Genomic DNA, 63,646 nt, shown 5'->3' with positions numbered 1-63,646 from the left:
AGAGCGAAAAGAAAAAAAAAGTAAAATGAAAAAGAGATTAAAAAATTAAAAAATAAAAGTTGAAAGGAGAAAAGAAAAAAAAAGTAAGTGTTGAAAAAAATTAAAAGAAAAAATAAAAATTAAAATAAAATAAAAAAGAGAAAAAAATAGAAGTTGGAAGATAAATAAGTATGGAATTGTTTAGAAATATTTGAGATGTAGAGGGACAAATAAGTATTTTGTCTCGTACATAAAAAAGAAGAAAAATTGATTTTGTATGTTTTTTCTTATGCGAGACAGAAAATAAGTAAAACTTATATAAATCCCTTCATGTTTATGTATAATTACTCCTTATCCTTTTTTCTAAAAAAATAACTTAAAATTTCAGCTTTTTGAGTTTCAGATACAAATTTCGTAAAAGAGATACATAATATCTGATACGTTTATTTAACTAGAAAATCATGCTAAATATAAAAAATAATGTCTGTTTACTTTAATTAGGAGTGATTTACGCTTCTAAATCTTAAACCAACAGTAAATAATCTCCTTAAATACGTAGTCAGTTATTATGATTACTTTTAGGTCTTCCTTCTTCTCAAAATCTTTTTTCTGTCACATTCTCTTCTCTATTTTTTTCCTGATTTTTCGTTATTACAATTGACAATGACTATCTCAATCTTGTTACGACCTTTCGGTGTTTGTGTTACTAATGTGAAGTATGATGGATAGAAGAGTAATGGCATTGTAATCGGAGAACATATAACATATGAAAGGTTGATTTCGGTCATTGTTGTAGAACTTGAAATCAACGAAACAAGGAAAAGAATTAAAGTCAGATACGTTGTTGATGGAAACTCATCTCTCTTGCTTATCTGTAATGGTTTGGGTATAAATCTATCAATAGAGGGCAAAAAAACTGTGCTCAAATTTTGATATTTCATCAGATTGGGTGTGTTAAATGAGGTGGTGGAATCTCCTTGAAAACGTAGCTCATACTCTAATAATGAATTAATTTTTTTGTAGAGTATTGTGTAAGTATTTGTTATTCTAGATTCTTGTATCTCTTTTGGTTAATATGTTTCTCATATAATATTCTGACAGTATTAGTATGTATCTCTTTATCTTTATTAGTTGTATCTATTTGTGATAATATGTATCCCATAGAATATTTAGTTGTATTAATTTGTATCTCTTAGAATGCAGTGTAGAATTGCACATATATTTGTATCTATTAAACTAATATTTTTAATTCTATGTTTTAATGTACATTGACATATAAATGACAAAACGTTACTGATCTAATCAAAAATGTATCTGTATACTACTAGAATACGGATTATAGATAAGTTCAAAGATGTGAACACTTGAAATAATTCTTATAAAAATCATTGAAATACTCAACTGGAATACTTTAGCAATAATACTCTTTAAATGAACATACTATTCAAACAAAATACTTCAACTTTAATTCAACCTAAAAAATCATCCTCACTGTTTATTGAAAAATAATGCTTCAAATGACGAAGACATGCATCTCATCTTGATTGTTTTGCTTAATCTCAAGCATAAGTAAACATTTTATAATTTGTCCAATATAATTAAACAGTGAGATATTGAAATAACAACCAAACATCTTGACAAACAAGTCAAGTACAAGTTTGTTATAAAAAACATTTATAAAGGAGATACAAAATGTATCTCTTATGGTTATAACATGTATCTCTTCTATATATATTACAGTCGAAATTTCTAACAAGAGATGCATATAATAAAGATATTATACAAAAAGAGATACAAAATATAAAAAAGTATCAGATGTATATAACTTGAGCAACAACAAAAATCAATCATCAATTATTTAGACAAATACTGAAAAGTGTTTACATAATTGCACCTAAAACAACATAACTAAATCTACTCAATTGAATTTTACATTATTTTCATCTGGAGTAATGAAGTTGGGTTTAGGTCTTGGAGGATTTTCATTGTCACTAACGTAGCCATTTTCAGCCTTGACATGTTCATAATTGCACAAGAGCAAAGCATATCTCATTCAAAAAAATTTAGCATCAATTCTAGAATATGATACTTGTAATCCATCACTTAGAAACTTAGCAAACAAAGCAACAAATAAATCACAATTCCTACATAATTTAGCATCTATTAATAGGCTAAAATATTTATGTGGTAAATGAACAGGAAATGTTAAAGACAAACGATACAAGAAAATTGTATTATAACAAAACTAAAATAATAGATACAAATCTTTGCATCTGTAAAAGAGTTAAATGATAAGAGGTACAAAAACAACGCATGTAACAGAACTAAAATAACAAGAGATACATAATTTTACATATGTAACAGAACTAAAATTAAAAAGAGATACATAATTCTGCATATTTAACATATTAAAATTAACGAGAGATACAAAATTATGTATATGTAACTGACTAAAAATAACAACAGATACATAATTATGCACTTGTAACTGACTAAAAATAACAAGAGATACAAGAAAACTAAACTAAATATTTGAGAGATACAAACTTATCCTTAATTAACAAACTCAAATAACAAGAGATATAAGGAAACTGCATAGATAATTTTGTTTATGATACAAAAAAACTGTATTAGTAATTTGCTTAATATACAAACATATAATACCTTCATAAAAGATTCCCTTGATGTAACTTCAACATCTCTTTATTTTGCACCATGAGAAGTGTGTTCCGAAGCACTAGGGACTTTTTTTTGCCATCAGAACCTCCTTTTTTTTTTTCTTTGCTTTAAGTGTTTCTTTAATTTCTTCATCATAATGGGATCACTGCTGTTTTTTGATCGATTTTTGCTCAACACTTCAAATTATTCAACTTTCAACAACAATGAAAATAAATTAATTTAAGAAAAAATGAGGTTGAAAGTTAACTGTGAATGATTTTTTTGAGAATTGAAAAAAATTGTTGAATTTATTGTGATGAAAATTAAAGATGAAGATGGGAGAAACTTGCACAATTCAAAAATCAAATAATAAGGGAATAACTGCAGCAATTGCTGCTTGATTTGCGCCGAACTTTCAAAATTCTTAAGAAGTTGAGATAATAATGACAAGAAACCGCACCTTCAAAAGCATCGTTGATGGAGGGGGAAATCACCACTTCAATATCTGCCTAAAATGGGACTCTTTTAGAATTATCTTTACATTTTAGTTAAAATAGAAAAAATAATTTTTTGTAATATTTTCAAATTGAAGAGATTTTTAATATTTTTGGTATCTTAAATTGTGCTTTTATGAATTTTTTCCCAAAAATAAAGACACTCATTATGAGAGTCATTTATGTAGTTTATCCATTACGTATCCATTAAATAAAAGCCCATAAATACAGCCCATAAGGAACATACTTGGAAGGAGTACATTTCTTGTCTACTTTCGTTTATTTTATTATTTTGTACGTTGGTTCACAAGTTCTTCAAAACCAGGTTCTGAAAGTTCACAAACATTAGTTTTCCTATTTTTCCTTCCGCGTGCAAATGAAAACCCTTTGTTGGTGAAAATTATCTATCGAGCCGTGATAATCTTCAACATGGGGTATTACTTTTTATTGTGATCATTTCGTTTCCTTCCTTATTAGAGAGTCCTGCACGCACCACTATTTATTGAAAAAGGAAGAACGCAATGCCCGAAGAACTGCTTTCCGACCTTTGTTCCCATGTAAAATGGATCTGACACTGGTTTTCTTAACATGAGCAGCTCTTATTCATTTTCAAATGTAGTAATGTTACATTGGCAGTTCAAACAAGAACGGCCATGTTGAGCATTATACAAGTAAACAAGTTAATGGAAAATTTGTACGAGTATAATATTAACAGAGACATTTTAATGGGAACACGAACAACCATGCTCTTCTTGCACACCACCAAAAGCCAAACTGTAACTGCGTTCCCAAGTATCTGTGGGAGCAGCTTGTGCATGAGGAATATGACGAGGATGTTTCTCTCTCTTGTCACCCCTTACCTGCTTCAGTGCATGCTTAAGTGCAGGCAGTAAAGCCTCCATGCACTCCGCGACTGCATTTGGATTGCCCGGCATATTGATAATCTGAAAACATTGTGAACATATAAGGTAGAATTATGAGGGGCTCATATAACAAGGAGCAGCAGTTAGAATGGTAAAAGATTTCTAATAAAATGATGCAAACCCCAGAAAAAGCAGGTACTTATACCAATGAAGGGACACAATTGAATCTTTTATGGCAATTAGAGATAGATGAATCCTCTTTACATAGAAGGAAGTTATAATGCAGGTTGCACTTGGCTATATCCTGGTAAAGGAAGAGAATCTGCAAGTCAACTCACTAATGTTGGTAATTAGCCTTAATGCCTCTTTCTCTACTTGAGACGGAGTGTCTCGTACACTGATTTTAAAATTAACAAAACCATCTGATAATATACTGCAACTATCAACAAAGAACATTTGCATTTGGTGAAGTCTAATAATATTCAACAACCGACAGGCGACACTTCCAATGAACATTTTCACTAAATATGGTAGGTTAATATACTAGAGTATTTTGAGAAGGAAGTTGAATACGAAAACATTTGCATCTTGAAAGGAGATTCACTATCAACTCGAAGTACTTTTCCCAGCATACCTCATCCTTAATTACCTTTTAACTATCTCGGTGTCGCGACCCAGCCAACCCCAGCTACAACAACTACAACAGAAAAAGAAAGAAAGGGAAACTACTATATACACCTATGTTATGATCTTTTGGGGAAGGATCGATTCACATGACGATATATAAATTCAACTCGTTAAAGGGAGGCTAAAACCTTAAGAGTTCAATGGAAGAGAGAACTCTGATTTCTTCAGCTCGTTAAAGGAAGACTAAACCAGAGTTCCATTTCAATGGAAGAGAGAACTCCAATCTCTTGTTTTTTAGCTAAATACGACTTATTGATTTATTCTCCAAAAACCACTTTAAATAGGAGTATTACACATCAATAGTCTAATCCGTATGAAAGTACGAAAAATAAAACCCTATTCTAGAAAGAATAATCCTAATGAAAGTAGGAAACATAAAACCTTATTCTAAAATAATAAATAAAGCTACTTAAAATAATAATTAAATACTTAATTAATTGACTTCCATGCATTCACAACATTACTCCCCTCACGTTTAAAGAGCTTGTCCTCAAGATCAAATTTCAGGGCAGTCATCCAGAAAATCTAGAGTGGTATCAACTTAATTATCCAATTCCAACCCTAGTCAATTTTCCTTGAAGTTGACATTGATAAATTTCAACACCATCAATTTGCTAAAGTGTGACGAATTCGCCCATCGAATTGCTACTTTCAGGTCTAATTCGCTAGAAACAACTTTTGCGAAAAATTTTCCAACTTATTGGGCCCTTTGCTTGTTTAAGCTGATAATACCATAATTGTGCTCCACCGAACATGTGAAACCAAGCCACTCCAACCATTTCCGCTTCCATCGTATGTTGATTTTCAAAAAATTGCTCCCAAACAATGTGCCCAAATTAATGGGTCTTTGGTGTCATCATAAGAAAGAAAATCCATCTTTACATACCTTGATATTGTCGAATTGGAATTACTACTTGTTGGGTGATTGTGATTGGCCAATTGAATAGGTGGTGTATTGTCTTTAAGTAGCAGAAATTGTTGATCTGCCAGCCGTCCGGTGCCCTATCCAACCCAACCCTGATCTGTAGATTGCTGGTTTTGTGGAGCCAATTTCCAAGCTAGACAATTGTTTTTCGATGATTTGAACAATATTTCGTCGAGGCGTTGTTCCATTGCTGCAATTTTAGAGTCCAATAAGGTTTATTTCATTGCACGTTCTTTCTGGAATTTGGAATTAATCTCATCACCCATTGTGCTAGGCTTTGATACCAAATTGTAATAACCTTTTGGAGTAGATCGATTCACAGGGTGATATATAAATTTACCTTGTTAAAGGGAGGCTGAAACCTTAGAATAAAATGGAAAAGAGAACTCTGATCTTTTCAACTCGTTAAAGGGAGACTGAAATCTTAGAGTTCAATGGAAGAGATAACTCCAATCTCTTGTTTTTTGCTGAAATAGGAAAAATAGTCTAATCCTTATGAAAGTAGGAAAAATAAAACCCTATTCTAGAAAGTCCAATCTAAATGAAAGTAGGAAATATAAAACCCTATTCCAAAATAATAAATAAAGCTACTTAAATTATAAATAAATAATAAATAATGCTACTTAAAATAATAATTAAATACTTAATTAATTGACTTCCACTCATCCACAACAATATATCATTGACTTCACGTTGGAGTCCCACATCGGCGGGATAATGAGTCCTTGGTCTCCTTATATGGTCTTGGGCAGTCCTTCCCTCATGAGATAGCTTTTGAGTTTGAGTTAGGGCCAAGGTCCATTTTGGACTTGCTCAAAATAGGTTTTAGGAGAATATACGCAAACTTCATATAAACATGCAGCAGAACTGTTCTAGCATCTAAGATGCCTAACCTTCCTTAAAATCAAAGATAAATAAATAGACCACTAGCCTTAAAATCAAGTTTTACATATTAATCTAAGTAATTATAGCACAATGTGCCTGTGGAAGTATATGCTAAGCTCAGTATGTTAACTCACTGACAACATTCAACTCAAAGGACAAGCTTGCACGAATTTAACTATCTTTTGTTTAGTCAAGGTAATTTGGTCTTATTATAATAGTTGTCTCAAGTTCTAAAACCACAAATGTGTTCCCTTTGTCCCAGTCAAGAGCACAATTTTAAGCTGAGCTTATCAACGTGATGAAACTTTCGGCTGATTCATGTTGGTGCATTTTGTGGTGCATGATAGTAACAATACGATAGTTTGAACTTCTAGCCTTACCAATGTTGACCCTCGTATTCCAGCTGCTGCACGTGAGAGCACCGCAGAAGGTGTAACCTAAATGAAGAAAGATGCATGATTGTTAGTCCACCATAAAGGCAAAATTTTATAGCCGCCTTACATAAACATGCAGAATTTCACAGCTGCCTTACGTGAACATGCAAAAGTTTCAACCACAAGCTAAGTAATTAAGGATAAAGAAATCCTGCCGAAGATTAATATCTGACGTTATCAAAAGAAGTCACTTCATTAGGTGTTTAACAATACACATCTATTACTTATAGGCCACCATAATGGCAAACAGAAAATCACTTGGTTAACTTGAATTCTCCAGTTCATTTTCATACTTAAGGAAAAGTTACTGCTTGAGATACTTTTCCTGGTGGGTGGAGTGCAGTTTGTGACATGGCTCTTTTTGGGCCGGGACAATTGTCAGTTTTCATAGATTGCTCCTCTCCCTTTGTTTTATTTATTATCTTTTTGGTGTAATGGTGGTGCCAGGACCAACTTACAACCACCTCAACAATCCACCGGATAACTTCGGCTAGCTTAGGAGACGGAAAAGTGAAGTAACTTTTTTGCCTACATTGCGATTTAAACTCTAATCTTCCATGGTTTTAATTCTAATTTCATCAACCTCAAGGGTAAACCCATGCATGACCAACTTTCAATACTACTACACATACGAATTTTGGTATTTAAGTTCTGTATATGCTTAGAAATAGAGTTATCTTTGTTAATTTTCACTCACTATGAATACTAGATAAGCAATGCTATCTGCATGAAATCCCATTTTTTGGGAGTGGCCAGCGAGCTTTATTTTTACATCTCGACAATATGGAATGTGATTAAATTGCCAATCATCTTCAAAATCTTTTCATAGAAAAGGGGGAAAAATAAGGAAGAATTCATCAGGGAGAGACTTCACTCACTCACTTTTGCAATTAAGAGGAAGAGAACAGAAAATGCTAAAACATGTCATCTGCAACACGTCTTGGACTTTTATGAACATAGCAATGGGGAAGCTCTCGATAATATTTTCCCATGAAAGACAAAAGTCTAACTTATATTTTGTGTTATATTTGGAGTTCAAATGACGTGCAGATGGGATAGGTTACTAGACTGGCTTTCAGGAAACCAAGTACATGGTCTGTTGTCTCCATACACCATCGTCGAATATCCTTTTGTCCTATCTTTACTTGTAAAGTAAATTATCTTCTTTTCAGAAGTGGTAACATAGATAAAGACCTTGTGACATGAGCATGTGGTTGTACTTGTACCTAGTTCTATTTTTTCATTGTCTGTTCAATGCCCCCACATTTTCAGCAATCAACTAGATGAAGGTTATATAGACAAGGGTGTATAAAATACCTGCCAAATCTTAGCATCTGTCATACATATTTAATCAAATTAAATGCCCATGGAATACCAGTGATATGTGAACTTTGATACCTTCAAACTTTCGCGCATCATTACATATAGAAGACCAGGTGTTTCTTTCTGTATCATACTTTTGGTAGCTTCAGGCGTAACATCCCTTGGGGTAAAGCCAGTCCCACCTAACTCATTCAGTAAGAGTGAGAGAGATACAAGCAGAATTATGAAGGTTCTAGATGACAACTTTATGTTCAGAAAGAATCCTTTCAGCAGAAAAATACAAATAGGTAGACTTATTGCTACTCTATCATTGTAATGATATTAGTGAATGAAAACCAGCAAGTCATTCATAGAAATGGACCATGACCATAATAACTAGCATACCAAGGGTAAGAATAAGATCCACTTTGTCAATGTCACTCCACTTCTGCAACATGTCTTTAATCTTTTGCACATCATCTGGCACAACAGCTGTTGCAACTATAATTGTACCTCCAAGCTTTTCTGATGATGAATTGACGACAGAAACTGCCCTTGGACCACTACAAGATCATATAGCATAAGAAACTCGGATCATTTAATAATCAAGGAAGTGAAGATTTTTTTAATGGGCTGTAGCATATTATGGGAGCAAGAAAACATCAACTAGCCAATTAAATTCTATCCAAGGTGAAAACAGTGTTAATGCAGAGAAAGGAAAGAGGGAAAACAAAAATCATTTAAAGTAATCAGCCTGTGATAAACTCGAAGTATTTGACAAAATGTTCACTTGCAAATGAGACATTTTAACCAGAAAACAAAAAGTATCAGCTGATCTAAATCAATTGTAAAATGGTAGTTCTCTTTATCTACAGAGTTTCGACGTGTCAAATAAGGATTACCATACTCCCGGACCTTTTATCATTTAGGCAATTAGGTGGTAAATTTTGCATCTTCCGGAGACAAAGTGATATGATCCTTAATGATGATGCATAATCTATCCAAACACCAAGTAATATGAAGTAGCTTATTATATGTAGCAAAGAGTCTGTGTACTCGCATGTTCCACTTTTACACGGAGTAATATCAGATTTGCCACTTTTCCTTTCGCATCACTAAAGTGACCCTTTTGGAATGACGAACCAAAAAGGTGTATCCTGATGCGACCTCTCTATAAAAAAGTGGGGGGAAGAGATGAAGTAGGGTTGAGCACCATGAGGTCTCAGGTTCAATTCCCAACAAAGACAAACACTAGGTGATTTCTTCCCTAGCCCTGGTGGACAGCATTACCTGGTACCTTCATGTGGGAGATGGCAGGTATCCATTGGAATTGGTCGAGGTGCGCGCAAGCTGACCCGGACACCACGGTTATCAAAAGAAAATAAAAAGAAAGAAAGAACTAAGAACTAATGTGTCAGTTGCACTGTCATGTTTCAGAGCTCCAGACATAGTAGTCATTTAGTTGCAACGGAGGAAAACGAAATAATAGTTCGACTCCTATCGGCGGTTACCAATGACTACAAAGTTTGAGGTACTTCCTCTTTTCTTACAAAGAGTTAAGAGGTACCATCTTTCCGGAGTAATCAGTTAAACAAGGTTAAAATTTTAATCCAACTGCACAATAATATAGGTGATGAAGCTTTCTTTGCGTGTGTGTGGATGTGGGGGGGGGGGTTCGCTCATTGTGAGGGTTGAAAAAAATGTCACTCCCTGTTAAACGGCTAGCTGTGAAGAATCCACTAGTTGAAGGAGAAATGGCAAGTCCCTGATGGTCTTCACAATGACCATTAGATTGAAAAATGTCACTCTCAATGATAAATTGTGTTGGTTTCAAATTAGATTGAAAAATGATCATCCAAGAATCAACAACTCAGGATGTGCTTGCTTTAAGAATTTACTGGTCACATATAAAAACATGAAAAAATGGTCTTAATTTTCTCTTCCATCTCCAGACTACCAATCTAAGCACACCAATGAGAAATGATAATGCATGTCGCTAACAAGAAATAGCATGCAAAATGGCAGTAATGCACTCTTTCATCTGAACTATCAGCATGAATGCAGAATAATAAGGAAATAGGGACTAGAAAATAAGTAGAAGAAAGAAAGGAGAAACATGAAGTTTCCCCTGGAATAAGATATTTTGAAATATTGGTATATATGGAACATAAGTTCAAAACAATGGAGAGGCGGTATAAATGGCAATAATAGAAGAGCAGCAGCTTCCTACTTAGAAATTACCTGCGATCAGGTCCCAATCCTGTGGCAACAGTATCACTTACTGTAAGTATAGCTACCTTAAATTCAGAACTGCCAGCATCTGTAGCTGCTAGCTTATGTTCTTGTTGAGTGCTACATGAGTCTGACAACTGCAGATTCCTGCTCCCAGGGGAATTGCTTATATCAGAAACTAGAATTGCAGACACTGAAGCCCCAGCAGGTAATGAAGTTTCTGAAGCCGGAAGCTCTAACAAAGCATTGGCTGATTTCATACTCAGAAGTCGACTGCTAATTTGATGACCTGTACTCTCAGCTATGAACCTGTAAATCATAGAGGGTAAAAGAAGCTTTTGAGCTCTTGATGTCATTCACTGCAACAGTCTGCTAATAGAGCATGAATTAGGTATACACTTGATTTAATCCTTGATTCCCTTAATAAAAGTTTGACTTTGCCTTATAGGAGATTCAAAAAGAAATAAAAGCATTTTACTTGAAGTCCTATATATGTCATGCAGATGAGTTGGGGCTGCCTGCCAGTAACTAGATTAGCTTAGGTCCCTCGTTGCGGTATATTCCATAGTTTTCACCCTGTAACGGGTTCACATTCCTCTTGGGCACCTTAATTGACCTCTCTTCCATCTTCCTCCAAAGCAAAATATCAATCAACTACCCCATTTGGGTTTTTGGCTTACTTTTGTTATTTCGGCTTAAAAATAAGTGCTTAAATGTACTGTTTTTAATTTTATCCAAACATCAACAAAAGTGCTTGAAAACTATTTTGGCTTAAAAACACCAAAAGTAAGCCAATCCAATCAGGCTCTAAATCCATTTCCAATTTCACTCCAATTAAAAAAAAAAATTATCTTAGAAGGTGAACTAGGATACATATAAAACTGGAGGTTCTGTAAATCTTACATCTCGTCCCTACCTCGACATACAAGTCTTCAAGCTATGCTACATGGATACAATCGTCAGACACAAATACGAATCTAAAAATCAGTTGTCATCTTCTGAAGTGTAGGAGTCGGGTGTATGAAAGAGTATAGGTGTGGGTACTGGGATACCGCTAATAAATGTGTGTATGATGTTTTTTTCTTTTTTTTTTTTTTTGATAAAGTAACAGCTCTATTAAAAGGTTTGGGCACAAAAATCCTCTTGTATACCAAAGAGAGAACCTACAAAAAGATATGGTTTTCTACAAACTCACCCAATCTTCTATACTTAAAGGTCATTGGTGCAACAAAAGGAAATAAGGGAAAATATAGCCAAATATGAAGAAGAGTAAGGACTACATACCATACAAATTCATCAGAAGATCACAAACAGAGCGTCTCATTGCTTTTATAATAAGAACTAAATATGAGATCATAGCACTCTCAGCAACTAATTTATAAGGGATTTGCAATTCTACTTACTATTCTTGTCCAAGAACTCTAATTGCTCGAATATGAATCCTTGTCCCGCAATATTCATTTCAGAGTGTGTACCAACACATTTTGCGAAAGCCAGGATTTTACAGGCGAAACGGTGGAAGAAGCAAAAAATGCACAATTTAGTGATCTACGAACCGTGTTACATGAAAAGATAACGCAGGGAGGCACAAAATTATAACATCAAATGGGTCAAATTTTGGAATAACTGAAATATTGTACATTCAAGACCGCGAAGCAAAGAAAAAAGAATAGCATCCACATCAACTGATTTTTTATTTACATAATAAGCTCATATATCAAGGACTTCCACCATTCGCAATATTGTGATACGTCAGATAAAGAGTAAACAAGAAGGGAGCTTCTTAGATTGAAAATACAGGAGAACCAGCATCAATGACACCAGTAAGTGCATTTGGAAAATGCTATAAACTACTAAACTTTAAAAATTTACCCTTGAAAGATTTTAGTTGGATGGAACTGCATGTTCGGAAAGAAAGAGAAACAAAAGCAGAAAAATACAACACTTACCCTTGATAACCCGACCAATCATTCAACTGCCAGGATATAACAGCTCGATGGAATTCTGGACGGAGAGGATCTGTCTTTACTGAATGCTTTAGACGAGCTTGCACTCTACAATTGTTAGAAATAGATACTGCTTTACTGAGGTTGGACCACTATAAATGAACTAAAAGTTGAATAGAAAAAGGATTGAGGGGCTAGAGAGAGAAGAGGACTTCTTCTGTCAACTCTTGGCTACCTTGGAAGATGAGGATTTGCCCACCCAGAGATGTGCCTAATGGCTGGAACCACAAAGAGATGGAAACAGACTGAACAACTCACAGGATTTCCAGGTAGCCCAAATGCAAGAATCTTACTGGAAGTCCTGTCAGATGATCTGGGAAGGATCTCAGCAAATGTGAGAGGCTTTCCTGGTTTCATGAGAACCTGATTTGCAAAGAACGCCAGTAAGTAATCACTTTCTGAATTTATAGACACAAAATGAGCGCCGAAACGAACAAGAAACATCGAGGTATATATGTACAAGCTCCCAGCTCAATCCTATAAGCATAAACAGGGAGTATTACTTTATGAAAATATAAGCTTCCAAAATCTGTATACGAATATTGTCAGCATTACCTTCTGAAATAATACTGTCCCTTTCTTTTGAAGTAAAGGTTTCACAAAATCCCGGTCTCCCATGGAAACACCTCCAGAGGAGAGAAGGATGTCAATTCCAGAAGCAAATGCATTGTCTAATGTCCTCTCAATCTCCTCCTCATTGTCACGAGCTATACCAAGATCAAGAACTTTGCATTGATGCTGTGTTGCAGCAGTTAGGATCATTGCACGGTTGGAGTCCCTTATCTACTTATGATAAATTGAGGTTAAGTAAAATACACCAGAGGAGAATATCTGCATCTAGTCCAATTACGAGTAATAAAGTGATCACGCAATGAACGGGATTATCTATGAGATACCTGAGCAGAACAAGAAAGATAGGAAGAAAGATTGCTCAATAATAAGTTTGACGAAATCTCGTCACAATACGAATAAAGAAAATGGAAATTTACTGAAGATTTTCCTTGAAAGGAAACCTGCAAGCTAACGAAAGGATAATAGCCGGGTTATGTGCTATGTACTTTTTGACAAAAGTACTTTTCAATTCAATTAGAGGTTTTAATAGCTTTTGGTAGAAATACTCTGGCAAAATTAGTGTTTGATTGAATCATGTAAGTACTATGACCAACTATTAACTTTATTTTAAAATTCCTTTTAGTGAAAATAGGAAACAGCCTCTGGCAGCAAGGTAAGGCTGCGTACGATACACCCTTGTGGTGGGGGCCTTCCCCGGACACCGCGCATAGCGGTAGCTTTAGTGCACCGGGCTGCCCTTTTAGATACTTGGATGAAGATGCTACTTTTGAAGTCACAAACTAATGCAGCAGAAGTTTCATTATCACTGATTTGCCACTATGAGCATCAGATTATTTTTTTAAAGAAGAATATCGTAGTAGCTTCCACAACCTGACCGCGGTTTAATCTCCCAATTGTTGGTTCTGCAAGCTCATCCCCTGTTGATAAGACACCAATTGTTGGACTAGGGTACACCTGTAAATCAGCAATCCAAAATGCCACATGTTTTCACAAGACATGGCATGGAAAAGAGGAAGAAATAGGCAGACATTCTGGGTTATAACATTGAAACCACAACGAAATAAAACAAATACCTTCGCTGTGACAACACCCACAGTGGCGAGTAGACCAATTTCCGCAGCACCTAAGCGCTCCCCAGATTTCAATACGATAGTACCTTGTGCAATGTCTGATCCCTGGAAAAGACAATTTTAAAGCAGTTGAAAAGGACCAAATGAACAATCACGGTAGCAGCCATATGGAGTAAGTAGCCGAAAGCAATGGTACCATTTTCAAGGCCTATAGCCACCTTTTCAACAAGATCACCCGAATAATAAAATTTAAGCAGCTATAGGGAGAACGGTTTCTTAAATATGTTTTTATCAAAAAAGAAAAAAAAAAAAAGAAATTCTCTAAAATATGCAGTATCCAAATAATACATAGTTTATGCTCTCAGGGGTCAAAATAATTTTATGAAGATGCAGTAAGACTGACTTGACCCGAAATCAGTGGGTTGCCAATATTCGGGCAAAGCATAACAAGTTAACATACACTATTAGGCTGTAGAGGTCCTTCAAACATGCAAAAAGACCAAAATGCCTAAAGCTCACATGCTTCTCATATGGACTACCTTGGGGTGGCACAAATTCCCAACAGCTGCACCAATCAGCAATAGACTTCAGTCAGCTTAGTGTATCATTAGGTCTGAGGGAGCAGCTCATTGCCAGACAAAATATGAATTCATTTTCATTTTTTTATGACAGCAGTGCCGAGCCAGCTTGAGCCCACTAAGACTAATTCCACCTGGTAGCTGCAACCTCCCGCCAACATAGGTACCAGATAACTTTGTCCACCAAAATGAGAAGAAGTCACCTAGTTTTTTTTTTTGGTTTCCGTTTGGGATTGAGGTTCTAGTTAATACAACTAATCGCTTCAGAAGATAATAGCACTTACCAAATTACGTGGATTATTTTTCTGGGAGTATTCATGCCAATATCCAGATTTCTCTCAATACCATCCAGAAATAAGAAGGCAAATGCCACATCAGTAACTCGCTCTATAGTTTGCTATCAATAGAGACATGCATATTCGTAAAATAGTTTTTGGATCACATAGAAAATTAATTGTCTTTACTGTCGCATTGTAAAAAAATTTTAAAAATTAAAATTGTCCAATTAATTTGTTTTACACACACAAAATAAAATCAGTCGTTTTCTATATTTTCCAAAAAAAAATAAAGTTTTCTTTCCAGAGAATGGAACGCTATCAAAAAGTTGTTTCTAAAAAAATCTTCCAGCCTACAAGCAACCAATTCCAAAACCATATCAAACAATATTATTGTCCAGAAAACAAAATAACACTAAAAAACAGTAAAACTGTTCTGCAATCAGAACTCCACTCTACCTACGCATAAGACATACCCAAGGTACAGCATCAAGTTCTTACCACTGCACGAATATCGACTCCAGAGCTAGTTTGCTTCAATATTCGCACTCGCTTTGGTTCAGCTGAACCAACTGAAATTGATTCAGTGTCCTCTACTTGCACAACAGCATCAGCACCATCAGGAACCGGACCTGGATAGGTGGACAGCACGGAGAAATCAATTGACACCCAGCACAGTACTAGTTGGATGACCATTTGCTGAAAGAAATAGTGATCTAGCTTTCTAAACCCACCAAAATAGAAATTACATCCACTGAACTGGACCAGATTGCTCATTATCTTCAAGGGGCTCTACAAGCTCCAGTTGCAATAGGTTAATGATATATTTAAGGATTCATTTAGTTCGGAGTAATTGTGCAAGGACTATAGTGAAGGAATTGTTGCATGAATAATAATGTGGGGATTGTGTGCAGCGAACAATAATGTTGAAGATGTTTAGTCAGACCCTACGGCAAGAAATGCAGGCAACATGTCTCAGGATTGTTTTTTCATGTCCTAAGATGGGAAAATCAGTAAGTCTGGTTGTCTGATCACAATTGACTGACATCCAGAAATAGGATCATTACCATGAAACTAATGGTTCACATTCATTTTTCCCCTCCTTGTTATCAAGAACTTCACATGTCATTCATTTGAGTCTAACTTGGGCATCTGCAAGCATTCACGAGTCAGAACCCAAAATGGCAGGAAATTTGGTATCAGCCAAATCTAGATGAGTCCAAATCTTGTATCTCTATCCACATGTATAAGTTTTTTCAGGGTCGTGTAAAGGGTAAGAAGAGAAGAGGAGATGAGAATGTACCACTTCAGGTTGTAGATCAGGTTCTCTTGCAACTTTGATTATGGTAACATGAAGTGGATGAAATAGAGCAGGGTTCAATATTCAAACATATACGTTTCTTAACCAGAATAATGAACATTAATCCGATGAGGGATGTGATCAAAGAACTAATATCCTTTTGACACCGATAAATGTCTTATCCCTAACACAATATATGTTATGGTCAGATGTCAAACATCAATATTTCCCGATAAGGATGTTTCTTTGCTTGTTTTTAGATATAAACAACAGCATACCCAGTATACTCCCACCAAATGGGCTGTTTTAAGATATACAACAACAACAACAACAAACCCAGTGTATTCCCACCTAGTGGGGTCTGGGGGGGTAAGATGTACGCAGTCCATACCTCTACCTCTGATAAAGTAGAAAGGCTGTTTCCGATAGACCCCCGGCTCAAGACACGAGATACCACACAAACACATAGTAAAGCACAGAAGCAGATTACATAACATAATTCTAAATATTTTACCAAGATCAACAAGAGCAAATATATGTCTAGGCATAAAGGCATTAAGTTTAAACAATATCAATGGAACAAAATATCAGAACAAACAGACCTCCAGTAGTTACATATGCAACAGTCCCAGGGGTAACCGTCACACCAAGTGCATCATTTCCAGCTCTTGATTCAGTAATCACAGGATATTCACCAGGTCCATCAGCAGCAACAACGGCATATCCGTCCTGCAACAGTTCCACCCAAAAGAAGGCAACAACATAAATGAAACTCTTTATCAACATGCTTTCTTTTTGAGCTATTTTCTGCTTACAACTGATGTGAATATACAAAAGTTCAGTTTCATCAATTTAGCCTTTATCCATCTCCCATTTTTCTTTCATCTTCCACACTACTACTGTCTCTACCTCGTATCCGTCCTGATCTCAAGTGTTCATGTATCGTCAATTTAACCCCCAAACCCCTAAATCAAAGCCTACTGACAGTAAAAATACTCCTTGAACAAGCTGACATCTCTCATTTTGCCAATTTCTATATGACCGGAAAGTTTATTAGATTATCAGTTTCATAGTGCTGTTTCACCAGTAGAACTTAATAAGTACAACTTCTAGAATGGCCATGCTTATTCAGCAAAGAGGAGAATGATATGTAAAGCTCTACTTTTGTCAAGTCTTGTTACCTTGAGCATCAAATTCTGGGAATGGTACAGGGAAAATCATAATCTAGACGTTCCAAAACTACAATTCTCAAAGCAAATGGTGGGCAACTTTAGCGAACTGAATAGAGTGAGCAGAAAAACAAGAGAAACGTACTAAATTCTTCAAGGTAAGTAGGAAATTTTTAAAGAAAAAGACATAAAATAAGCATTTATAGATAATCTTCTCCTTAACTAAGTGATGGTGCAATTATAATTGTGATGGTTTGTGGATTTCCAATGTCCTCTGGTCCTAATATAATTCTCAAGCTTTACTTATGGCCTAAAGTAAGCTAAAAACCAAGGCCATCGGGGTTGCTTCAGCAGCAAAGATAGTACACCGTGGGATGTATATTAGGTGCAGATCATGAGGTGCTGGACTAAGGCCTCATTTGTTTTACTAAGATTAAGATGTATGAACCTGAATATTAAGATGTATGTTAAGATTAAGATGTTGCATTGAGATATGCTAAATAATTAAGATTGTTTATGTTTTTCAACATCTGATGCATAAAACTTGTCTTTATTCAAAAATAACAAACATAAAATTCAAATAAACAATAACTAACACTATGTCAACAAATATTTTAAAAACTATATGGTTGGTGGTGGATATGGTTAACAATGGCATTTGTGGGTGCCAACTGACAACTTATTTGGATACTTTTCCCCTCATTGTATTGTAAACTTATTTTGAATACAATATTTGTTATCGTTGTTACTTAAATTTTAATGTATCATATTATTAAATTCATCATTATGTTAATGACAAAAAGTCCCGTTTTATGTAACAGTATGATCGTATCGTTACCTTAATTTTTTTTAATAATTGTGGTGTTTGGGCCAGCTTATACACACCTCGACTAATTCCACGTAATACCTATCACCTCCTATCAGCATCAGGTACCAGGTAACTCTATCCATCAACACTAGAATAGATGGGAAGAAATCACAGTGTTTTTAACTCATGTGGGAGTTGAACCTGAGACCTCATAATTCTCAATACACTTCATTGACCACTAGGCCACATCCTTGGGTGCATGCCATTACCTTTATTCAACCTTTTTCTCTAATAATTCTACCCAATATCCTACTTTTTATAATATTATATGTTTATGCTTCAAAATTGCTGGTGCATTACAATATGAAACTATGAAAAATGATAAAATCCATTCAAATATTGTACTCAATCAAAACAACGCAGTCAAATGACATGTAACAACCAAAATCTATTCAACTATTGTACTCAATCAAAACATCGCAGTATGATATACTATCAAATGACATGTAACAACCATCCAATCAGGTATGAGAGTGGTGGTTGGTTGATGGTGGTAGTTAGCTGTGAGAGTGGTGGTTGTAGGTGGTAGCAGCTAGTGGTGATTTTGGCTGGCAGTAGTAATTAACGATGGTAGTCTACGTTGGAAATTGGTGGTAGTGGCTATGAATTGTAGTGAATGAAAGTAATAGCTAACAACAGTGGTGACTGATAGCGGTGGCTGGCAATATATAGTGGTAGCTAAGGGTGGTGATGGTCAATAGTGATTTGTAGCTATTGTAGTAATGGTGGTTGGTGGCAGTGATTATAAATTGTGGCTAGTGGTGGTGACAGTTGAATGTAGTGATTGGCGATCGTGGCGTTTGTGGCTGAGGAAAATAGTTGTGAATGGTGGTAGTATTAATTATAATGGCGATTGCTGCAATTGTAGTTGGGGAAATACCCAAATGACAAAACAGTCAATTAACATCAACAACTACAACATATATATAAGCAATACCCAATTGACAACCTTCCCAGAGAACCCATCGCACAATTCCAAGATTCAACAACTAAACACCAAAATCAGTCAATGAAACTAACATATACAACACATACACCGATATGAAGCAATACCCAATTGACAAAACAGTCAATTAACATTAACAATTACAACATATATACCAATACGGAACAAGGTGAAAGTACATTAGCCAACCAACTGAGCTACTAAGATTCTCCATACAACATACACGCAAACGGAGCAATACCCAATCGACAAAAACAGTCAAAACAAAAGAAGTCAATCAACCTTAACATACTACATATATACCAATATGGAACAAGGTGAAAATACAACGTATATACTAATACGAGCAGTACCCAATTGACAAAACAACCAATTAACATCAATAATCACAATCACAACATATATATGAATACGGCACAACAACCAGTTGACAAAACAATCAAATGAACCAATTAACATTACCATATACAACATATACACCAAAACGAAGCAATGCCCAATTGATAAATCAGTACTTATGGGTGAAAAATAACAAGTTTCTCAGAGAACTCGTGGCATAATTCCAAGATTCATCAATTGAACACCAAAAACAATCAACAAATTACAAGTCAGGGAATTGAACCCTAGCCAACAAGGTGAAAGTTTTGATAGTCAATCAACTGAGCTACTAAAATCCTCTGTACTAGGTATATTTATATACTGAAACGGAGAAATACCCCAAATGATAAAACAGTAGATATGTGGGAAAAAAGTACCTTGATAGATGCGGGATAAGGAGGAAGAGGGTCAGGTGCAGTGATGTCTTCAGCCAAGATTTTGCCTAAAATATCGTGAATAGGCAAAGTGACTGGGGGCAGACGTTGAGCAACATTCAGTACAATCTCAAGTGCTTCATCAACAGATATCATCTTGTTTGTGCTGCTTGAGATTTGGGTTCCTCCATTTCCACCCATTTTTTTTCTTTGGGCTCTTCAATATTCCAATGAGCCAAATTGAGGTTTATCAAGATTTTAGGAATTTATAAATACACCAAGAGGGGCTTGTTGGGCTCTTCAATATTCCAATGAGTCGAATACTCCCAAGAGTCTTGAGAAGATTTAAGGAATTTATAACTACTCCAAGAGGGTTTGTTGGGTGGGATTCTGGATATTCTATCAGATTATTTTATTTTATATTGCCTTCATTTATTATTATTTGTCTAAAAATTGATGTGCCATAAAATTTAAAAATTTATTGAGAAAATGATCTAAAAAAAATTCGATCTATTCTTGAAATCTCAACTATACACTAACTCTACGGGAGTTTTATAACTCTCTAAACTATTTAAAATTGAAATTATTATCTCCCTAAATACTTACGTGACATGGTGAGTGCTTCGAGAGGGTGAGCACCGAAAATAAATTATTAAACTTTTATTATTAAGATTTCTTTTTATTTATATATATATTTTAACTTTTTTTCTAATTTATTTTCTCTCTTCCTCACAACAACATAGACCAATTTCCCCACCTCTCACCATGTTGTTGCCGTTATCGTTGCCACCATCTCTATTAAATTCACCAGGAACTTTAATATTCTTCTTAATTCCTAAATTTTGATCTTACAATTTGTGTATGGAATGAGAAAATTTGAAAATCGACTCTATTGATATTCTTGGAGCTGTTAATCATTCTTTAAGATGTCAACTCACAAGATTAATTGAATTGTCAAATTCTATTCTTTGTTCTTTGGAATTTCAATTTGACAATTTTAATCTAAACTCATTTTTTTTTTTGAATTTTCTACAAATGCATATGTAATTTTGAGGTAAATAGGAAAATAAAAAGATCAATGTTTATGCTTCATGTATATGCTTCATGTAGTAATATTTATTGCTCCAATTTGAGCAATTTAACAATGCATCATCTATAAAAATAATCCTAGTATCGTTGGTTAGGAATAAAAACATCCTTACCTATTTTCATACACACAAATTCTCTTTCAAGTAACTCAAAAATAAACATTATATATATAATTTTATTTACACACAATTTACAATTGAATAAGGAAAAATAAACTAATTTCTTATTTTTTCCATATAAAAAATATTGATTTTTTCTTCAACCCCATTTAATGAATTTATATTTTTAGCAATATCCATTAATGTTTTCTGTTCAAATTCATTACTAGAAAAATATTTTATTTAGATTTTTTAGAAATTTAGCTCATTTTAGCATTTTCAGCTATTAGTAAACCTTTGATATTATTTTAATGGTGAAAAATGGTGGAAGGTGATGAAAACAAGAACAATGAAAAGAAAGAAAGAAAAAATAATTTAAATTGAAAGTGTACGTGTTAAATATGAGTCGGTGCGTGTGTTTCAACGCCCACTCTAAATCTGCGTATAATATTTCAGGGTGAAATTAATTCCACTTTAAAATAGTCCAGAGGGATAGTAGGACTCCCGCAAATCATAGATGTGCAGTTGGTAATTGAGTAATAGGTTAGAGGGACATTTGACTATTTTCTCAAAATTATTACATAATTTATTCAATTATGTTGATTTTATCCTTGATATTTAAATATTATTTATTATCCAATAAATTTTTAAAAGTATTAAATTTGTTATAGGGAAAAGAGTCAAAAATACCCTTTCATTTTAGTTTATTAGCTAACTTTGTCGTTAGTTATACATTAGAGTCAAATATACTCCTATCATTATTAAAGCTAACAAAAATAACTCTTTTTTTTAACACTTCTCCACCATGACAAGGTTACATCTACAACAACAACATAGCTAGTGGATTTTCACAAAGTAGGGTTTGGAGAGAGTAAAGTGTACGCAGTCCATACTACTACCTAAGATGAAGTAGAGAGATTGTTTTCAATAGTTCCTTCGCTTAGGATAGATAACAGTATAACAAACAAACAAAAAATATTAAAATAAACGATAAAATACGATAACACACCGCTAGATAATAAAAGAAACAAGACACCAACGGAGTAATATTATAAACTATCTATTCGAAATCACAAACATCATCAGAATACTACAAATAAGAAACTACAAAAAACGACAGGTACAAATACAAACAAAGCACTCCTCCCTACTATTATCGGCGCACTCCTACCCACTAACCCTCTACCCTAATTAGCGTCCTCCACACTTTCATATCAAGGGTTATGTCCTCCGTAAGCTGATCGCTTTATGTCATGCCTAATCACCTCCCTCCAATATTTCTTCTACTTACCTCTACCCCGCTTAAAATCATCCATCGCCAACCTCCCACACCTCCGTGCTATCCATGCACTTTCCCATCACATGTCTGAATCGTCACAAACTCACTTCCCACATCTTGTCTTCCACTGAAGTCACTCTCATATTCTCTCGAATAACCTCATTTCCAACCTTATCTCTCTTGGTAAATGCACACATCCATCTCAATATCCTCATCTCTGCCACATTCAACTTTTGGATATAGGAGTTCTTAACTAGCCAACACTCTGCTTTATACAACATAACCGGTCTGAACTGCCACTCTGTAGAACTTTTCTTTAAGCATAGGAGTAGGGCTGCTTATCAGACAGTTTAGATGGATTATTATGCTTAACGATTTGGATTGTCCATTTTAAAATATACTAATCCACTAGCCAACTAATAAGATATCGATTGATTTGGTAATGGGTAAGCAATTATCGGGTGGTTATAGGCTAAGAACATTTGCACAAATATAATAATGTAGCGAAACTTTCACAGAAACAAACACACTACACTTAAATACAGGAATGAGCTTTAATCTAAAGTTTATTCATCATAGTAGCATATGTTCCACCTACAATTTTGAGTAGAAGTAGATAATTCCAAATGCCAATAAACTGGATGTACCATTAAATAACTATCACTAAACTACAAATTTGAGACTCGGCTGAACATAACCTACATTATGAGGCTGATAGAGAACATCACTAACCCTTTCTAACCAAGATTAACGAAGAGGATGGATCACTTAATAGGTCTTATAACAAATACACATAGACTCCACTTACATCAAATTATAAATAAACAACATGGGTATATGATTTTAACGGAGTAATAGATAGCAGAGGCTTTTAAATATTGTAGTAGTAAGTAAATCATGGTAGATGATGGGGCTTTAGCCTTTAGGTTTAGGATTTATAATAATATAATATGCATTTTATATAGTAAGAGGTGAAAGTGTAGGTATGACAATTCTTAACGGGTTAACGATTTAGTCAATAAGAAAATTGAGTAATCCATTCCCACACCAATAAATCGTTAATTATAAAATTTCAATCCATTGACCAACCGTTTATCCGATAACCCAATACCAATAAACCAATAAGTTAATTTTACGGTTAGCTTATTGATTATGGTTTGGTTTTGAATAGTTCTACTTAGAAGACACCTTTTTATCACACAAGACTCTCGAAGCGAGTCTCTATTTCAACCACTCCGCACCAATACACTGAGTGACATCCTTATCAATTCTCCATTCCCCTGAAGGCCCAATATACTTGAAACTATCCCCCTTCCTAATGTTCTGAGAATCTAGCTTCACCACTACATCAGTCTCATGCGTCAAATTACTAAACTTATAATTTAAGTACTCCGTCTTGATCTTGCACAACCTTAACCCTTTAGCCTCTAGTGTTTATCTCTAAACCTCTAACTTATCATTAATTTCTCCCTGGATCTTGTCAATTAGTGCAACATCATCAACAAATACATACACCAAGGCACTTCTCCTTAAATATGTCACATTAAAACATTCATCACAAAGAAAGATAAAAAATAGACTAAGAAACGATCCTTGCTGTAACCCTGTCAAAATAGGAAAGTTCTTTGAATCTCCTCCTACTTTTCTCACATGAGTCTTTGCTCTGTCGTACATATCCTAAATTAACCTAATGTATGCTGCAAGCATACCTATAGTCTCTGAAACTATTCTCGCCATGGAGACTCGAATCTAAATGCGGAAAAGTAAAGATAGATGGATAGGATATCAAAGATAGAAAGATAGACACAAATATGATAATAAAAGGGCAATCAAAGGGTGTATCAAACCTAAAATCCTTTCTTAAAGATTACCAAATAGCACCTAACTCTTACGTGACCGCAAAAGGGATTAAATCTCCCTTACAACTGATGTTTCTAATCAAATATCAATATTCACTTTTCCAAGCTCTCAACACACTCCAAATGGAGGTTCATGAATTCATCATTCTCAATCAACAAAAACTAGCTAAAATAAGTCTAGCTATCAAGTATTTATAGTTTGGCTAAATATTACATAATTAGAGCCCAAAAGTGATCCAAATGTAAGAAAAGGCCGACTAGGGGTTGTTTTGACCCACTGTTGAAATGCTAGAGTGGATCCAAAGCACCTTGGGTGTATGGCCCTTCAAAGGGGCTTTCGAGCCTCATTTTTCGCTCCTTCAACCTCGTCAAAGTCCTTTGACCCTCCTTAATGGTAATGTTCATCCATGTGGCATCTTTTAATATTACTAATGAGTCATCAAAAACCTCAAACATCATACGTATCTCATCCAAGTATTCAAAGGTAATTTGACTTGTATCATCCTTCTCTTTTTAAAAAGATTCGACCTCGAACCCAAACTTTGCAAAACCAAATGAAGGACAAACAAATACAATATTCTCATGACATGAGGGTTAGTGTTAGCACAAATAATCATAGTATCATGCCAAATTTGCACAAACTTAAGATATTACCAAGGATCCTTTGTGGTAATCATTAGAAACTTATTGAAAAATACATAAATGAGTTGGATATGGGAATCACCAAGAGGTAAGGAAACCACGAAGGTCATAATGGCATCACTAAATCAGGTAAGGATACCTTCACCTTAGGAGCCATAAGACACAATTGCTCCATCACCTCTTTAAGAGACCACATCAAAAGTGGTGCCTCAATTGGTTTTAAAGTCCACAAGATCCATATAGCATTGTCATTCAAATAAGTGGACTAACCAACAAGTTCTCTACCTTTACATAAAGCAAATCCAAGACTAGTATGGATATCATCATAATCAAAGAGGTAGTATAGAAAGGAGTCAAGTGCAAAACTCATCCAAGGTACTATTATCTACGAGAAGGCTATTTGGCTCAAAATATATAGCATATAATGCACACAAGGATGGAATCAAAACTTTTAAGCACATATAACCTTTTCCTTTCAAACAATTTTCCTTAAGTAAGGGCTATAGATTATAAACAATTCATAAAATAGAGGATTACTAGCATGGAATCCATTCAAAGTATTTTCAAGAGGAGAATCTCTCCTTGACCTACAAGTAGTGAAACCTTGGTCAAGATTGGAACCACACAATGTTGAATTCTCTTGGATCTTTTCTTTACTTCTAATATTTAATGAACGCTTATCTTTGTTAGAAATGCTTCTCATGCACAACTTGGGTCTATCAAGTGGGTTGTAAATCCCAAGAAAGACTTTTCATCATAGGGAAGAATTCCAACATCCTCACTAAACTTTGCTTGTCAACTACAACAAGCATCAAGTTGGGTGCATGGAAATCACCACATTCAAATTTGTCATCGAGTCAAATGGATAGAGTGGCCATAGACATGGGTCTAGACAACACTTCTTTCCCCTAAACATATCAACTGAATAAAAAATATACTCTCCGCACTAGCATAAGCATCATCAAAAGCCAATAGATTAGATTCAAGATCATCACCATGCGTATTCTCAATAATAGGAGCATACAAAATATAAGAAGAAATAGTTTCCAAACAATTAACACTTCTCTTTCAAAGGAAGAATCCTAAAGTAGAAACATACCACCACTAACATCAAAGGAATCATTACTCAAGTCATCATAAGAATTAAGTAATTCATCCTCAAAACTATCAAACACGGGTGGGGTACCGTACAAAGGATCACAACTACAAGCATTTTCATAGGAACAATCACTAATTAGGTTTCTTAAATCTCAAGCAAATCAAAGTTATCATCACCCAATTGATCATTCCTTTTCAAAACCTCGCATTCTTTTCCCTTAAAAGTACTCTCATTTTTAAGAAAGAAATTTCCATCTTTAGAAGGAATGTAGTCACACCATAGTGGGTTGTCATATAGGCTATAGCCTTCAAGATGAGCTACACCATCAATAATATTCACATTACTAGGTTCACTAGAAGTGATTGTACCATCTTTGAACATAATATTGTACTTAAAGAGAGAAAGATCAATCAATGAGGGAGGATTAAAACTTGTAAGTTCATTCTTAATAATACAACTATCAAGTTTTGAAAAAGTTTCAAACACATAATCATCCCTAAGAGCAAGACAAACAATAGGATATTCATTAAAGGATATGCTCAAAGGGTCACTCCTATTTACTTAACCAATATTTTCAACATCATCGCTTACTTCAGGATCATTAATCACATCACAATCATCCCCAAATGGGGTAATAATTTCGCACATAAGTTGATCAACACAAATTTTACACGACAATGTACCGTCATTCATCATATTGGCTTCAACACTAGGTGGACTCAAATTGATCTTACTAGAAGAGTCAATGAGGTCATTGATCTTGGGTGTATTTATACGCCTAAGTATCATAGCTTACCCATATTTTAGTTAAGTTTGGAGAACAAAGTGCCTAGTTTCTTATGTTTTTACTTTACTTTTATGTAATTGAGCTAACCGAGGTGATTAGGATGATTTCAGGTATTAATGAGGTAGATGGAGACATAATGGGACGATGGAATACGGATGGCATATTACATAAGAGAAAAGTAGCTTGTTGGATCAAATGTGGCGCCTAGAAACTATGACCTAGACTAATTTATTATTTATAATTAGTTCAAGGGCTTAGAAGGCAAATATGAGAGAAGAATTACTAAAAATAGTTGATGCTAAATTTTTATCATTATTGAATAGTTTGTATTAGTTTTTGAAGAGGAGAAGGGCGGCTTAGCTTGGGAGAGAGAGAAAAGCATTTTTTTCTCTTATTTTCACTATTTGCACACCAAGATCATCTTCTAGTTTTTGTTATGATGAATATTTCTATTGTGATTTCCATTTTATTCATGAGTAGCTAAGTTTATTAGTTAGGGTTATGGAAGCCTTGTAGCATATAATCCATTACTTTAGGTTTTAAATTCATTATGCATTGATTTGTTTACATTATACTCTCTTCGTTTATCTTGAATTCTCATGGTTGCAAGCATAGAGGATATGCCTTATAACACAACTTGTTCGAGGGAAAGGTTGTTGTTCGGAAAAAAGTGTAGTGATAAAAACTAAGATTTTCCAACCCCTATTTCATATGTTAATACTTTAACAGGATTAACTACTTGGAGATTTCATATTGTTTTTGTAAACACTTTTGATTTGAGAGAACTAAAGTGAATTAGTCCTTGATGGTTGAGAAACACTAGGATTATGTTATTAAAGACAATACGCTTCTCTGTAAGCATGATGCATGTATGAATTCATAAAGCCCATAGTTATAAAGTATTAAAAACTACAAGGTGGATATAACCCTAGCTTGCTGTTTCTCTGAATTTGAATACTATTACACATATCTAATCTTGTTAAACTGAAACCATTAATTTGTGAACTGAATCAAATTCCCCTTTTTTTGTTTTATGGAAATGAATGATTAAAAGTCAACTAATCTGTATACAACTTAATTAGCACCATATTCCCTGTGGGATTCGGCCTAACCTAGTTGGGTTATATATTTGACAACAATCGCTTACACTCTTGTAAGAGATTTGTAATTTGGGCATATCAAATTTTGGTGCCATTGCTGGGGAATACGATTGTCGATTGAGTTTATATGTGCTAATCAATTGTTAGTCAAGTTTTCTTATTTTACGTTTATTTGTTGTTTTTGTTCGTTACAGGCTCATTGTTGTTTATGCCACTAACTAGAAGTTTAGGAGAACCATTATTACCTTTCAATCCTGAACCTCATCTCATTAATAGAATGGCTAACTAACAGGAAGCTGAAAGATTAGCCACTTTGGCTAATGCTTAATTAAATCAACAGAATGTAGATAACCCAGGTCGGGGAACTAATCTAGATGAAGAGGACCTGGGAGATGATGATTTAATTGACCCGGCTAATAGGAGGCGTGCAGCAGGGGTAGTTGCACCTGTAAATCGAAATCGTCTATTCAGAGGAAGACTAGACCGCCAAGCAGTGCAGTTTGATGTTGACAATGATGAGGACGATTTAGATGGAACCGGATCTATAGGGGCAATCATTCTACCACCACTAGCTCCTAGGATGAAATTCAACATCACCAGTACTATGATCCAGCTACTAAATCTGAAAGGACTCTTTGGTGGATTACTTGGTGATAATTCAAATCTATATTTGGTGAATTTCATCAGTATTTGTAAGTCATTTGATAATCCTGGAGTGAGATAAAATGCTATTCATTTAAGATTTTTCCCACTGTCTTTATCTGGAGAGACAACTATGTGGTTGAATGAGCTGACTCCTAATTCTATAACAAACTAGAGAAAATTGAAAGGAGCTTTCCTAGAAAGGTTCTTTCTGCCCTCCAAAATATTACAGTTGAGGGATGGGATCAGCAAATTTAGGCAATTGGCTAATGAAGCTTTGCATGAGACTTGGGCAAGGTTTACAAACAAGTTGACTAAATGCCCAAACCATAAGGTGGCTGATGAACACTTAATGGAAATATTCTATAGAGCTTTGAACTTACTTACAAAGCCAATAGTGGATAATGCTGCAGGAGGAGCTTTTATGGAGCTCACTTTTACTGAGGCCGCGGACATGTTAGAAAGAATGACTAAGACAAGTAGAGCTTGATATACTAGAGATTCTGTGGTAGCAAGCAATACTGGTTCTAGTGTAATATTAGAAGAGCGGCATAGGAGAGAAGAGCGTGATCAGGATATAGCTCACATGAAAACCCAGATGGATCTGCTCATAAAAATTTGCTATCAGGGAATGTAGAAAAGGTAAAAACTGTGGGGTCCCATGGTAAGGGAGCTGAATCAAACACTGAAGAAGAGGCTAATTATTTGCATAACCAGGGGGGTTTCCGGATCGGTTGTTAAGGAAACCAAGGTTGGAGCCATCAAGGAGATTAGAATAATAAAAGTGACAGAAGTGGACTATATATACCTCCTGGAAGCCGTGATAATGCTGCCACCAATTTAGGAAAAATGTCCATGGAGGACATGATGGAGAAACTATTAAAGGGAGTTGAGGCAACCAATTCTGGAGTGACTACTATGAAGAGTGACATACCTTCCATGAGTCAACTAGTAAATTTGCACTCAATCGCTATTAAACAACTAGAGTAACAGATGAGCCAATTATCCACAGCATTCAACCAAAGACAGAATAGGACTCTACTAAGTGATACAGTTTAGAATCCAAGGACTGATGGATCGTGTATGGCTATTACCACTAGGAGCGGTAAGATGTTATCTAGTCCAGAATTAGGAGCCTCTTCTCATACTGATGTGATCGAAATAGATTGGGAGATGGTTGATGAATCTTCAGTGGATCTTGTGGAGTTGGGAGGTTTGAAAAAATAGAGTGCAGAAGTGGAACAACCACCTAAGCCAAAGCATGTTAGTGATGTGGAGCAAGACATAAGAAAAGGGGTAAAAGTTGCTCCAGCTGAAATCCCAGGTCACTACCCCTATTTCCATAATGATTAAAGAAGAAAGAAGATGAAGGCAAGTTTAACAAATTCATGGCTATGTTGAAGCAATTGACAGTGAACGTCCCTTTAATTGAAGCACTTGAGCAAATGCCAGGATATGCTAAATTTATGAAAGATCTTATAACAAAGAAAAGAGCAGTAAGCTATAAATCGATGGATAATCTCCATCATTGTAGTGCTATTTCTATAAGGTCACTGGTGCAGAAGAAGGCAGACCTAGGAGCATTCACTATCCCTTATACGATTGGGTCTCTTGATTTTGATAAGGCCTTATGTGATCTGGGAGCTAGTATCAATCTGATCCTGCTAGCTGTTTATAAGAAGTTGAGTTTGGGAGACTCCACACCCATAAACATGCGACTTGTAATGGCGGATAGATCGGTGAAAAGTCCAGATGGGATTCTACATGATGTACTTGTAAAGGTGGTTGATTTTATATTTCCTGCTGACTTTGTAATTCTTGATTGCGAAGTAGACTTTGAAGTACCCATAATTTTGGGCAGGTCATTCTTAGCAATCAGGAGAGTATTAGTTGACTTGGAGTTGAATAATCTGAAATTTAGGCTCAATGGGAAAGAGGTTAGTTTTGAAGTATGTAAATCTATGGTTTTAAAGTATGTAAATCCATGAAATAACAAAAGGAGATAAGTGTCTTTTCAATTGTTGATATATTCTACGAAGATGAGCGAAATGTACCAGTGAAGGATAGACCTACTGTGGAGACCATAGCTGGTTTGGTTGAACTTGCAAGCAAGGATGTAAGTGACTTCAAAGTGGCTGGACTTAGAATAAAGCATTTTCTTAATCCAACAAATAAGGTACAAATGGTATCATCGATTTATTTTGATAAAGTCTGAGTAGTCAAGATAATTGAGCCGTGCCGCTACGTTAAATCAGGCGCTGCATGGGAGGCAACCCATGATTTTATTTTTATTTTATCTTGTTAAATAAAAATACAAAAATAAGAGTTGAGCCACGACTAAAACTACGACGCTTGGTGGGAGGCAACCCATCCTTCTAATCATTTTTAGTTGTTTTTGATTAAGTGTAGGTGCATGAAGTACTAAAGAGGTGATTGGTACAAAATTTGGTTTGGAATTAAGCTATGTCAATGGTGGTAAGTTTAGGAGTAATGGGAACATTATAAGTAAGTTGGAGTGGTCAAATGTGTAAGGCTCGAGTCATGACTCGTGTTAGAGTTGTGGCCCAAATTATGTTAATTTGCCCCCAAAGTTTTGTTATGCGACTTTATTTTGTGATTTTCAAGAAGTTCTGTGGTGGTAGCATAGGGATCGGGTCGATAGGCCCAATCTTGAAGCGCACCATTGACCTCAATGGGGGTGCAGAGGCGAAACCCCCACGGTACAGACCTTTCTCAATGCTTTATATGAAGAATGGGGTGCATGGCATCCAAGTTTAAGTGTACTACAGGGTATGTGGTGCCCAAGTTTACATAGGCCATGGCAAAGGCATCGCCTAAGACATAGTATAAGATCACCCTAACGTATGCTATACCTTATACGACGCACACCTTAACTTTGGCGATGGCTTGTGCGTCGCACACCCAACTGCATACCTTCACTTTTTCACTTGTGCGACTACCTATGTGGCGCGTAGCCTAACTTATACAATAACAAATGGGGCACCTAACTTACCTTGTGCGGCAGGTTGTGTAACGCACACTTGAGGTTGTGCGACGCATACTTGAGGTTGTGCGATTACTTATGCGCCGCCTAGACCAATGCATATGCTCACTATTTTGGTTGAGCTATAAGCTGTGCGACACACACTTAATGATGTGTGATAACATATGCGCCCCACACCCTTCAAATTTCAACATGAATCCGACTTTGACTTGGGTCAACCCGACTTGGATTTCATTCTTTCAATAGACTCTACACCCTAAATGCCTAAATTAATCCTTATTTCACCCCCAAGACATATAAGATTTCTCCCTCATTATTCTTTTTGTCCTTCAAGATTACTCTTTGCTTTACAAGCTCAAGAATTTCCCTCTTCCTTCCTCAATCTTCCATCTTCAAGGTAAGTTTACTTTCCTAACCTTTAGTTATTATGACCTTTTGTTGTATTTAATTGATTTCTTGAGGATTATGAATTAAATTCTTGCCATGTCTATGTTAAAGAAGGATTTTGAACATCTTGGGAAGACAAGCACCATTGTTGTAGTACTTGAGCTTGTACATGTGAGTGAATTGTTCACAACCAACATGGTAGTTGTGTAACCATTAGTTTCCATCTTATTTTGTTGAATATAATGTTGAGAAAATCGTGTGAAAGTGATGGTGTTCTGTATATCTTTATATGGTTGAAGTTGTAGGGCATAATTTTGTTCAAAAAGTGCTTCATTGAAATAGAATTGGAGAAATTGAAGTGAGTGAATTATATTGCGACTAATGTTGGTGCACTATATTAAAGTATAGTTCGGGGAAGTCTGAGTACCCGACAACAACACTTAATTGGTTTATACTAACAAATTAAGTATGGGGTGGTGACTTCACCACCTTCATCCTAATTGTAGTTAATTTAATTATGTATGGCTGACATGGGTGATGTGATAAATACAGGAAAATAGCTCTGATGATGATGTCCATGCAGGTGGCATGACTCCTAATATGGTTGAATAATAATACTAGCCAGGTTCTTTAGCTTATTATTTATACTGGGGATAGTGCCTAGATTAAGTGTGGGGTGGCTGGTTACTTTGCTACTTGTTTTGTAAGAAATTAGTACCTTCTTCTTAGTGTACTTCTGTGATAGGATTAGTTATTTTGTTTATTTTGTTTCTTGTTAGATGCTTGTTTGATTTAGTCATAATTAGGTGATTTTCTCAATGATGGATGGATGACGACCATCTTAAGAGAAAATTAGTCATTTACTTGCATGTAATTATTCTTGTGGATCACATGACATTATAACATAAGTATGTGATGGATCATTATATTTGAAATACCTAGGCTCTAGTTGTGACTCTTGTTGTGATTGTTGGTTTTATTTGAATTCATGTAATTGTTGGGTCGAGAATCTATAATGCTCCTAATTGAGTTGGCCATGTTCCATGAGTATGTAAGACTATTGTATATTCCTTATTGCAACTGATGCTAGAACTTTCTTGGTATATGTGCAAAGCAAAATAAAGATTGTGAGTTTAGGAGATAATTTAGGCATTTTTTTGACAGCCATTGTTCATGCCTTCTTCTGACCTACCTTTGGACATTATCTTAGCTAGCCCCATTAAGCCTTTAGCTTGTTATTTTGTTAGCCTCATATGTAGCCTAACCCATTTTTGAATAGACTGTAAGTTGATCTAAAAGCTCCTAAGTGCTTTAAGGTAAAATCAATTTGAGTTAGGAGTTTGACCATAAGAGGAAAAAGGTGAAATTGATGTCCCGAAGGCTAGTTATTGGCGTGTGAAATTGATATGGTTGGGAGTAGCGAAAATTGTTGAAAAAGTTCCAAATTTTATCTCGGACATGTTACAATGAACCAGTTTTGGCCCTAGTCCTTCTTGGACATTGTGCACCTCAACTAAGGAAAATCACTTAAGTTGAGGGTGGCTATCATAGGGGTGCGTAATGTGAAATGGGTGCCAAAAAAAAGAAAAAAAATATTTAAAAGAGTTGCATACTCCCACCATAGTGTTATTAATTGAGTTTAATGAGATGAGGTGAAAACAAAATATATAGGTAGATGAAAGTAGTGTAAATTGGTTGTTAAAAATTGGTCTTAGTTGCATAATGTAGTGTATTAAAGCGCTTAGGGAAGATAGTCACTATTTCTGGCCAAAATAGTTCCTACCCATCCTTTAGCCTGCATTATAACCCGTAAAAGACCTATTTGATCCTAATCTTAGCATTCTAATATTAGTGGAGCATTACACTAAGGGCAAGCATATGGTCATCAGTTGTAATTTGAGAATTCTTTGTGAGAGTGAGTGCAACTTGATTTTTGTACCCATTTTGTTAGAAATTGCATGATTGTGAGTAATTATGGATAACTTTCTTGTTGTGAGGGCACATGGTTGATGAAGGTTGGGTAATTTATATGATTTCTTCGCTTAAACGGTATGCATGAATTTTCCAACTTAATGAGTCGATTCTTGAGGGTAGGTTGTCTCTAGTAATGATTCATGAATCTACTTCTTGTTCATAATTGTGGTGTGAGCCTATTTGAGCATCTTGTTTTCCTTTGTGGGTGCTAAAACTTGTGTAGTATGCATAAATGGATATGTTGTTCGAGGACTAACAAAGCTTTAAGTGTGGGGTGGTGATCTTGGGTGTATTTATAAGCCTAAGCATCATAGCTTACCCATATTTTAGCTAAGTTTGGAGAACAAAGTGCCTAGTTTCTTATGTTTTTACTCTACTTCTATGTAATTAAGCTAACTGATGTGATTAGCATGATTTCAGGTATTAATGAGGTAGATGGAGACATAATGGGACTACGGAATGTGGATGGCAAATAACACAAGAGAAAAATAGCTTGTTGGACCAAATGTGGCACCTACAATCTATGTCCTAGACTAATTTATCATTTATAATTAGTTCAGGGACTTAGAAGGCAAATATGAGAGAAGGATTATTAAAAAGACTTGATGCTGAATTTTTATCATTATTGAATATTCTGTGTTAGTTTTTGAAGAGGAGAAGGGCGGCTTAGCTTGGGAGAGAGAGAAAAACATTTTTTCTCTTGTTTTCACTATTTGCACACCAAGATCGTCTTCTAGTTTTTGGTATGACGAATATTTCTATTGTGATTTCCTTTTTATTCATGAGTAGATAAGTTTATTAGTTAGGGTTATGGAAGCCTTGTAGCATACAATCTAATACTTTGGGTTTTGAATTCATTATGCATTGATTTGTTTACATCATACTCTCTTAGTTTATCTTGAATTCTCGTGGTTACAAACATAGATGATATGCCTTAAAACACAACTTGTTCGAGAGAAAGGTTGTTGTAGTGAAATAAAATAAGATTTCCAACCCCTATTTCATATGTTAATACCTTAACAGGATTAACTACTTGGAGATTTCGTATTGTTTTTGTAAACACTTTTGATTTGAGAGAACTAAAGTGATTAGTCCTTGATGGTTGAGAAACACTAGGATTATGTTATTAAATACAATACGCTTCTCTGTAAGCATGATGCATGTATGAATTCATAAAGCCCATAGTTAGAAAGTATTGAAAACTACAAGGTGGACATAACCCTAGCTTGCTATTTCTCTGAATTTTAATACTACTACACATATCTAATTTTGTTAAACTAAAACCATTAATTTGTGAACTGAATCAAATTCCCCCTTTTTGCTTTATGGAAACAAATAATTAAATTCAACTAATCTGTATACAACTTAATTAGCACCATATTCCCTATGGGATTCGACCCCATCTTAGTTGGGTTATATATTTGACAATGATCACTTACACTCTTGTAAGAGAGTTGTAATTTGGGCGTATCAGTCATCAATAGGATCAACTAGTATTTCCACACTCTCAACAGGTAAATCATCAACAAGAGGTAAAGAATCATGAGACTCACATATAGATAAGCTACTACTCACACTTAATGTGCTATAAGCCACACAATCATCATTCACATATACAAAGGTGTAAGAGTTAGCTGTTTTACCTTGATGTTCTTGAGAATATTCTTCTTTTCCTTTGTGTAAAGGTCCTTCACAAGCCTTTAAAGCATCTAAGATTTCCCTCATCGAATCTTCAAGGGGAATATTCTCTTTTGATTCTTGTTTTCCTCCGCTTTCCATGTTCGTACCTACGCATATGTCCTTGTTAAAAGAAGGACAAACAATGTTAGCTCAGTTTGGATACTTCACTCCTCACAACCTCTTATTTTTCCTCTCTTAGGTTACCACCTTGCACTCCCTTACTCCTCTTAATCTTTTTTGTCTCAATTTCTTTAGGCTTGGAGTAATTCGTCATATCTCTTTGAGATTTGGTAAGAATGGATTGAAAGAGATGATTTCCCTATTGGTCATTTGGAGTCCTATGCCAATTTTATACATTTGGAACCTTATGTTATGCAAACCAATTGGCACCCAAGCATAAATGTCCATGTTCCAAGGAGAAGATATCACACCACACCTCCTCATATTACCCATATTGGGTGAAGGAAATCATCACCCTCTCAGAAACCTTATACCCATCCAAGAAGTATGGAACAAGTATAGGCTCTTGAGGTATCCCTAGATGGTCAACAATAGGTGGAATAATGTAGTTTCTATATCACTAATCATCTAGCATAAGGAGGCATCCCGAAATCCCACAAATGCTTACCTTTTTGGAGTAAACATTTCTTCTTGGATCACTATTATAAAGATTGGTATACCCCATTGGTACATGGGTACCCATTATGAGTTCTTTTAAGGCACTCCATATTTAGCCGGACTTCATTATGGATTCCTACCACAACAATGTCGGTCCTTGAATTTGTGTAAGGACACACACAACTTTTTCAACTTTGCTCATATCATAATCCATTAAGATCCTTTCAAACTCCCATTCCCAATCAAGATATTCTTCGGGACTGACTCTGTATGACCCCGCAAAATCTTAAGCTTAATTCAGTCCTTTAAATCTTGTTAAGGGGTCCCAAACTTAGAAAATTGTATCCAAGTATTCATACTTAGAGTTATTTTATCCTTCATAGTTGGCGATCTTATTTCGCAACCCTTATAACCATTAAATATCAATCTTTAAGTTGCTTCATGATCAGGAATGTCTGTAGGTGTTCTCGGATAAGTTTCAGATTTTTCAAACATCGTTTGAAGCATGTTTGGGAGTCCAAACCAGTTTATCGATGCGATCTCGATACGCTGATGAATATTTCCCCCAGCTTCCAGTGCAATTTCCAGTGAACCAATGTGAACACAATGTGGCGCATTGGCCATAGCATTGATTCCTTCGACGCAACGCGTTGGTCTACACGTCGCTAGGCTAATTTTTAGTCATTAAAAAGTTGCATCCTCAGGGGTATTTAGGTCATATTTCTACGTCTGCCAGCCCCTAAAACACAAGATTTAGCCACTTTAGAGGCAAAATCCATTCACTATTCTTAGAATTACCCAAGAAACAAAACCATAGGTCTTCTAATTCAAGGTTCAAGATTCAAAAACTCACCATTAACCTTAGTCAATTCAAGTACCAAGGTATGTAAAGTGTTCATCCAAGGGTTCCTTCTGCCCTTGGAGTCCAAGAAACTCTTTTAAACTTTAACCTGATTGATTTCATGATTTTTATGATTGGATTTAAGTGTATTCATGATTACAATGTTAATTGGATTTCTAATCCATGATTTATTACATTATTCATGTGGAATTGATTATCATGTGTGTAGTATCATGTGAATTCATGTAAAAGCCATTGAATTATGAATTTGGGAATTAATGTTATGATGCCTACATGTTGCTTAGTATCATATGCATATTGGTGCTTCCCAAGTGTTTGTTAAAATGCTCATGTGAACTAAATGGGGAAAAATTATGTCATTCTAGTATATGTGTAAACTTATGCCTTACAAGTGTTTGATAAAATGACCCTATGGATAAGTTATGAACAAGTGCACAATGCTATGCTTTTCAAGTTTACTCTATACTGTACTTTTCATGCTATCGAGTCCTGGTGGTATTCAATACCTAAAAATTTAGCTATTTAACTAGAGCTATAGTAGTTATAGAACAGTCTCAGTAGTGTTACAAATAGTAGTACACAGTAATCAGTCATAGTCTCAGTTTAGTATTCAGTCCAGAATTCAGTGAACTCATTCAGTTAACCAGATTTAGTAGTATTTCGTCAGTTAGCAGAACCTAGTGAATTCAGTTCAGTTTGGTTAGATAGTATGATCAGTAATAGTTCATTCAAGCCTAGTATGGACTAGTAATCAGTTTAGTGTCTATTTAGTCGAGAGTAGGATTCAGCACCGAGCGAACCTAGGTATAGGGGCATTCCTGCCAGTATAAGGTTTGATCCTTAGTAGCAATCCCTACGTTATAGAACTATGTAGCCAGCGTAGGTTAAGATATCTTCCTGCTAGACTAGGGTTGATATATCTCATATGAGTTTTCCTACCAGCGAGGGTTGACAAAAAAGCTTTCTGTCAGAGAGGGTTAACTCACAGCTTCTCTTTACCTATGGCACGGTATTGACACCCTTCCAACTAGGGTTATAGGTTGGATCTTAATCTATTTAGAGAAGGGTATGTCGATTAGATGATTGCCTCCTACAGTTTTAGTTTCAGTCTCAGTAAAGAACTCAGTTCGATTCTATAGAATCAGGATTGTTAGATACAGTCACTCAACTCAATATAGAACTCAGTTTAGTTCTATAGAATCAGGACTGTCAGAAATAGTCAGCTAGTTATCAATCAAGACTGTCAGAAACAGTCACTCAGTTTCCAGTATTACAGTATCAATAAACTCAGATATCAGTTAATTAATATTCAGAACTCAGTAACTAGTATTGACATGATCTCAGTTACAGTTTATGTATTTATGCATGTACTCTCATTCAGTTATGTTCACGTTATTCGGCCAGTTATTGTTCATTCATATGAACTCATGCACATCAACTTACCTTACTTAGCATACCAGTATATTTAAAGTATTGACGCATACTTTTCTTTTGTGCTATGATATCTTATATCATAGGTTCAGACGCACGGGCTCCTGACCGTACTTAGTAGCCTAGCCTATCAGTAACAGACTTAGTGTTGAGTTCTCATAGTTCGAGGACAAAGTATTATTTTAGTATTTCATTACAACTTTTAGTAGTCGGGGTTAGTTTGGGGCTTGTCTTGGCAACTCCATAACTCAGATAGTTAGAGGCTTTCAGATATATTTTAGTATTCAGTTTTCAATATTCAGTATTTGTTTTCAGTCATGAAACTCATGGAGATATCAACCTAACTTCCGCATTTATTTCAGTAATATTAGTATTGTCATGTTATTATTATTCAGTGCTCACAACAAGTACCAGCCATGGGTTAGCTGGTGGTCCTTCGGGGTCATTAGCACCGTATAGTATTCAGGGTACTGACTTGGGGCATTAAAAACTTAGTATCAGAGCCTAAGGTTCAACAGAGTCTTAGGAAGTCTAAAAAGTCGCATCTAGTAGAGCCTTGTACATGGGTGTGTAGCGCGCCACACTTATGGACAGAGGGCTATTAGATGTCTTAGAAAAAGTTTTCCTTCTTTCAGTATTCATGTCATGCGAGTGAGCATGAGCTTCAGATAAACTCTCAGTCTAATATTTTCCCCTTTTGTTTACAGAACATGTCTTCAAAAAGGACTAAGAGAAGAGGAATGGGAGATCATCCAGCACCTCAGCCCGTCCAGCTAGATCCTCTGGACAAGCATGTCTCCCACACGGAATTTGGAGCAGCTTTCACCACCCTAGATCATTCTGTGGTAGCTTAAAATGAACGCCTAGCTATTATTCCAGTCAGCCTAGTGGCTAATACTACTACAGCCAAGATTCGAGACTTCACCCGAATAAACCCTCCCTCTTTTACTTGGTCAAAGTCAGATGAGGACCCACAAAATTGATTAGGTGTAAAAGGTTACAAATATTATGAGGGTGAATGCTAGTGAGAGTGCTGAATTGGCTGAATATTAGTTACAGGATATAGCTCACTCGTGGTTTAAATAGTGGAAAGCAGAGAGGGCCATAGATGTAGGGCCTATTGAATGAGAGGAGTTTGCTATTGCTTTTCTGGATAGTTTCTTTTCGCTAGAGTTGAGGAAAATGAAGGTTTTAGAGTTTATTAATTTGAAGTAGGGTGACATGATAATAAAAGAGTATTCTCTTAAGTTTACTCAGTTAGCCAGATATGCCCCTAATATGGTAGCAGATAGCAAATCTAAGATGAGTAAGTTTGTGTTTGGTGTATCCAACAGTATGGTCAAGGAGTATAAGACCGTAATGTTGATTAAGAAGATGAACATATCTAGGCTCATGGTCTAGGCTCAGTAGATAAAAGAGACTAAGAATAAAGAGAAGGAGAGAGAGAATAAGAGAGTTATAATATATAGCTTCAACTTCACTCAGCCTAAGTTAGAGGGTGGGAATTATTCTCAGTTCTACCCAAAATCTTCTATTCCAGCTCCATCCTCAGCCAGTGCTTCTATTCCAAAATTCAAAGATGAAAATAGATATAGGAAACTAGGTCCTAAATCCCAGGGTAGTGTTAGTAGTTCCCGAACAAATCTTCTCTGCTAGAAGTGTAGAAAAAACTATTAGGGTATCTGCAGAGATGGAAGTGACGTATGTTTCAGATGTGGCAAACCAGGCCACAGGGTCAGACAGTGTCCTCAGGTGGGTTCGCAGAGTTAGCATAATCATCCCCTAGCTCAGTCCGGTCGCTTGAATCAGCAGGGTGCCACTTCCAGTACCACTAGTGGGAAATGCCCAAACTGACTCTATGTACTTCAGTCCCGACAGGATCGGGAAAGGTCCCCTAATGTGGTCACTGGAACGTTACAAGTTTATCATTTTCATGTTTATGCTTTACTAGATCTAGGAGCTTCTTTGTCCTTTGTAACTCCTTACATAGCTAGTAACTTCGAAGTCAGTCCCAAAATTCTAGGAAAGCCTTTCTCAATCTCTACCCAGTGGGTAAATCTATCATAGCCCGATGGGTATACAGGAACTGTCTGATTATGGTATCTCAGAAAGCCACTTCAGTAGTTTTAGTAGAATTAGAGATGACCGATTTTGATATCATTCTCGACATGGATCGGCTTTATTCATGTTGTGCCTCAGTTGACTGCAGAAACAAAATTTCCCAATTTTAGTTTTCGAATGAACCATCCTAGAATGGAGGGGTACTACCTCAGCACTTAGGGGTCAACTTATTTTTTACCTAAGGGTAAGAAAAATAATATCTAAGGGATGTGTCTATCATCTCGTTCGAGTTAAGGATTCTAGTTTCGATACTCCCAGTCTTGAGTCACTTCCAGTAGAATGTGAATTCCCAAATGTGTTTCCCAAAGATCTTTTTGGAGTTCCTCCCGAGAGGGAAATTAACTTCAGAATAAACCTTTTTCCAGATACTCAGTCCATTTCTATTCCTCCGTACAAAATGGCTCCAGTAGAACTCAAAGAATTAAAAGAACATTTGAAGGATCTCCTAGATAAGGGATTCATCAGACCCAACGTATCTCCTTGGGGTGCACCAGTTCTATTTATGCATAAGAAATATGGTTCTCTTAGAATGTGTATTAATTACTGTCAGCTAAATAAGGTCACGGTTAAGAACAAGTATCTACATCCCAGAATCGATGACTTGTTTGACCAACTTCAGGGTGCTAGTTACTTTTCTAAGATAGACCTCAGATCAGGCTATCATCAGCTCAGAGTCAGAGAATGTGACATACTAAAAATAGCTTTCAGAACTCAGTATAGTCACTTTGAATTCCTAGTCATGTCCTTTGGTCTTATCAATGCCCCAACAACTTTCATGGTCTTGATGAACCGTGTGTTCAAGCAGTACTTGGACATGTTAGTCATAGTCTTCATAGATGCATTCTTGTCTACTCACATAGTGAACATGATCACACATACTATCTCAGAATAGTGTTATAGACTCTCAGAAACCATTACCTATTCGCCAAATTCAGTAATTGTGAATTTTGGATAAGTTCAGTAGCTTTTCTTGGCCATATTATTTTTGGTGATGGCATTAGAGTTAATCCCCAAAATACTAAAGCAGTGAGAAACTGGCCCAGACCTATCTCTTTATTAGATATCAGGAGTTTCTTGGGCTTCGTCGGCTATTACCGATGGGTTGTTGAGGGATTTTTATCTATTGCATCCCCCATGTCCAGATTGACTTAGAAGAAAGTCAAGTTCCAGTGGTCAGATTCTTGTGAGAAGAGTTTTTAGGAGTTGAAGACTCGACTTACTACAGCTCTAGTTTTGACTCTACCAGATGGTTCAAACAGGTTTGTGGTATATTGTGATGCCTCCAGGGTTGGTTTGGGGTGTATTTTGTTGCAGAGAGGTAAGGTCATAGCCTATGTCTCTAGACAGCTTAATCCCCATAAAAATAACTACCCCACCCATAATCTTGAGTTAGCAGCTGTAGTATTTGCTTTAAAGATTTAGAGGCATTATTTGTATGGGGTACATATTGATGTGTTCACAGAACATAAGAGCCTCTAGTATGTGTTCTCTTAGAAAGACCTAAACCTTTATTAGAGAAGGTGATTGGAGTTGTTGAAAGACTACGACATGAGTATCTTGTATTATTCGGGCAAGGCCAATATAGTGGCTGATGCTCTCAGTAGAATGTATATGGGTAGTGTTGCTCACATGGATGAGGATAAGAAGAAGTTATCTCAGGAAGTTATTAGCTTGCCTGACTAGGGATCCGCTTAGTTGATTCAGCAGAAAGTAGTGTATGGGTGCAAAGTAGTTCAGAATCATCTTTGGTTCCTGAGGTAAAGGAAAAATAGGATAGAGATCCAAGTTTAGTTAAGTTAAAAGAGTCAGTCAGAGATCAGAGAGTAGAGGTTTTATCCCAAGGGGGAGATGGTGTATTGTGTTGCCAGGGTTGGCTATGTGTGCCCGGTGTAGATGACTTGAGGCAGCGAATTCTTGTAGAAGCGCATGGTCCGCGCTACTCTATTCATCCATGGGATACTAAGATGTACTGCAACTTGCGGGAAGTCTATTGGTGGAGTGGGATAAAGAGATATATGGTAGAGTTTGTAGCTAAATATTCAACATGTCAGCAGGTTAAGATTGAACATCAGAAGCCTAGTGGGTCTATTCAGGAGTTCAGTATTCCTACATGGAAATGGAAAGAAGTAAATATGGACATTGTAATAGGTTTTCGTCGTACTCGTCGTCAGCATGATTCTATATGGGTTATCATAGATAAGATGTCCAAGTTAGCTCATTTCTTACCCATCCATACCTCTTATTCAGCCGAGGATTATACCAAGCTCTATGTCAGAGAGTTGGTTAGATTGCACGGAATTCCATTATCCATCATCTCCGATAGAGGTACCCAGTTTACCTCTCATTTCTGGAAAGCCTCCCAAAAAGGTATTGGTACCCAAGTTCACCTTAGTATAGCCTTCCACCCTCAGACAGATAGTCAAGAAGAATGGACCATTAAAAATTTGGAAGATATGCTAAGAATGTGTGCCATTGACTTTAAGGGTAGTTGGGATGACCACTTGCCCTTGATTGAGTTCGCATATAACAACAACTATCATTCCAACATTCAGATGGTTCTGTTTGAGGCGCTCTATGAGAGGAGATGTAGATCTCTTATTGGTTGGTTTGAAGTGGGTGATGCCACTGTGGTAGAGCCTGACTTACTATTTGATACCTTAGAAAAAGTTTAGTTGATTAGGAAAAGGCTTAAGACAGCTCAGAGCCGACAAAAATCGTATGCTGACGTGCGTAGAAAGGATATCGAGTTTGAGATTAGTGACTATATGTATTTGAAAATCTCTCCTATAAAAGGAGTGAAGAGGTTTAAAAAGAAGGGAAAGCTCAGTCCCCGATATGTCAGTCCTTACCGAATTCTCAACCATTTTAGAAAGGTAGCTTACGAGCTTAAGTTGCCTTCATACTTAGCTTCAGTGCACCCAATGTTTTATGTCTTCTTGCTAAAGTAATGCATAGGTGACCCATCAGTCATAGTCCCTGTAGAGGGTATAGATGTTTAGAACAACCTCTTTTATAAGGAAATTCCAGTCGAAATCCTTGATTATCAGATTCGCAGACTGAGGAATAACGAAGTCCCTCTAGTCAAAGTTCTTTGGCAGAATCAGTCCATTCAGGGAGCTACTTGGGAAGTAGAAGTAGATATGCGGACCATGTTTTCTCACCTCTTCTCCACAAACTCAGACTCAGCTCAAGGTAATAGTTTTTCTTAAATTTACTCAATTTTATGTTCAGATGTAGTTACCAACTTGGTATCAAGTAATGTTGCATACTCAGTCAAGCATTCATAAATCAGTTCAGACATGTACCCATGCATCAGATATGCATGTTCAGTATACAAACTCAGCTTATCAGTAATATCAGTTATGAATTCATGCATTAACTATGCATGTTCAGTACGATAATTTAGTATATTAGTAGTCTCAGCCATGAAATCACACTTCAGTTGTGCATGTCTAGTATGTACTTTTAGTCTATCAGTTCTCCTAGCTTAGGCAGTCTCATTCGAGGATGAATGTTCCCAAAGGGGAGATATTGTAAGACCCTGCAAAATCCTAAGCTTAATTTAGTCCTTTAAAGCTTTCTAACGGGTCCCAAACTTAGAAAATTTTAGATAAGTATTCATACTTAGAGTTATTTTAGCCTTCATAGTTGGTGATCTTATTTCCTGACCCTTACGACCATTAAATGTCGATCTTTAAGTTACTTCATGATCAGGAATGTCCGTAGGTGTTCTCGGACGAGTTTTGGATATTTTGAACATTGTTTGAAGCACGTTTGGGACTCCAAACTAGTGTATCGATGCGATCTCGACGCGCCGCATTGCCTATCGCGTAGATGAATATTTTCTCCTAGCTCCCAGTGCAATTTCCAGTGAACCAATGTAGACTCGATGCGATGCATTAGCCATAGTGTCGATTCCTTTGATGTGGCACATTGGTCTGTGCTTCGCTAGGCCATTTTTTAGTTATTAAAAAGCCACATCCTCAGGGGTATTTGGGTCATTTCCCCACATCTATCAGCCCCTAAAACATGAGATTTAGCCACTTTAGAGGAAAAATCCATTCACTATTCTCAAATTTACTCATGAAACAAAACCCTAGGGCTTCTAATTCAAGGTTTAAGATTCAAGAACTCACATTCAACCTTAGTCAATTCAAGTATCAAGGTATGTGAAGTGTTCATCTAAGGGTTCCTTCCGCTCTTGGAGTCCAAGAAACTATTTTAAACTTCAATTAGATTGATTCATGATTGGATTTAAGTGTGTTCCAGATTAAAATGTTAATTAGGTTTCTAATCCATGGTTTATTACAATATTCATGTGGAATCGATTATTATGTGTGTAATATCATGTGAATTCATGTTAAAGCCATTGAATTATGAATTTGGGAATTGATGTTATGATGCCTACATGTTGTTTGGTATCATGTGCATATTGGTGCTCCCCAAGTGTGTTAAAATGCTCATGTGAACTAAATGGGGAAAAATCACGTCATGCTAGTATATGTGTAAACTTATGCCTTACAAGTGTTTGATAAAATATCCCTATAGATAGTTATGAACAAGTGAATAGTGTTATGCTTTTCAAGTTTACTCTATGCTTTACTTTTCATGCTATTGAGTCCTGGGTGTATTCAATACCCAAAAATTTAGCCGTTTACCTGGAACTACAGTAGTTACAGAATAGTCTCAGTTGTGTTACGAACAGTAGTACTTAGTTATCAGTCACAGTCTTAGTTCAGTATTCAGTCCTGAATTCAGTGAGCTCAGCAGTTAACCAGATTCAGTAGTATTCCATCAGTTAGTGGAACCTAGTGAATTCAGTTCAGTTCGGTTAGACGGTATGATCAGTAACATTCAATCAAGCCTAGTATGGACTAGAAATTAGTTTAGTGTCTATTCAGTTGGGAGTAGGATTTAGCACCGAATGATTCCTTGGATTGGGGCATTCCTGCCAGTATAGGGTTTGATTCTTAGTAGCAATCCCTGCATTATAGAACTACGTAACCAGCGTAGATTGAGATATCTTCCTACCAGACTAGGGTTGATACATCTCATATGAGTTTTCCTGCCAGCGAGGGTTGATGACAGAGTTTCCTGTCAGAGAGGGTTAACTCACAAATTTCTTTACCCGTGGCACGGTAATGACACCGTTCCAACTGGGGTTATAGGTTGGACTCCACTCGATCCAGAGATGGGCATGTCGGTTAGTTGATTATCTCGTACAGTTTCAGTTTCAGTTTTAGTTTTAGTATAGAACTCAGTTTAGTTCTATAGAATCAGGACTGTCTAAAATAGTAACAGTTATCAATCAGGTTTGTCAGAAATAGTCACTCAGTTTCCAGTATTACAGTATCAGTAAACTCATATATCAGTTAATCAGTATTCAGAACTCAGTAACCAGCATTGACATGATCTCAATTACAATTTATGTATTTATGCATGTACTCTCATTTAGTCATGTTCACATTATTCAGTCAGTTATTATTTATTCATATGAACCCATGCATATCAGCTTACCTCACTTAGCATACCAGTATATTCAAAGTATTGACTCATACTTTTCTTTTGTGCTAAGATGTCTTATATCATAGGTTCAGATGCACGGGCTCCTGACCGTACTTAGCAGCCCAGCCTATCGGCAGTAGACTTAGTGGTAAGTCCTCATAGTTTGAGGATAGAGTATTATTTTAGTATAGCTTTCAGTAGTCGGGGATAGTTGGGGGCTTGTCCCATCAACTTCATAACACAAACAGTTAGAGTATTTCAAATAGATATTTTAGTATTCAGTTTTTAGTATTCAGTATTTTTTTTCAGTTATGAACCTTATGGTGATATCAGCCTACCTTCTACATTTATTTTAGTAATATCAATATTGCAGTGTTATTATTATTCAGTGCTCACAGCAGGTACCAGTCATGGGTTAGCTGCTGGTCCTTCGGGGTCGTTAGTACCGTGTAGCTTCTGGGATACAGACTCAGGGCGTTATAGACTCTCTTATAAAGATGGCGAGAGTAGGAAGATCTTAACTCCTACTATACCCTTCATATCAACCTTGGATCCTATTTCCACATTTTTGGGGCACTTAAACAAGAAGCTTGAGATACAACATCCCTTGACTTTGGAGATGCACATTCTTTTGGTCCCATGGAGCAACCTCTACAATAGTTAGTATAACTATGAATACCACTTCAACTTTGATAAGAAGTACTACAAGGTGAGGAATCTTAATCTCCATACTCCACATGTGCACTCTCACTATGACTGTCATAAGATTTAGAGATAAATGGGTTATACCTTACATTACCTCTAGGCTCAGAGTGGGAAGTGTAATACCCCTCACATGCTCTATATCCCTTACAATAACCATCACAAGGCTTTTTATCATCTCCATACTTACTATAAGAACTAGGGACATCATTCATCTCATATTCTCCTAAAGAGTAGTAGCCCTTATTTTTATCTATATCTTGATTATGGCTATATTCATAGCCCCAATAATCTCCATCTTCTTCGTAGCCATATCTATTTTTACCACAATCATAGTCTCCTATGTCATTGTCACAATTGTCTGAGGCTATTAAATACATGCTTCCTTATATCACCTTGTACCCATAAAATGAACAAACAAGATTAATAATAAAGCTCCTCACCAACACTCGTAATAATCTCACCTTTGTAATCCTCACAATTGGAGCGATAAATATTGAAAGTTGCTTATACTCCGGTGGATAATAAAGTGTCAATCTCTACTTTTTGGTCGGAGTGGATTCTTGTTTGAATGACTTAAAAAACTATTTACGTACTTGAATAAAAAAGGTACAATGAAATAAAAAGAGAAAAGCTTGAAAGAGATCGGGCGTGAAAGAATTCAAACTCAAGAAATAATCGATCAACTTAGTAGATTAATTACTATTTGATGATTGGTTGAAGAATCAAAATAAGAGATTAGGAATCAAGAAAATGAAACTAAAGAATCAAACCTTCAGAAAAAGGAGTAATTGAAGTGTAGAATTGAGTATGGAGGCTTGAATTTTGCGTTTGGGACTTGATATGCGTTGGGAGGGGCTGATCTATATTTGGGGACCTGCTCTAGCAGGTGGGGAGCAGGTCCAAGGCAACCTGGATATAGGTGCTACTGCATTGAGGTACTGCAGCACCTTGGGTACACTTGCAAAGCAAGTTGGCCGTCCCATGCCTTTGAATTGGCCGAAATGCCCTCTAATTAGTCCTTTGTGTCCTCTTTTATTGGAATATCCTTAGATGCCTTAGGATAAACACTTTTCACTCTTTTTGCTTCCTTCATTTTTTATCAAAAAAGTACCTTTGGCTGAAATTTCAACATGATTATCACAATCTCTTCAAGAACATCAAGAACATCAATCTTTCTAACTTTTTCTCTGAAGCTCGAAATGAGTTAAAATTTTGAACGTAAGCACTTTTCAATGTACTTAAACTCATTCTAGCATCATTTTGCCCAAATTCCTCACCCAACACTTCAAATATTGTGACCAACTTCAAAATCTTCAATCCAAGCTTCCAACAAGGATAAAATACTCAAATAAATTTTGATTTGACTTAAATTTAATTTATAGACTCGTATATGACATAGCCCAGACCGGGGCTTTGTCGTAATGGGTATCCCAAGTCTACCTAGGACTGGGGACCACCCCCTTAACCTAACCCAACCACCTTATACATCCTTAGATGAGCTAAATTTTGAGTATATAACATAATCGCACAATGCTCTCATGAGGACTTTGGGATAGGGTCAAAACTATGACTGACCCAACCAAGTCTTTCCATACCAAACCAACCATCCTACCATACCAAACCAAAGAGAATATAAAACATAATATGAAAGTCAAACCAAAAATTTAATATGATAGAACAACCAATAATATCGTCCAAGGGTGTATGCCCTAACATCTATCTTGATGCCAAGGTCAACACCCATACCGATCCTACTCATTCCAACCTCCAGAAGTACCATAAAGCCTCTATCTAAGAGAATACAAATATCTAGTTGTGACATGCTCCCAACCATGGCCAAAACTAATATCCAGAAAGAAAATAAAAAGTCTAAGAATGTCCAACATGAAACGATGCCTTCCAAAAAGATGAAAGCTCACCACTTTAGTCCAATAAGCTGTCCCCGAATCAAGTACTATGAAGGATGAGTTGAATATCTAATTCTTGCATAGCGTGGGTATACGGCCCAATAGACAGGTTAGTGGGTGAATATTAGCATGAATCTCAAAATAAGGATAAAGTAATTTCATTTATCAAAACCAAGTGAAACCCATCCAATGTAAACAATCGCACATATATATAAGTGTTTGGATAAGGGACCGGGTTTAGCATGCTATTTAAAACCTTAACCTGTGTCATGTAGCTTAGCCATCCTACCACCCAAAGACCATATGGAATCAGCTTACCCAACTGAAAAGGTCCCGATGTATGTTGCCGCATGAGCAGGCAATAACCCTGGGATGAATAGTACATCCCTCTAATATAAATGTGACACTCGCACGTGGCCATCGAAGACCCCTTATATCATCAAATATAAGTTTTTGGTTTTTGATTCCCCGGGTTCACCACCTTCCATGAATTAACTTACACTTCCAGACATTAATGCCCAATTAAAACCAAGTCCAAACAATCTAATTATCCATTTATAAACCAAGTCTATTATATAAACCACTGGTATCATCATACTGCCATACTTGACAGAATTACCCATAGCAAAACCATTTAGATTAAGGGGACTCTTGGTGCCTATTACCATATTAACCTCTTTATAGACTACTATGTTCTCCACAAGCATTAATAATTAGCCATTGACCTTCGTAAACCATTGAATAACATTTAAGGTTTTATATATAAGCTGAAAACAAGCAAGAGTTCCATTAACATAAGTCGATGTATTGAACATATCTTTATAAGCATTTTATCGAGCACCTTGGGGGTATAGTGCAACCAAAACCAAATTCCATTACCATTAAACTATTACCATGCAATTCCATTATCCAAAACCACCATTAATGCATAGAAAGCATAATTAAAACCATAAGAAATCATAATAAAGCCTTTAACATCAAAACCCCCAAATCAATGATTGAAAACCAAAATCATGTAAAAATAAAAACCATGAAATCAACCATATAACCATGCCTTTAATTGAAATTACAAGTAGGGAAGAGAATCATGCCTTAAACTAAGAAGATTGATGGAAAGAATTCACCAAGACAAGCCCCAAAGTAATCCCTCAGTTGAAACCTTAGCTCTTTGTCCCAAAAGCTCTTGAGAGAATTATGATATGTTTTGGAAGAGATTCTAAGTGTTTAAGAATAAAATAATAGGGTAAATAACCTCCTAGGTGTATTAGAAGTCATGGGTCCTTATTAGGCTAAGTAGGGAAATGTCTAGAATGCCCCTACTTAAATCTCATAAAAACTCAACACGGGGTCACAACTGACCTCCTTATGAGTCGAAACCTCGCTTATGGTTGTTACCCACCCAATCATAGCCAAGCCTCAACTATGGATCAAACACTGTCTAGTATACGACTCATCCACCTAAGTCGTAACCTCTGTATATGATCCGTACCTATGATCTGTATCCCTGACGGAATGTAACACTAGGAGGATCAAACACTGTCCACCTTACGAGTCACCTATACGACTCGTACCTAACCATACGACACTTACCTCTATGTCATATCCGTTCCAACGACTAAAACTATCCCACCAACTAATACTAGTCGGCTTAGGACAGGACTTTACCACTCGTACCCTAGCTTACAGCTCGTACCATGAGTCATAATGGGTTTGAAGAATGAGATTCCTGGAAATTTTCTAAGGGTCCGAACTTGGGATGCTTCAGTATAGTATTAGAGAACACAGTTCTAACACTAGCAACATAAAATTTGATGTAAGATCGAAAATATGAATAGTAACTTTTTTTTAGAGATTTTTGATTTTTGACACCATTTTCTTGTTGATTTTCAAAATAACAAACCCAAGATTGACTTCGTAGAAATGAAATCAAGCTCGACTCTTATACCAAATGACACGATTCTCGCTATGAAGACTCAAATATAAATATGGAAAAGTAAAGATAGATGGATAGGATATAAAAGATAGAAAGATAGATACAAATATGATAACAAAAAGGCAATCAAAGAGAGTATCAAACCCATAAACCTCTCTTAAAGATTACCAAATAGCACCTAACTATTACATAACTGCAAAAGGGATTGAATCTCCCTGACAACTAACATTTCTAATCAAAGATCAACATTTTCTTTTCTAAGCTCTCAACACACTCCTAATGGAGGTTCATGAATTCATCATTATCAATCAACAAAAACTAACTAAAATAATGTCATAACCTAAGTAGAGGCCCTGACCATGATGGGAATCCCAAACCACGAAGGCTCGAGAAACCCCTTAGCATACTATCATAAGCATAACTAATAAATAATCAAAGTGCAGAAGCTATAATAAAATTCAAGGGAACTTATAATACAAACTGTGTCAATAAAATATGACAATACAATATCTAAATTCCTTCTACGAAGCCTCTACTGAATTACTAGTCAATCTAGACTGAGACAAGGACCCTGGCCGAATCATAAGACAATTGAATTAACATAAGAATAGAATGCCCTTCGAAGCTAGGGAGGCTTACCAACTTTAGAGTTCAGGAAGTAATCTACTGATCTACCTTAAAACTTGAAATATAGGGGGTCAATACTCGAAAGTACTGGTATGCAGAACAATCCAAAAATAACATATATTTTTATACAACATAGGTAAGAACATTTCATAAAGCAGTTTAGCATAAGGTGGATGAAAACATATGGGCATAATTTGATGAGCTTCAAAAATATTTTCTTGTAATCATGACTCAACTCTTTACTTTACTTTTGATCTTGATGGCACACCCTACATTTCTACAATCCTACCAGCTATATGGAATCTGCCCTTGACTCAGTGGCCATACCCCTAATCCAAGTTTGCCGCAAGGATTGGAGTTTTCATAAATAATTAATACTCCTATGTGCGCATACCATAGGAATTCCCCTATGTGAGATGTCCTAATTGTCCTCCCATATAGGATAACTATCATAAGTCCCACATCGATAAAATACGATTTCCAGAAATAAGCCTTTTCACTCAAATACCTTCTTAGGGTAACCGTCTAACTCTCTTTTAGTCCAATTTTAGTCTTTTAAAATCATGCGTCATGTTAAAAATATTTAGTACTTATTCTATTAAGGGCATATCACATCAAGGTATCGTCATACTGAGACTTGCAAGTCATTCATATCTTATCATATCATACCCATAGCTATATTTATTTAAAAGCACATTAATGACCACCAAAAAGAATTCATCAAATCACATGAGAGTTCTTATTTCAAAAACATATGAAACTTATGCAAACACACTCTCTTTTTAAGACTTTAACACATGGTGGTTGATTCTTTCTTTAATCACATACAGTTTCTTCAGTAGGAAATCATAACATGTAGAATAGAAATCACCTCTTTGAAAAACATGAGAAACAACCATCCCCAATAAGTAAAGAGTCATTTAAACTCAAGAATCATCCTCATTCATGTAAAAATACCAAAATACCTCTAAAAATTGCAAGAATTTTTAGTTAATGACTTTGTTGACAGCTTGTCAACTAGTTAATAACTTATCAGCCTAGTCATCACCCTCTAGCCGACCTTGGACACTTTTTAGTTAAGGTTGATGACTTGGTTGATAGCTTGTCAAATAGGTGACGACTTGTCAACCTAGTTGTCACCTTCTCTTTATCATCTGGTTAAGGTGACGACTTGGTTAATAGCCTGTCAACTAGTTGATGACTTATCAACCTAGTCATCACCTTTTATTCTGTAATGCAGGGTGTTTTTAGTTAAGGATGACAACGAGGTTGATAGATCATCACTTAGTTAACGACTTATCACCTCAAGTCATCACCTTGTTGACAGATGGACACTCTGAAGTAAAATGAGCATAACTTTCTACTCTAATATCAGATTAAGGTGAAAGCCGTTGAATTATAAAGAAGACTCGAAGATTTTTCATTTGGTATATAGTAGGACATGTAAAACATTATATATACTAGGAGTAATGATCATTGTAATTTGACCCAAGTTGCAAAATTTACTAAAACTTAATCGATAGAAACATTTTCAACTCGTCCTTGAGTTAGGAGATTTTTGTGACCTCAATTCATATTCAAAAGTATTACTATTCTATATAATTAATCATCACACATATATTAACAAGGAATAATTGGGTTTGGGTCTATACGCGTAAGGATGACAGTTTGAATTCTAGCCTGAAAATACCGGGTATTACATTAACTCTCCCTTGGAATCATTCATCCTCGAATGGTGGGTAGAAACTTGTTAAAGCTATAAAAGTATGGAATAAAGGACGTAACCTCATATTAGGACATCTATTTTCCAAAACAAATCATACATAGGAATTCAAGGAGATCTTCATGACATCACCAAGTAAATCGTGTAAGCATAAATCATAAGATAACGAGAGTAGACATAGACATGATCTTAGCATGTGTTCTATGGCACATGATCATAAAATTTTAAGGCATGAATTTTTCTAAGAATCCTTGATCTAATTAATATTGGTATAATACATGAATATGTAACTGAGATTCTTACGGGACATAAAAATAGAATAGAAACATTCTCTACCTCAAATAATACGTCTAATAGCCTTTAACTTTTTGCGATGCTTCTCCACCATGCTTTAAATTATGATTACCATATTTCAACATCTCAATCTTATAATTACCATGATAAATACATAACTAAAATATCTTGAGTCTAAATACATCGTACTTCCATGTTGAAGTATAAATGATGTTAGGTGTATTTAAGCACCTTAGTGTTGCTATTCTAGCTTGTTTAGTCTTTTATGAGGATAATTCGTGTGCTTTAAGTGTTGAATATGATGTAAATAAGCATTTAAATGTTCAAGTATGTCTTTATGATGTTTAATAGTGTTTTCAAACAAGTTTGGGTTCAAATCAATCATTTAAGAGTCTAGGCGACAAAACTAGTTTGACTAGCTTGAGCTAGGTGTTGTTCTAGTCTATCGCGATGGATTCTAATGTGTTTAATGAATTACCTATGGTTTAAATGTGTATATATTTGGAATTTTTTTTTAAAGTATGCAAATTTCAACAAAAATGAGCCAAGATTCAATAATACATTATAGCGTAAAGTGGTCGAGACTAGTGCTTAGATTGAGATTTTAGTTCGTCGTTCTTGTTGTTTGGATGTGTTGAACTCTAATTATAGGTGTTTGATGTTATAGGATTCTTGGAGGGTTTGTTTTGATGATATTTTGATGAGATACAAGATGGTATTGAAGGCAAAATAACACCACAAGGTATGGATAAATGGAGGAGCATTTAACAATTAGACAAATTTCAATGGCAATTTCCTGTGGCTGTCCGCGATTAGCATGCGTTGCACCCTCTATTGAAGTGCACCACAACATGCGTTGTACCCTCTATTTCAGTTTACCACAGCATTAATCACAAACTCTATTTTTGTGCAGCCATGCCCGCGACTCATGCTCCATTCCACACAAGGCAAAAGTTACTCCACCTATAAATACATGTTTGTACACTTTTTTTTAAAATACTTCATGATTTCTTGGTCAACATTGGAGTCTACTACAACTTTTATTTTAGGTTTTCCATTTTTTAATTTAGTTTCTTTATGATTTTTATCATTATTGTAATTATTTGGATGATGATTATGACTATTAGTGACTAAAAACTCCCTTTCTGGGGTTAAAGCCAAGAACATGACTATTATCATTTAGAATTGATTTCATTTGATTTGATTATCATATTTGGTTGTGTGTTCATACTTGGTTTAATTATTTTAAGGATTTCTCACCCTTAGAATATATCAATTGACGATCTTGTGATCTATGGAGGGGGAATAGAAAGATAGAACATGGGGATGAACAAAGTAGGGTTCTTATTATTTTATGAAATATGGGATTTGAATTAGATTCTAGAACAGAGATGTACCTAGAAGCCTTACTAGATTCACATGTAGGATGATAACGTTAAGAACTTAATTAGATTATTACATCCCCGCTCAAGGATGTAGTTGTAATATCCAGGTTAGGTAAACGATTAGAGGTCGGGAGACCATGATCATGTGAAAAACCCTACGAATCAACAACCAAGACAATCAAGTTAACAAATGAATTTAAATATCGTAGTATGATTGTTTGACATTCTTTAACCCTAAGATTTACTCTATTGATTGTCTCAAGTCTTTATTTTATGCATTATTTACTTTACGTTTAGTTTTACAAATCTCCAAGCTCTTTTTGGATACTTTCCATCAAGTTAATCTTAGAAGTTAAACTAGAAAATCAAAGAATGAATCATTGATAATTCGCCAGATCGTTGATAGAAAAAAATATCCAAATACCAAATCCGACTTCTATAGACTCCCCACAAACTAGACGAAGCTCGTGGGAAGGTCAAAGAAAGAACTTGTTCTTCCGACGTTAAGAATTCTTCCAATAATTTCGAGCCCGATCTTTATTGAATAGTTGTTAGATCTAGTCCCTGTGGGATTGATATTCGACTTTCTTGAAGGCCACTATATTACTTGGTAGACCACATACACTTGCATGTGTGCTGTAAAGTTTTTGGCTCCGTTGCCTGGGACTTGTAATTTGGCAATTATTTTATTTTTAGTTTTACTTTTTAGATATCTTTAGTTCCTTACACTTGGTCTTGTTTTTGTGTTTGAAGGAAATACATTTTCAAAGTAGTAAGCTGGCAAGGGATCGGGAATTGGTTGAACCAAGTCCCGAACCCGAGCAATGCTTCTATCAACGAAGGAGAGAAGTAATCCTTCTCTTCCATATTTTGCAAATCCAAGAAGAGCAAGACGCTTCTACTGTAATAGCTGAAGAACAAGTAGCCCGCATGACAGTTCGAGAAGTGACAATCTGTAACACCCTAAGATCCTATCTCGAGACGTCACACAGTGCTTGTGACCCCGAAGGACCACAAGCTAACCCTTTACTGATATTTGTACCTGTACACTACATAATATCTAAAATAAATGCAGAAACTAGCCATAAGGTTCAACACATCTATGAATACTCATAATATAGAAAAATAAATACTAATACATCCATCTAAAAAGCCTCTGAACTATCTGAACTGTAGAGTTGATGGGACAGGTCCCCAACTAACTCCATCAAATGAAAATAGACAAAGACTGGAGCTATAATAGTAAACTGAAATTCATCCTTGAAAGAAGATGACTCATTGCTACTGTTGCTGACTGGGACCGAACTGCTGAGGATACTCTGGATCCTATGCCTCTGAACCTATGGTGTCAAATAAAACACCATAGCACAAATACGTCAGTACAGGAATGTACCGAGTATGTATACGAGGTGAGCTAATACAAGGGCTCATGCATAGACATTATCTAAACTGAATAATCATGAAGATGCCACATGAGAAAACATACATGAATGCACAGACCATGAACACAATCACCAAAACTCTAGATACTGAAACTCGGTTACCACTTTACTGCAGACTGAACTCACTAATGACACTGAGATACTGAATCACTGAATCATCTGATACTAATAACTGAGAGTCTGGATGTACTTACATCAAGGACGGAATTTTGAGCTTACTACTTTCGACTGACAGAATTAGAGATCAACTTTTCAAATAGATTATTTCAGAAGTGATAATCAATGATAAGAAGTATGATCATGTCCAAATCTAACAACAAGAATACTCAACAGAATCTGAGATGGAGATCAAGCCTATTTGATGGGAGATCTCTAGATATGATAATAAGAATACTCAACATGGTCTGAGACTGAGATCAAGCCTCTCTGACGCGAGATCTCTACATATGATAATAAGAATCTGTATATGAGACCAAGCCTATCTGACGGGATGGTCCATGAATCAATGGAACTATCTGAGTTCCCAACTGAGATAGATGACTGTACCACACAGTCTTGATTTCTAAAGATTGATATTGAAACTGAAACTGTGGGAAGTAGTTACTTAAAGACATACCCCAACCTACCACAGGTAGGGTCCAACCTGTAACCCCAGCTGGAAGGGTGTCAATATCGTGCCACGGGTAAAGACCTCTTTGGTCAAGCCTCTTTGACAGGATGACCCTTGCAGAAAGTTGGCCTAAGGCAATATAATAGTTAAACCTCTCTGACGCTGACAACCTCTATTGACGGGGACTCCTGCATCCTGCACTAGCTACGTAGTTTTGGAGTTCAGGGATTGCTCCTAACAATTTGGCCTCTCTGATGGGGAGCGGCCATCCCTTTCCACGCTCGGTGATAGCTCTTACTCCTAACTGAAAGACTTTGAACTAAAATCTTAACTGAACACAACTGAACTGAATCTAATACTGATCATGTTTCTCAAAAGATTTGACTGAGTTACATTGAGATTACTTAGTTCCATATATAACAGAAAAGGTATCGAATTATGGTATCTGACTGATGATACAGAGCTTGAATAGATTACTCGAATCGCTTTTGAGATTCAAATTGAATCACTTCAATACTATTAGATCTAAGCTGATTACAGGACCGAGGCTAGATTACAAGCGATACAGAGATTACTGAGATAACTGAGATTACTGAGCTTTCTTAAGTTCTGCACTTGACTGAGGATACTGATTTCTATAGTTCACTGAGTTCTGAGAATTATGGCTAGACTAGAATAATTGAGAAACTGACACGGGATCTAGGCAACAGCTCTATTGTCAGGTATAAATACCCCCAAGACTTGATAGCTTAAAAGTAAAGCATCATCATTCATTCATCATCACGATAACTTATATATCATCACAATCATTCGTTCATCATCACAATCATTCATGCATCATCATAATCACTAAAGCATCTCTTCAAGTAAGTAGGAATCATATCTTATGTTCATCCTCATAATCACTAAGACATCACCTCAATCATTTAAGGATCACAAACATCTATTCATTATCACAGTCGCCAAGGGGTCACTTTAAGCATCTCAGAATCTTAATCATATAATAACGTAGGGGAAACATGCTACTAGATCGTACTCAATTCAAAAAGGTTTTACCTCATCTATTTCATACCTATATCAGTCTTGACATGTGCCTGGATATTACATAATTTTGGGAAACTTCAAACTATCATGTCACAAATTACTTTCTAACCACTTGGCTTGTATTAAAAGCTTAGCATATATCAAAGAGCACTTAATTAGGGAATTTACAACCATCACATCTCCACTTGTTCACTAAGGTCCTTCAACAAAATATTAGACATGCACGGGTTCACACTTATTTGGGAATTTTCTACTACCATGGAATAATTCATTCACTTGGGCATTTTATCAAACACTAGGCATGCATGGACTAGCTCACAATTTGGGGTTTCATATTCAACATACTATAATGGCCCTTATGCTTCACCTATCTCTTTATCAAACCAATGGGGGACATGCTTCGCTTATTCAATCATTTATATACCCAAAAGTCATGAACACATCACATAGAAAGCAACATAAGGAGGATTCATTACAAATATCACATGGATTCCACCTACTAGGGTCAAGGCGCATGAATCTTGTAAACAAACACGAATCAAAACTCAAAAACACATGTAACATCAATTTCAACTCATACAAATCATTAACAAATCATAAACATAAAAATCTTTGAGTTTCAAAAAGGGTTCTTGAGCTTCTTGGATGAAAGGGATCGAAGAATCAACATCTCCATACCTTAATCTTTGAAATTGGATGAATTCTAATGCTTGAGACTCTATCCGCACTTATAATAAGTGATCCTAGAAGCCCCACTATAAGGAACTTAATTCTTGAAGAAATCTTGAAGATTTATGGATGAATTTTTGGAAGATTAGAGTTCTTGAATTGAAACCCTAGATATACTCTCTTTAGAGAATTGAAAGAGAAAATGGAGAAATTAGGGTTTAGAGGTGGACGCTCATATTTATAGAGGCCTTCAAAAGATGAGAAAATACCACAATACCCTTGTAAAAATGACCTTGAATTGCTGAAAAAAATAGCTGACGACATCCGTGATAAGCCGTCAAGTTGGTGATAGGTCATTATGAATTGTCGTCATAAAAGGGTGAAATTTTGAGTTTCTGATTAAGGTTGACGACATTGGTGATAGGCCATCACGGGAGTGATGGCTTGTCACAAAATTTCATCACCATAGGTAGAAATATGCCCAGGGATGACGACATTGGTGATTGATCGTCACGCTCGTGACAGCTTATCACGAATGTTGTCACTCAGTTTCTAAGCCTGACATGCTGGAGTAAAATGGGCATAACTCTTTGCTCCAATGTTTTTGATGAAATTAGTATCGTTGGAAATATAATTCAAAGATATTTCATTTGATATATAGTAGGTCCTCAAATTCAATATATACAAGGAGTTATGGTCGATTGAAGTTGACTAAAGTTTTGACGCTCACTAAAACTTGAACGATAGGAAAGCTTTTAACTCATCCTTGAGTTAGGGGACCTCTATGATATTAATTCATGCTCAAATAGATTCCTACACGATTCAAAGTAATTCATACTTGGCAAGATATTTCTAAAACATTTAGACTAGGATTTTTTGCTTTACCAAATACGCTCTAAGGCTCAGACTAGAAGAGGATTTTGTGGGGCATTAGATTATCTCCCCCTAGGGAACATTCATCCTCGAATGTCACTTGATACACTGAAAATACGGATAAATAGAACCTACTCAAGAAATGGAAACATTTCAAGGTATGCTTACGCAACTGGAACCACTGACATATAGAGTTATCACACTGGGCATGATTCATATCTGGTGCATGTAATACCCGATTGAATCTACTCATAGATGAATTCTCATAAAACTCATGCATATATGATGCATGGAATCATAACTGGGATGATCTCAAGAATGCATGACTGATCACACACTGACAAGCTGAACTCATATCTTCTAAATGCGTATATCTAATGCATGAATGTCCAGCTAAACTGACTTTCGAAAGCACGACTTAACAATACAATAACGACTGATACTAGCTTCATAAATAAAATTTAAACATGCATCGGGATGAATCTAATGGCATGCAACATCATAATACTATGAGGTATCTCCCCCTTGGGACTCTATGTCTTTCTAAACACACTTCGCTGAAATACTGGGGTGGTGCGCGGGCACTTACAGACTGGGTCATGATTGACCGATCAAGATCTAAAACTCATGCATGACTCATGCTAACGTATAAGCTCAAAATGGGAGCAACGGATCTAACAATACATATCATAACGATGAAGGGCTCATAACATACCCAGGTCTATTTCAGGGGATCTTTCCCAATCAAGGTGATCCTGAGACACATGAAGTCTACCCCTCTGAGTCAGCACTCTACAATCTCACATTCTATGGCCTGGCTCACCAAAACCAAAACACACATCGCTATTGGCTCTACATATACCTTGGTGGTGCCTGCCACACTCTCCACAACGCGGATGGGTACGAATACCACTAGTACTACTCTGGGCTTTGGAGCTTGGCGCTCTCTCAAATCTAAAACCCCTGAACACAGGTATGGGTACACTAGCTGAAGATGGAGCCGGAACTAAAAATCTTCGACCATATTGAGAACTACTACCACCTTAAGACCCTGACTGCGAGAAACCACGACTACCTATTTTGGTTCTCTTACTTACTCTCTCTCTCCATTATCTTATCTACCTCAATCTGTTATGCATGCATCATCAGTCTAGCAAGGTCCATATCTCTATGAAGCATAGCATTCCTATACTCTTTCAACACTAACTTGGATTACTCGCTCTAAGGTCAGCTATCAAGTTAGGAACATACTTAGCTAATTTGCTAAACTTATGACAATACTCTTTCACAGTCATGGAACCTTGCTTTAGGTTCATGAACTCTTCTACCTTAGCCTCTCTCATCTCTAGTGGGAAAAACCTATCTAGAAAGGCACTCTGAAACTCTAGCCAAGTCACAGGAGCTGGATTCTCCTCTCTACTCTTTTCCCACATCACTACCCAATCATGAGCAATATCTTTCAACCTATAAGATTCTAACTCAATACTCTCCTTCTAAAAATCATGCATAATCTGGGTGATCTTCTTCACCTTCTCTAGATAAAGTTGTGGGTCCTCACCTACTACTGACCCAAAGAATTTAGGGGGGTTCTTTTTCATGAAACTTCTGATTCTGGCTATGGATGAGTCCCCATCTTGCTGAGGTGGGGTTACAGCCTGATGATTGCCCTGAACACTACACACCCATGTACAAGACTCTACTAGATGTAGCTTTTTAGACTCCCTAGGATACTCTTGAACCTTAGGCTTTAATACTAAGTTTGTAATGCCCCGAGACCCCATCCTGAGACATCACACGATGCTTATGACCCTGAAGGACCACAAGCTAACCCTTTACTGATATCTGTACCTGTACACTGCATAATATCTTAAATAAATGTAGAAACTTGCCATACGGTTCAACACATCTATGAATACTCATAATACAAAAAAATGAATACTAATACATCCGTCTAAAAAGCCTCTAAACTGTCTGAACTATGGAGTTGATAGGACAGGTCCCCAACTAACTCCGTCAAATGAAAATAAACAAAGACTGAAGAAATAATAGTAAACTGAAATTCATCCTTGAAAGAAGAGGACTCATTGCTACTACTACTGACTGGGACTGAACTGCTGAGGATACTTTGGATCCTATGCCTCTGAACCTATGGTGTCAAATAAAACACCATAGCGTAAATGCGTCAGTACAGGAACGTACTGAGTATGTAGACGAGGTAGGCTAATGCAAGGGCTCATGCATGGATAATATCTAAATTGAATAATCATAAAGATACCATATGAGAACACATACATGAATGCACCGACCATGAACACAATTACCGCAACTCTAGATACTGAAACTCGGTTACCACTTTACTGCAGACTAAACTCATTACTGACACTGAGATACTGAATCACTGACATATCTGATACTAATAACTAAGAGTATGGATGTACTTATATCAAGGATTGAATTCTGAGCTTACTATTTTCGACTGACAAAATTAGAGATCAACTTTTCTAATAGATTATTCCCGAAGTGATTATCAATGATTATCAAGCCTATCTGATGGGAGATCTCTAGATATGATAATAAGAATACTCAACATGGTCTGAGACTGAGATCAAGCCTCTCTGATGGGAGATCTCTAGATATGATAATAAGAATCTGTATATGAGATCAAGCCTATCTGACGGGATGGTCCATAAATCAATAGAACTATATGAGTTCCTCACTGAGATAGACGACTGTACTACACAGTCCTAATTTTTAAAGATTGATACTAAAATTATAACTGTGGGAAGTAGTTACTTAACCGACATGCCCCAACCTACCACAGGTGGGGTCTAACCTGTAACCTCAGTTGGAAGGGTGTCAATACCGTACCACGGGTAAAGACCTCTCTGGTCAGGCCTCTCTGATGGGATGACCCTCGCAGGAAGGCGGCCTAAGGTAATATAATAGTCAAACCTCTCTGATGGTGACAGCCTCTACTGACTGGGACTTCTGTATCCTATGCTGGCTATGCAGTTCTAGAGTTCAGGGATTACTCCTATTGACTTAGCCTCTTTGACGGGGAGCTGCCATCCCTTCCCTCGCTCGGTGCTAGCTCCTACTCCCAGCTGAAAGACTCTGAACTAAAATCTTAACTGAAGACAACTAAACTGAATCTAATACTATTCATGTTTCTCAAAAAATCTGACTGAGTTACACTAAGATTACTTAGTTCCATATCTAACAAAAAAGGTATCGAATCATGGTATCTGACTGACGATATAGAGCTTGAATATATTACTTAAATTATTTCTGAGATTAGAATTAAATCACTTGAATACTATTAGATCTGAGCTGATTATAGGACTGAGGCTAGATTACTAGCGATACAGAGATTACCGAGATAACTGAGATTACTGAGCTTTCTTAAGTTCTACACTTGACTGAGGATACAAAGTTCTGTAGTTCACTGAGTTTTGAGAATCATGGATCGACTGGAATTATCGAGAAACTGACACAGGCTCTACACAACAGCTCTATTGTCAGGTATAAATACCCCCAAGACTTGATAGCTTAAAAGTAAAGCATCATCATTCATTCATCATCACGATAACTCATATATCATCATAATCATTCTTTCATCATCACAATCATTCATGCATCATCATAATCACTAAAGCATCTCTTCAAGTAAGTAGGAATCATATCTTATGTTCATCCTCATAATCACTAAGACATCACCTCAATCATTTAAGGATCACAAACATCTATTCATTATCACAGTCGCCAAGGGGTCACTTTAAGCATCTCAGAATCTTAATCATATAATAATGTAGGGGAAACATGCTACTAGATCGTACACAATTCAAAAAGGTTTTACCTCATCTATTTCATACCTATATCAGTCTTGACATGTGCCTGGATATTACATGATTTTGGGAAACTTCAAACTATCATGTCACAAATTACTTTCTAACCACTTGGCTTGTATTAAAAGCTTAGCATATATCAAAGAGCACTTAATTAGGGAATTTACAACCATCACATCTCCACTTGTTCACTAAGGTCCTTCAACAAAATATTAGACATGCACGGGTTCACACTTATTTGGGAATTTTCTACTACCATGGAATTATTCATTCACTTGGGCATTTTATCAAACACTAGGCATGCATGGACTAGCTCACAATTTGGGGTTTCATATTCAACATACTATAATGGCCCTTATGCTTCACCTATCTCTTTATCAAACCAATGGGGGACATGCTTCGCTTATTCAATCATT

At 36.1% G+C, this 63,646-nt stretch overlaps 1 protein-coding gene across 1 annotated transcript; it reads right to left on the bottom strand.

The window, feature by feature from the left end:
* Window positions 1–3,709: 3,709 nt before the first annotated feature.
* LOC124890281 (molybdopterin biosynthesis protein CNX1-like) lies at window positions 3,710–20,397 on the bottom strand. The gene is made up of 13 exons (XM_047402144.1): window positions 20,000–20,397; window positions 16,864–16,990; window positions 15,463–15,593; window positions 14,112–14,213; window positions 13,909–13,992; window positions 13,021–13,248; window positions 12,641–12,828; window positions 12,409–12,513; window positions 10,469–10,768; window positions 8,633–8,790; window positions 8,324–8,430; window positions 6,872–6,928; window positions 3,710–4,075 (listed from the first exon to the last, which is right to left on the bottom strand). Exons 1-13 carry the CDS (start codon window positions 20,195–20,197, stop codon window positions 3,854–3,856), a joined length of 2,007 nt encoding a protein of 668 aa, XP_047258100.1. The 5' UTR covers window positions 20,198–20,397; the 3' UTR covers window positions 3,710–3,853.
* Between the last annotated feature and the right edge of the window lie 43,249 nt (window positions 20,398–63,646).

The sequence above is a fragment of the Capsicum annuum genome, unplaced genomic scaffold, assembly GCF_002878395.1.
Source record: "Capsicum annuum cultivar UCD-10X-F1 unplaced genomic scaffold, UCD10Xv1.1 ctg1490, whole genome shotgun sequence".
NCBI classification, from domain to species: Eukaryota; Viridiplantae; Streptophyta; class Magnoliopsida; order Solanales; family Solanaceae; genus Capsicum; species Capsicum annuum.
Note: the sequence above shows the minus strand (reverse complement) of the source record. Positions and strands in the feature narration are given on the sequence as shown.

Bases quoted from the DNA above. Each gene is read 5' to 3' on its own strand.
- LOC124890281 (XM_047402144.1), bottom strand. From the start codon at position 20,197: ATGGGTGGAAATGGAGGAACCCAAATCTCAAGCAGCACAAACAAGATG. The intron at 13,249-13,908 runs GTTGTGGAAGCT...TATCATAAGTAG, and splicing joins GGAGATTAAACCGCGGTCAG to ATAAGGGACTCCAACCGTGC. The intron at 8,431-8,632 runs GTATGCTAGTTA...TGAATGAGTTAG, and splicing joins GGATCTTATTCTTACCCTTG to GTGGGACTGGCTTTACCCCA.